This window comes from Sminthopsis crassicaudata, chromosome 4 (genome assembly GCF_048593235.1).
Source record: "Sminthopsis crassicaudata isolate SCR6 chromosome 4, ASM4859323v1, whole genome shotgun sequence".
Classification (NCBI taxonomy): domain Eukaryota; kingdom Metazoa; phylum Chordata; class Mammalia; order Dasyuromorphia; family Dasyuridae; genus Sminthopsis; species Sminthopsis crassicaudata.
In genome coordinates this window covers 37,025,827-37,097,915 of record NC_133620.1, presented here as the reverse complement: position 1 = coordinate 37,097,915, position 72,089 = coordinate 37,025,827, and positions in this window count along the sequence as shown.

Here is a 72,089-nt window from a genome sequence, read left to right as displayed (position 1 = left end):
AAGTACCAGTATCCTCCTTCCTCTCCTGTATTTATCTTGCATTTATTCTGTTTATAGTATAATCTGTAAATGTTGTCTCTTTGTTAGAATGTAAGCTTTCTGGGATCAGGCATTCGTTCATTTTTTGGGTCCAGACTCCCAACACCTAGCACAATCCCTGGCACATGGTGTTAAATAAATGCTTGTCGAATGAGATGCTGCTCTGCCTCTTCAAAGTACTGAAGCTCTTTTAAATTGGAACTGCCTCTTAGTGAGGCTCAAGGATGGGGCAGCTGGAAGATCAAGGTGGAGGATTAGATGTATCATCACTGTGGCTTAAGCTCTTTTGGGTTTTGCCTTCCGTTCTCATCTTACTCCCTGCCTTTCCTTTAAAAATGTTTTTCTTTTAGGAGGATATCTACAGAAATCCTCCTCTACCCTGTGGAAAACAAACCCAACAAGAGATACGTTTTCCTTTATCCCTCTAGCTGTGGAGGCCCGTGGCCGTCACCCAGGCAGCCATGGTGCACCTGGACCATACCCCATTTTGTATAAGGATGGCACTGGGTCCTGCACTATCTGTGCAGTCCTAAAAATAGCTCTCAATTAACATTGCATTTCAAGAATTGGAAAATTTCCCAGAAGTCCATTCTTTTTTTTCTCCTTTTCTGTTTCATTACATTTTGCAGTAATAATACACAAGCCTGCAGAAAACATGACGGGTAATGAAAAAATGTAATTAATATAAGCAGTGTAAAGCATGTTTTTTTTTCTTCTCTGTTGTCCTTGCAGAAAATAGCTGCTTTAAACTGAGCAGGATGTGAAAATGCATAAAAAACTCAGTAATATGCTGTGGTTTGTAAATATCTTATGCAAAACAGTTAAGTCAACTGTTATTTTTTAACCTAGTGTCACATATTCCTTTAAGATTTTTTGTTTTTTTTAAAGCTGGGGTTGGGGGAAGGAGTAAACCAAATAATTTGGATAACTGTATTGGTATATGTGTCCAAGAGAGGTGGCGATAGAGTGGAATAAGCATTGGATCATATAGACTTAGACCTCGCAAGGATCTTAGAGTTGATTCCAACTTTCTCATTTTACAGAAACCGAGGTTTAGAGATTTTGTGTTTTGTCCTGTGTGATGTAGATATTCATTGATGGGGACAGGATCCAAAACAAGATCTTCCTACTTCAAGTCCAATATTCTTTCCATTATTTCATCCTTCCATGGAGCACTAGAGGAGCCCCAAATCCTAAATAAACTTGAAAAGCTGCTGGGATCTCTTTTTTCAATGGCTGTTATGCCCACATAGAAAGTCAGTAGTTGTTCTCCAAGAGAATAAAGTGGGTTTGTATACCCAAGGTGGAAAACCCCAACACCCCAGAGACCCTTGTAGACACACTTCAGGTTTATTATTTAATGCCCTTCAGGCATTCTTTATACCTTCATGTCGGTACAATGCAGTCTGCATTTGTTATCAGAAGACTTGGGTGGAAATGTTCGCTCTGTCATTTATTATCTGTGCCTTCTTGGACAAGTAGTTTTCTTCTTGGCGACTCAAGGGTCGGGCAGGGTATCCTCTGTCTCCTGTCCAGTACCAGATCTATGATCCTATGATCCTTTGACTTTTGATTTACTCTGCATATACATAGTTGCTTGTATGTGGGTTTCCAGACAGAATGTGAGCTTCCTGCGGGCAGAATTCATGTTTTTGCCTTTCTTTGTAACCTTAACGCTTAGCACAGACATAATAATTATTTAACATGTTCTTGCTAACCTATTGCTTCACTTCCCACTCCTCTCCTATCCTAATCCCCTCCAAAAATATAGTTGCCCAAATGATCAGGGGCCTTAAGTGACAAAAAGGTTATATATGTTCATTTGTCCTCCTCTCTCCCTCTCTCTGTCTCTTTCTCTCTCTTTGTCTCTCATATTTCTCTGTCTCTGTCTCTGTCTCTATCTGTCTCTGCCTCTCTCTTCCCTTTCCTTCTTTATTTTTCTTTTTTTCTTTCTTTCTACTCTTTCTCTTTTTCTCCCCTCCCTCTTATTTTGCTGTCTCTCCCTCCTCCTCTCTTCTTTTCTTTTTTTTGTATCCCCTCTCTCTTCCTCCTCCTCCCTGTCTCTTCATCTCTCTCTGTTTCTCTGTCTCTCTCTTCCTCCTCTTTCTTTCTTTCTCTCTCTCTCTCTCTCTTTCTTTCTTTCTTTCTTTCTTTGTTTCTCTTTCTTTCTTTCTTTCTTTCTTTCTTTCTTTCTTTCTTTCTTTCTTTCTTTCTTTCTTTCTTTCTTTCTTTCTTTCTTTCTTTCTTTCTTTCTTTCTTTCTTTCTTTCTTTCTTTCTTTCTTTCTTTCTTTCTTTCTTTCTTTCTTTCTTTCTTTCTTTCTTTCTTTCTTTCTTTCTTTCTTTCTTCTCTTTCTTTTTCTCCCCTTCCTCTTATTTTACTGTCTCTCCCTCCTCCTCTTTTCTTTTCTCTTTTTACACCCTCTCTCTCTTCCTCCTTCTCTCTGTCTCTTTCTACTTCTTCATCCTCCCCTTTTCTCCTTATTTTCTTTCTGTCATCCCTCTCTCCCCCTTTCTTTCTTCTCTTCTCATCTTCTCTCTTTCCTCTTTCCTTCTCTTTCTCTTACCTCTCTATTTTTTCTCTCTTTTCACCCTCCTCTCTCTTTTTTCTCCATCTCCCTCATACATATACACATATATACATATGTATACATATATGTACACACATACATACCCAGAAGTATATATGTCTTTGTGGGTACACACACACACACACACACACACACACACACACACACACACACCCCAGCTCTCTTCAGCCTGCTTTGAGGTTTGGTTATTTGTGCTATTCCTACTACCTAGAGGTGTCTAATGAGAAGGTCACAGTATATTTGCAGGAGTTGAAATGCACAAACATTATTCCCAGCACATCTCCTGTAGCCAGACATGAAAACGCTTTGGGTTTGTTTTGCTTGTTTTCCCTTTCTTTCTTTCTTTCCTTTCTTTTTTTTTTCTCCCTTCCCTGAAACTACAGCTGACAGGCAGGATTATTAGTTATTGTTTATTTTTGTCTTGCTCTGGGTTTTCAAGGTTTCCCCTCCGGCCCTGGTGGAGGTGAACTTTCAGCTCTCACCCGGGGCTGCCTGCCTTCATCCCTTCTGATCCATTTGGCTCCCTTGTGAAGGTAGGTTTTTTTCCCAGCTGAAAAACTGTGCCTCTCTCCTGTGGCATTCTGGGCAGCCATTTGGAGTCCCAGATGTAGCAAATGTAATAATCCACGCTCATACAGTCATGAAAGTGCCCATCTGGCACACAGGAACCGCCCGCATTAGGAGCACACAAGCGTGCGCTCACTTTGGTTATGGCATTTCATAAACAGAGGCTCAGCCAGCAAGCAAGCAAGGACTTTGGGAGAACAATTCTCCAGCCTTGCCACACAGCTCCCCTCCTCCCTGCTCCCCAAACCATATACACACATTTCATTTTGTCCCGTCTTTTCTCTTTTTTTGAAAATGTAGGCCAGAGTCAAGAAAAGAAAATAAGAAATATCCTTGAAAGGTAACTTTTTGAAGTGGTGATGGAACACTTTTCAGAGTTTGGAAGGGAGAGACTTGTAGTAACAGCCAAATCCCTCCCTAGCAGCCCTCTGGTTTCACTTGTTAGTTTATTTGTAAAAATTGTATTCTTTTTATTCTAATTTTGCTGGTCAGGGTATGGATTGTGGCCATTTGGGGCCTTTATTAATTTCTTCAGTTGGCAATACTTTATCTCTTCCAAAGGACAAATTTAAATTTTGTATATATCACACACATATGTATAATATGGACATCTCTCTCTCTCAAATGTACTTATGTTATATTCTCACATACATGTATGCACATACAAAGACACATTAAATATAGCTGGATTAATCTTACATTGTGCACATGAAAAAATAATCATGTGTATTTATTATACATATATATCATACTATGTATGCATGTTGTACATGTGTATGTAAGATAGCACAAGTTATATACATACCTATATTTGATATATACAAAATAAAACCAAGGTAATTTGAGGAAGGAAGACATATATTAGTATATCACACATGTAAAAAATATCATATTTACAAGGACTGAACAAATGATTTTATTGCAGTAGGCAACTTCCAGGTCAGGAATCTCTCTCTACCTATGCAGATCAACACACTCTCTGCAACTTACCATATTAGAAAGTCATCTAGACACTGAGAGCAGCGCTCGAGAGTTGTATACCAGTGTTACCCAGTCAAATATGTGTCCCAGGCAAAGATTGAACCCAGAATTTCTTTTGGAAGTCAGCTCTCTATTGCCATGAGAAACATTTGTGTACATGTGCAACACACACAAATGTACACATACTAGATACATACATACATACATATATATACACATATACACAAATCTATAATTTACACATGCACAGATTGTTTCTCCATATAGATTATAAATTTCCTGAGGGCAAAGATCTTTTTTGCTTTTTTTTTTTTTTTTTTTTTTTTTTTTATATCCTCAGTACCTAGCATGTAGTAGGCACTTACTAAATGCTTTTTGATTGAGTGATTAAACTCAGTCCAGTAGAATGTTAACTTCTAAGGAGAGGGAGTATTTTCACTTTTTTTGTACCTTCAGTGTTTAGCAGTATACTTGTAATACAGCAGCCACTCAACAAATGCTTACTGATCCATTGCTTAAATGACTGATTCTTTGACCTGATATACAGCAGGCATTCAGTAAATACTTGCTGATCCATGGCTTAGCTGACTGACCCCTTGACCTGATATACACCAGGCACTCAATAAATGCTTGCTGATCCATTGCTTAGCTGACTGAGTCCTTGACCTGATATACAGCAGCTGCTCAATAAATGCTTGCTGATCCATTGTTTAGCTTACCTACTCTTTGCTTATCATCTTAACAAAAAAGAAAAGAAAAGCATCAAGATATCATACATAACATGACAGCAAGTGACCTTGTTCCCTTTCGCTAAACCAAATTCTGAGGAAACATGGATAGCCAGATGACCTGTCTCCTTTTCTGAAGTTTCTTTTCAAACCCAAGGGATTTCCCCCAAAGAGGGTGTGTGTGTGTGTGTGTGTGTGTGTGTGTGTGTGTGTGTGTGTGTGTACTTGCCCATGTGAGGGAGGGAAGGTATTAGAATGCACGCTTCTACCCTCCCAGTCAACCTCTGGAGTTATAATTAAAGAGTAAGCCAGATGTGTAAATGAAGCCTGCTGGGGCAGGGTCTAATTGTTGTGTCTGGTCTTCCATTTAATCTGCTCCTTTAACTCTATTTACTCTAAAAAAAACACTACCATCCCTTTCCACTCCCCTGCCCTTCCCCATTTCCAAGGGACTTTCTGCCCAACAACAAAGAGTGAGTCCCCTAATGGAGCAGGGAAATCAGGATACTGTGAATAAGTCCAGTCTAAAAGGATGGGATTGAAATTAAAGACCGGTTAGTAATGTGCTGATTTGGATTATCATGGCATTAAAATGGGGGGAAAATCACTGAAGGCATTTTACTTGCTGCTATTCAGTGTTGTAATAAAAAACATCAGGTTGCATTATGCTGCCCAAATATTACATTTGACTCTCTCAGCAGTTATAAGCTCCTAAGGAGATTTTTTCCCCCAAAGCAGCAAAAATTTCCTTCCTCCTGTTCTGCCCCCCTATCCCGCTTGGAGCACCCCCCATCCTCAGCCATTGATGATCAAGTTGCAGTTGGAGAGAGAAGAAATGACTGGGATAGATGCTTGTACCCAAGAGAGGTCTTCATGAGCTCCTCAGTGTCAGGAAAGAAAATAACACAAAATAACTTGTCCGCCCACCAGAGAATACCTGGGAGCTCCTCACTTTGACATCTTCCTCTCCCCATCTACTATTTCTGCCTTGCCTTGCCTGAGAACAGGGTGCATTTGTTTGCAATTCTAAAGGACTAAATCAGGAGTACAATCAGATGTTTGTAAATAAGATAAACCATCCCAATATTACAGCTCCTCATTTGGAAAGCCATTTAGGCAAGAAATGATTACTGACCCATGATATGTAAATGACGGAGATGCAGAAATTAATATTTGGGTCAACTTATGTCTTTTTCAAGCATGAAATGAAAATTTCAGTGTTCACATCCCAATTCATACATGAAAGCATCACAACGCGATTAGTTGGCTATTGTATTAATTTATTATTGTCTTCGTTAAATGTTCTCTGCGCTGACATGAGGTTTTCGTTTTTGCTCCCAGCCTACTCCTTGTGTTAGCTCATGCTAATGCTACAGCTGAAAGGGAGATGTGGTCTTCTGGACCACTTGGCTCCCTGATGGAATCTCCGATTTAGGGCGCGAGAGAGATGCTTCTGCAATGAGCAATGGCGTTGTAGGTCCCAGGACCACATTGGGCAGATGCATGAGATGAATGTCTAAAGAGATTTTATTGTGTGTGCTCTACTTGCTACCTTCTACATGAGGTCTTTGCTGATCCCCATAGCTGCTTGGAACTCTCACCCCAAAACCTTGCTTAATATGTTCACATGGATGTACACATATGTTTGTCTATGGTGTATTTCTGCTCATAGAACCCAAAACTTTCATGAGCAGGAACTATTTTATTAAGTACTTTATAAATACCTATTGAATTATTGGTGTGAGTAACTGAGTTAATTCAATAAGTACCTACTATGCGCCAGCTACTGTACAAATTGGGAAAAGGGTGGAAAAGGAAGACAGAAATGAAAACAGCAAAAAGACAGAAATGAAATAATACCTGTCCTCAAGAGCTTATTTTCTATGGGGGGAGGGAATAAAATGGTATGCACATAACCATACAGATTCAAAATAGATACAATTAAGTACAGAATAACCTGAGAGGGGATGGTCTGGGCTTACCTTAAACCAGATTTCGCCAAAGAAGCAGAGAAGTAAAATGGATGATTTCTTCTTTCAAAAATAGTGTGCTTATATTCAAGGTGTGCAATTTAGTTCCACTGACAAAATCAGTATCTGGTTTTTGAGGCAGCTAGGGCACATGGCTAGTGTCAGAAAGCAAAGATCTGAGTTCAAATCTGACCTCAGTCAATTACTACCTATGTGACCCTGGACAAGACAACCTCTACCTGTTTCCTCATTTGTAAATGGGGATTAGGGGGCAGCTAGGTGGCGCAGTGGATAGAGCACCAGCCTTGAATTCAGGAGGACCCGAGTTCAAATGTGGTCTCAGACACTTAACACTTCCTAGCTGTGTGACCCTGGCCAAGTCACTTAACCCCAGCTTAGGGGGAAGAGTAAATGGGGATTAATAGAATCTGCAACCCATGGCTAATATGAGTGTCAAATGAGTTAATTTTTGTAAGTTGTTTACCATACAGTGGTAGTTTAACAAATGTATGTTCTATCTCCTTCCTCCTTAAATGGTGAACACAGAGAAAAAGGAAAAATTGGACTGGAATATTGTGCTCAGCTCTTGGTGCTGCATTTTAGAAAGGACATTGACTCAAGGTGAAGGGTATCTAGAGCAATAATTTCACTGGAGAACATTAAACTGTATACAGTAGGACAACTAGGTAGTGGAGTGCATGAAGCTCTGGGTCTGGAGACATAAAGACTCATCTTCCTGAGTTCTAATCTGATCTCAAACATTTTCTAGTTGTGTGACTGTGGGCAAGTCACTTTACCCTATTTGTCTCAGTTTCCTCAACTGTAAAATGAGCTGGAGAAGGAAATGAAAAACCACTTCAGTGTCGTGTCCAAGAAAGCCCCAAATGGGTCACAGATAGCTGGACATGACTGAGGGAAGATGTTGAAATGAGTCATATTTCAGCCCAATCCAAGGAAGAACTTTACAACAATGGGACCGAAATGTTCCCAAGCCTTCAACAGTCCAATGGATGTTGACGTAGGCTTGTCAGAATCAGTCAGGAGTGTTGTAGAGGGCAGCTCTCTTTAGGTGCAGGTTGGACAAGTTGACTTTGGAAGTTATTTCATAAGGTCCTAGGTTTGAGAACTGGACAAAACTTCACAAGCCATTAGATTAGTGCCATAATTTTACAGATAAGAAATAAGAAATAGAAGAACTAAGATTTATCCTGAAATGCAGTGCTCTTTCTACCATAATGTGTCTTTCTGGGATCATAGCATCTCATATGGCAGATATAATACCACAAGAGAAAAAGAAATCATTAATTTGGGTTGGAGGATACCTTATGGGAAGGATTCATGGAAAATATGGCACGTGGGCTAGTGAGGAATTTTTTCTACCATGCTGATGAGTGATTTCTTTGCAATTCATAATCTTCGAGAGTTGCCTAACGGGGAGCATTTGACAGCTCCGGTGTATGTCAGAAGCAGGATTTGAATCTTGGTCTCGATAACAATGAGGCCATTTCTCTATTAATTGAATCATGCTTCCTTTCAAGCTATGCTGCCTTCCGATAATTGGGTCTTGCTCTTTCCCCGGGTCTATTTTGGCTCCAATAGTATCATCCATTCTTTCTTGTGAAACAACTCATTTCAAGCCAACTATGGGTTCCACCTCATTTGGGTTGTTTCTAGGTCTCAGACTTCTCATTGCCACCTTAGTCATAGGTGACTAACTTGACAAAGGACACATGGAGCAGACAATATGACCTTCTAATAATAACGGGATAGGTTATATATCTCAAAGAGCAAATGGGGTGTCCTCAAAGGATCCCTGTTCAGTACACAGTATTATCTACTTGTTGCTTTTGTCCTGCCCTGTGAGAAATTGTATGAATACTTCCGGCTCATTAGGGTTTTATAACTAGTGGTTTTCTAATGGTCCCTTTACCCTCATGAGCCACCATCTGTCTCTCTTTTCATCTATCTCACACATCTTAATGTTTTATTTCATTTCTAGCAACTATATTATCTCTCCTATTATCAAAGGACCTGGAGGGATCTAACATACTGTTATCCTGGATTCTTGTCCTTTATGGAAACAACTGTGGCACATGGGTGTGGTGGTACATGGCTGTAATCTCAGGAGGGAAGGCTGAGAATGATGGATAGCTTGAGTTTAGGAGTTTTGGGTTGCAGTAATGTAACTTTGGAAAAGTACCTTAACCCTCTTTGCCTCAGTTTCCTCATCTGTAAAATAAGCCAGAGAAGGAAATGGAAAATGACTTCAGTAACTTTGCCAAGAAAATGCCAAATAGTTTCTTGGAGAGTTAGACATGAATGAAAATGACTCAATAACAAAAAAGGGATATTAGGTGTCCACATTAAATCTAACTGCAATGTAGGGAATACTTGGTAGGGACTTTAGAGGTACTGGTATGCATCAGGTTGAACAAGTTGAGGTAAACCAGTATAGGTCAGAAATAGAGAGGGTAAAAGCTTCCATAGATTCTGTACTCTCAGCTAGGAGAGATTGGTTGGAGAGAGGGAGGAAAGAGGAGAAAAGGAGGGAAGAGGAGAGGAGGGGGAGGAGGAGAAGGAGGAGGAGGAGGAGGAGGAGGAGGAGGAGAAGGAGGAGGAGGGAGAGAGAGAGAGAGAGAGAGAGAGAGAGAGAGAGAGAGAGAGAGAGAGAGAGAGAGAGAGAGAGAGAGAGAGAGAGAGAGAATATTTTGGAATAAGAAGATTGGGGTTTGAATCCAGCCTGTTTGACTTTGGATGGGTTTCCATTTTCTTATTTATAAAATGAAGGGAGTTGAACTAAATGACTTTCAAATTCCTTTCCAACCTATGATCCTTTGGACTCTAGTCCTTTTTAGATTGGAAGGTTGTCTTTTTAAACTTATTTCACATCAATCTCTCTTTTATATTTTCAGCTCCAACAAGACTGGCCAACTTCCTGTACCTTGTATACTTGTTCTTGTTCAGGTGCTCACTCCTTCCAGGTCTGGAATGCCCTCCCTCTTCACCTCCAACATGCAGAATCTTTAAAAGTACAACTCAGGAGTCATCTCCTACAAGCTTTCTGTGGGAGACTTTTCTTATTCCCCCTAGTTGTTGATACTACTACCCCAAATTACCTTGTCAATATTCTATATTTTTTTGTATTCAATGACAGCGTGATAGAGTGGGTAGGGTGCTACCTTTTTGGCTTGCCAAAAAATTCTGCCTCAAGTTCAACTCTTGATCCATGCTGACTATCATCTCTTTGGTAAATCATTGAACTTTTCTGACAATCGTACCCCTTAGAAAGCTGAGTTTCAGAAATGTTGCTGATGATTATTTGTAGTAGGAATTCATGAATCTGGACCAAAAAAATCCCCCAAAACCTTTGTGTCTGTTTATCTGTCCATATCCTGGAAATAGAACATTTTTGAGGTCAGGAACCATTCAAATTTTCACATCTCCCTCTAGAACTTAGAGTTCCATAGCATATAGTAAGTGTTTATTGAATTGAATATCTCTTGGAATATCTGACTAAAACTCCTGGCTTCAAAGCTCTCTAACCATCTTGGTAAGTGCTGGGTAAGTCACTTCAATTTTCTGAGCCCATATACAAAATGAGGATAATTATACTCAGCATCACAGAAGCATAGCTTCAGAGATGGAAGGGACCTTAGAGGTAGTCCAGTCTAAGTTCATTTTACAGATGAAAAAACAGCCTAAGATGGATTAAGTGACTTGGGGCAAAGTAGGTGAATCATGAATAGAATGCTCAGTCTGGATTCGGGAATACTTGAGTTCAAATCTGGTCTCAGATACTATCTGTGTGCCCCTCAATATGCCACTTAATCTCTCTTTGCCTCAGTGTGCTCGTTTGTAAAATGGAGATAAATAATAGCACTGCAGGGCTGTTGGGGGGAATCAAATGAGATAAATACTCATAAAATCACATCGCATGTTATATATAAATGTTAACTATGATTATTATTATTTAGTACAATCATTACCAATACTATTTATTATTATTTGCTATTCTTATTTATTTTACTTATATTTATTTTATAGCATGTATATTTATAATATATAAATAATATTTATTATTATTATTATTATTATTATTATTATTATTATTATTTAATAGGGCTGAATGAAATCTCCCCTAGCTGAGAGTACAGAATCTATGGAAGCTTTTACCCTCTCTATTTCTGACCTATACTGATTTACTTCAACTTGTTCAACCTGATGCATACCAGTACCTCTAAAGTTCCTACCAAGTATTGCCTACATTGCAGTTAGATTTAATGTGGACACCTAATATCCCTTTTTTGTTGAGTCATTTTCATTCATGTCCAATTATTATTTAATAGTACAGAAAGGGCTTTGAAAACCGAAAGTGCTACATAAAGACAATATTATTGTTATTGTTATTTTTATTATTGAGATTCTGTCATAATGACTAAAAAAAATCTTGAATCAGTCCAACTCTTACTTAAACTGGTGTTCTGGATCTCCAGAGAGGGATTGACTACTTTTCCCTTCAAAGTACTAGGAGTATCTCTGAGGAGTTCAGAGCACTTTCCAAAGCATGATTACCTCTTGCTAGAGTATCTTCTCTGATATCTGTAAGTCCAGAGACAGGATTAATTTCTTCACAAGCAATCCAGATATTTTTCATTAGTTCCTTTCATCAAAGACTTTTATTTTGTATTTTACACTTTTGATTGATTCTATAACTTAATCCAAGAATCAATATTATCTGACAAAGACATCAAGGTAGAGAACATATTACTTACATTGATTGGGACTAGAGGAGATGAAATCTTTCTTATAGTTGGAAGATCTGAATTCAAGTCTTGCCTCTGTTGAATATTAATCTCTAAGTACACCAAACTATATGCTATACTATATATTATATACATAATACATATATACCATATACATAACCTCTGGGGCCATTAGTACAGCATTGACATGATAGGTTCCTAGAAGGGAGTATACTATTTCTCACCTTAGGGTTCTAGAAATAATCCTAAATAGTTTTGGTTTCTATTGCTAAAACTCTAGGATATATGGAGTGTTCAGAGAGGACTAACATTTCCGGTGTGAGGACTCAGAGCTGCTCATCCACCTGCTCATCCAAGCCACCCAAATATCATCAAGAGCCATGAAGGTTTCATATGCATGGTAATTGGTAAGCTATCTCAGCAGACTAACTACACAAGGCTGAGAGTAGGCTGATAATCAGCAAATTGGGGGGGTATGTATAATCCAAGCATGTGAAAACTTTCCCTGTGAAGTGGGCAGGTAAGAACAATTTGTTCCAACAGCCAAGAAGGTGGCTGAAGCGGGTGTTGTGAAAAGCTTACAGCTTGGTCAAACAACAAAAATGCCAAGGTCATCTACTTCATCCTGGCCACATCATTCATCTTGAATTTTGCTTTCTTATTGGATTTTGATGGCTGCTCGAAGAGAAAGGAAGGCTGATGACTTTGTGCAACTTTGATACACTTAAATCCATTCCATATCCAAGACAAGATATCATCTTGGGATGTCATTGGTCCTCTTTGAAAAGCAATGATGAATAACAACATTATAGCTCTTGAGCTTCCATTATCAATTGACAATTTTTAACATCATTTAACTTCCCCTGAAGGATATTTACTGAAAATATTTTATATGTATATTTATACACATATATGACTAACATATTTATACATATATATCACATAAGGCCTTTCTCTCTCTCTATTTATCATTTCCCTCATTCTCTCCATCCCTCCTGCCTTTCTTCCTTCTCTCTCTGTCTCTTTCTCTGTCTGTCTCTTTCCCTATCTCTCTCTCATTATAACCAGAGAGTAATCTTTTCACTACACATACAAAGTCCCTGAGAAGTATCTTTAAGTATAATGAAAATGAAGCACAAATCTGTGACCAAGAGTTATTTCTGAACTCTTAGTCCTAGAAGTTATTTCCTCTCATCACAGAATACCCATGAGGTGCTCCCTTCAAGTGCAGTCTCTTGTGTCCTTGGTGGATTGATGCCTTTCAACAGATGATAGACAATTTTTATCTGTCACAAGGAGTTATGGCCTCTAAAGTTGATGGAAATTTGTTGGATTTTTTGCCTCCATTTGCAGATGCTTCCTTCCATTATCATCTATTACTATTCCAGTGGACTCTAGTAAGTACTTTGCTCACTGACATGACCTCCAAGATGGCTGATGAATCTTTGGAGATCACTGTTTACTTGGGCCTTCCCATTTCGGGATACTCCTTTACAAAATTAGGAAACAAGAAATAGAAAGAAATAGAGTTGCTATTGCCCAGATGTGGAAAAGTAGCTAGCTCTAGTTCATCTGGCAGCTCAAAGTAACCCTCACTCTGCAAAATTCATGCAAGAAGCTGCTACTAGAACCTTTTGGATGCTCATTCAGCTCTGGCTCGGTCTCTCCTGAGTCATCAGTTCCAGGTCTGAAGCCAACGAGAAGGCTTTTCATAATCCCAAAGCAATGACTTTGAATCATCATTCCCCAAACCATTCTCCCCTCCTGCATCCTCATGATCTCTTGGACTAAGATTTGGCAGGAATGTAGATGCATACTTCAAAGACTGATGGAGCCTCATTGGCCAGCACCCCCCATTATAACCATAAATTGTAGAGTTCACCATCTGCATGGATAGGGTTTCCATATTACAAGTTTCCTGCAGTGACAAAAATCCCAGATCCAGCCTCAACAACAACAATCCATTATTCAAGACTCATCTCAAGTGGCTTCTTATAAGAAGCCTTTCATGGTTCTTTTAGTTCCTAGTGTCCTCCAAAAATACATTTTGTGTTTACTTGAGTGTACATGTTAGCTTGATGTTTCTCCGTCTCATAAAACATTTTACTTAAGGGCAGAGACTGTTCTATTTCAGTCTTGATATTCCCTTGTGCTTACCATAGTGCCCAGCATGGTGCTTAATAAATGTTTGTGGAATGGATAAACGTTGGACAAATCAGTAGATTGAATATAGCACTAAAGATCAGAGCTGGGAAGTACCTGTCCACTATTCATAAGATCATAAGCCATGGGATTGCTTCAAGGTCACAAAAATCAGAAAACATCAGATCCTCTAATGCTTGAATTAATGCTCTTCCCATGCTTTCTTCTGATCTCTTCACTCTATGCTTCCAAAATTTTGTAAAATCCTTTAGTCACCAAATGAAATCCCCTGATGGAGGGGGGAAGGGGAATGACTTAATAAATCCTTTTTTTTTGTGATGATGATGGTGACAATGATGATCAAAGAACAGTTACTTTTGTGATTTGGACACAATTAGGGCTTCTTTGCTCTTTAGGGTAGAAATCTTACAGCTTGAAAAAGAAAAGGAGAGCATCTGAATTCTTTTGGATGCTGTCAGAAGAAAAGGGGTGGATAGGCAATAAAAATAATCCAGAAACACTGCAAAATGGCCAGTTCTCCACTGAATTATCTAAGCTGTGCCTTGGCCCCTTCTTTATTCCAATATGTCTGTTCCTAGTGGTTTTAGAGAAGAATTTTCATCATTTATGAGAGAAGGCTGCCAGAATCTATTTATTTGTTAATGCTTTCTATTGAGGTGGCTACCATGATACCTTAATCTCATCATAATTCCATTTCTCAAGAATTAGAACTCTGGAGCAATTATCTCCTATGCTGATTCATTCATTCATCTGTTTATTTATTTGTTTACCTATCTGTCTGTCCATCCATCTACCTATCTGTCAAACTGTCTGTTTATTCTCTAACAGGCCTTTAGTCTACAGGTGAAGTGTATTGTGGGTTAAATGTTGCTGTGGAAATGCGATTCAGCTTTTTTTTTAGAGGAGCTGGCATTTAAATAGAGGCAGCTGTAGTCTTCAGGAATCCATTGAGACTAATAAAACAACATCCAATGTGAAAAAAAAGAACAAATAGCATCAGGAATGAATGGTTTTGTAGAGGGATTTTTAGGATAGCCTTTTTTGAAATGTGGCTCTTTTCTTTTCTTTTTTGGAAATGCTCCTTCTCTCTTGGCCCTTTTTTCCTGCCTTCTCCTTTAAGGAAAAAAAAAATCCATTCATTCAATCAATAAGCTTTTTATTAAGCATCCACTGTGTTCAATTAATCAATCAACTGAGATGTATTAAGCACTTAAATTGTAGGTACTAAACTCCAGAGATAAAATAACATATAACAATCCCTTCCTTCAAGGAGATTACATTTTAGTGGGGAGACAAATATTTCAATAAGTATGTACATATAAAATAAATACAAAATAGACTGAAGATAAACTTGAAGGGAGCATTAGTAACTGGGAAATGCATATGTGTGTGTGTGTGTTGCATATATATATATATGTACACATGTATCTATATCTATATCTTTAAAAAGCAAACACAAAGTAATTTGAGGGGGAAGCAAGGAAATTACCAAAATGCTAGACAGATCAGGAAAAGACTGCAGGAATGAAGGTAGCATTTGAGTTGAATTTTGAAAGTATTTTAAAAACACAATTGTGATTAAAGTTAATTGGACAATAGTCACATTTAAATACCTAGCTTTCAGTATTTTCCTCTAGGGTACATTTTGTTCCCTGGCTCTAGGGGTGGAGTCTTGCAGTATAGACAGGTCTGTTGGGCAAATAAATGGGAAATACAATCCCTGAATACCAGACTGAAGCCTGGAGGTCAAAGACTGGAATGCTCATTTTTAATTTTTCCTTTTCTGCATATTTGAAATTATGACAGAAAAATAATTTTGCATTTAGAAAAACTAGGACAGAAAGAAATGTAAATTGTTTTTTCCTTAGAAATGCATTTAGCTGAACACAGCTTTATTATTGCATAAATGATTTTCCCAAATTAATTTCCATTTTTGAAAAAAAAGAGATAAAAACAGTGTTTCTCAATATGGCATTAGGGCAGCTCAATTATCAAATATAATAAAAAGTATACAAAACCATAAAGAAAATGAAGAGAAATTTAAAACCTCATAATTCAATAGATTTTTTTAAAAAGGGGGACAGAATAGTCACCCATTCAAATTAGCTAACTCATATTTATCAGGGGAAATATTTCACAGCATTAACAAAACTGTCATTTAAAGGAAATTAAATGGGCTCAAAATCTACACATTTATTTTTACCACGTTCATTATTCATTTCCCTGTTTCTTTCTTTTTTTTTTAAGTTCTGAATTCAAAGTTTCATAGAGGAAGAAGCAGATGATTTTCCCATTTTAGTGATCCCATGGTTAGCAACAATAAAGCAACAGGAACAAATCTGGCTTGAAGTCTATCCAAACCCACATCTCCCAGTGTGCACAAAAGGCAAAAATAAGAAAAAGAAACCACGTAAGATGTGCAACGGATATTAATATGAGTAATCTTGGAAATCTAAATACCAAACATATGTCAAAGATCATCCAATACATATCCAAATGTAATATAGAGATGTCTATTCTGTGAGTGCCTTTCATCCAAGGAGCTCCAACTCATTTTGTTGTTCATGAGCCATTTTGCAAGCCCTGCAGGCTCTGTCCAAGCAGGGAGTTCCAGCAGTTTCTATAATATGAGGTTCTCTAGTTGTGGGTATGTGATCTAATACCACCTCTTTTCCACAATCCTCCTCATTCCCTTTTTATTTACTAATTCTCTCAATTACTAGAAGATAAGTAGTATTTTATAACTATGGAAAGTGAAGTTAAGAAAAGTTAAACCAGTTGATCAAGGTCAAATCATAATAATTAATGAATTTTATACCTGGAAGGGACTTCAGAGGTCAATTTTGGCATGGAACTAGAAGCAATCAGCCAAACAACAAACTCTTATTAAGTGTTTACTATCTGTCCAATATTGTGCTAAGCCCTGGGGAAACAAAGGCAAACAAATAAACAAAAAACTGTCCTTGCCCCTCAAAAAGAGTGCTTTTTGATATAGGAGAGAATATGTAATAATAGTTAAGTACAGTCAATCAACAAGCATTTATTACACATTTGCTATGTGTCAAGCGCTGTTCTAAGAACTGGGCCTACGAAAAAAGGTACATATAAATATATACACAGGGCAGATGAAAACTAATCTAAAAGAGCAGACATTAGCAACTGGACAGACTGTGAAAGGCTTCCTGAAGAAGCTATGCTTTGAGCTAAGCCTTGAAGGAAGCCAGAGAAACCAATAAGCCTAGGATCAAAGCGTCCCCTGAGCTGGAAGGGACCTCAAAAGTGATTTATTCCAATCCCTACCCAAGTAATAAATCTAAACTACAATATCTCGGGTGTGTGGTCAGGCAGCCTCTCTTTGATGGTCTCCACTGATGGGGGATTTCATACCCTCTGACACAGCCCATTCTATTTTTAAATAGCTCTTATTGCTAGGCAGTTCTTTATAATGTCACTGCATCACATGGAATTACAGAATTGGAGAACTGGAGGGCATTTAAATGACCTCCTGGTCCAACCCATGTCCAACAGGAATTGCCACTATAACATTAGGGTCAAATGGTCATCCAGCTTCTCTTAAACACTTCCAAGGAGGAAGAATCCACTACTTCTTGAAGAACCCTATTCAACTTTTGGATAGCTCCAAATGTTAGTTCCTGACCTCAAGTCCAGGTTCTACTTCCAACTGCTGCTCTTGGTCCAAGAAGGACAAGTCAGATCTCTAAAGTCTAAAAAGAACCATCTAATCCCGAAACACTAGAGCTGGAAGTGACTTCAGAGACCATCTAGTTCAGTTACTATTTGAGGAAACTGAGGTTGAGAGAAATGAGATCTGCCAAAGTCATGCGGCTAGTTAATAACAGATTAAGACTCAGGTTGAAGACTCCTAGATCAGTATTATTTCTATGAAGCCATTTTAAAAAAAGAAAGCACACATCCTGGAATGAAATTCTGGGGCCTTTTACTGTCATTCTATTGCTCTAGCCACTAAAATAGATATCCAACTCTGTTTTCAAAAGACTCTTGTCATAATGATGGAAGAACGGACAGCCAGTTACATGGATGATAAATTCTCTGACAGAGAATGGCATTCTTTGCTTAGGTCTTTCCCCAATGCATTGGATGAATTCACTTGTTTAATTGCTCCCACTTTCTGTTTTTCCACTCAGAAGATAGCGTCATGACGTTATAGAATCAGTCTCAGAATTTAAAGGGCCTTCAGAGGTGCTCTAGTTCATCCTGCCCCTGAGCAGTCAGTCCTTCTACACTGTCTCTGACAAGTGATCATTCAGCCCTCAACTGAAGGTCTCTAGTGATAGAGAGTCCACTATCTCCCAAGGTAGCCCATTCCACTGATAGAAAGCTCCAATTATCAAATTTTCCCTTGCACCGAGTAAAGATCTGGCACTCTAATTTTCGTCAATTTACTTCTGGTTTTGTCATCTGGGAATAAGCAGAATAGATTTAATCCCTTTTTCATGGGATGGTCCTTCAAATGCTTGGCAAAATCTGTCCATTCTCCATTACCTCAACAAGCCCTTTCTCTAGGATAAATATTTTTAACCAATTTTCATATTGTCCACTCTCCAGTCTCTTTATAACATCTTGATGGTCCTCTTTTGACAATCTAGTTTATCGATATCCTTCCCAAAGTGTATTTCTCCTAATCAGATATATATGATCTGATCAGTGCATACTACGATGGAAAGAGAACCTGTCTTCTTCTGCCCATGATTATCATTGGAGAGAAAATAGTAAATTATTCTAACATTTTTGCCAACTCCAAATGGGGTCTTGAAGAATTGACCGTGACTGAAATGACTAAACAACAACAAAATGATCATTATTTTTGGAGGAGTTACCGTATCATATCATACACATATCTTATTGATCTTGTAGTCCACTTAGACCTTCCAGATTATTTGCAGATGAATTGTTTTCTAGACACACTTTCCCCATTTTTATGTATAATTTCTTTAATCCATCTAGATCTTAAATTTTCATCCTTATTAAATTTAGTCATGTTATTGTTAGTCTAGGTTTCTAGTCTGTGGAAAACTTGCTGTAACATGATTCTGTGATTCAGTATATTAGTTACTTCTCACTGTTTTGTATCATCTACCAATGTGATACCCACACTATCTATATCTTCTGGAATGTAGCCAATGACAGATCCTTGGGGCTCTCTACTGGAGACCTCCCTCTAGATCATTATCAATTATCATTTATAATCACATTATAATGGTATCAATTAGATATCATTAATTGATATCAATTTACCACATTTTGGCTTAATCAGTTTCCTATCTGGCCATCATTTGGCTCCTTCTCAACTTAAGCTTGAAAAATATACCAAACTGAATGTGATCATAAATAAGTCAATTTAGCCTTTCATGTCCTTAGTTCTTCATTTGTAAAATGTGGATATGAATTCTTGCACTACCTACACAATATCTACCTTGTTCAACCCTAGAGGGTTGTTGTGAGGAAAATGCTTAGCAAGAGTTAAAGTGCTCTATAAAGGTGTTGTTATAATGATTGTTATTATTTTCAGTAAACAGAGTCCTTTGGGAAAACAATCATGGTACATGATTTGTGGTATTGTATCTTTCATCAGTGTGGATTTATCACATAAAGTGTTAATAGAAGCATTAATAGTTGTTTATTTGTGTGTTTTTTTTAATATCTTGTAATAGTATATGCCTCGATGAGACAGTTACAACTTAATTACAGCTTAGTTGGATTTGGAATCATACACAATCTGACCTTGAATCCCACCTTGGATTTTTACTGGTGGTATGATTGTTAGTAAGTCATAATCTTTCCAAGTTTTAATTTTTGAGGCCTGCCCCTACCAGAAGCTGACAGGATATCCCTCTCCTCTAATACAACTAATCAAAAGAGAGGAAGAGGGAATGATTTGAAATTTGTAAAGTGCTTTTCATACACTTTTTCATCTGAACCTCTCACCAAATCGATAAAGTAGGTATTATCCCCATTTTCCACTGAGGCCATCATCATCTCACATCTGGACCAATATGAATAGATTTTTAGGACTTTGAGCTCTCCTCCCCTCTAATGTCTTTATGTTTATTCTTCTGTGCATATGTTTACCTTAACTCTGCTTCAATCTTTCTTTTGAGCTGCCTATTGCTGATGTAAGGCTGAAACATATGCTATACATTTCCCAGGTAAAAACATAAACAATTTGTCCATATTGAGTTCCTTGAAATTATCTTTGATATTGGCACTTATGTGTTGAATTTTCTCTTGAGTTCAGAATAGAAAGTCCTGACAATCTGCATTTTTGCATGTCCATTTTTTCTCAATCAATATTACGGATAATTTTGTTGGGTGTGATATTTTTGACTGCAGGCCTGCTTCTTTTGATTTCAGGACTTGCAGTCTTTTATTGGGGCTACTGATAAGTCCTGTACAATTCTAATTGTACCTTCAGTATATTTGAATTGCTTTTTAAAAATTGTTTCTTGCAAAATTTTCTATTTGATCTGGAAGTTTCAAAATTTAATATGTTCCTATGTGTTTTCCACAAAAGATCTCTTTGAGTTGGAAGGTGGATTTTTTTTATTTCTACTTTCCCCTCATGTTCTATCACTCCAGGACAATTTTCTTGGATTATTCCTCACATTATTAAGTCAAGATTCTATTTTTGGACATAGCTTTCATGTAGTTCAATTATTCTTATATTTTCCCTTCCTGATCTGTTCTCCAGATCTGTTGCTTTTCTTATGTTTCACATTCTGTTCTCTTTTTTCATTCTTTATAATCTGTTTTATTATTTCTTGGTCTCTCATTGCTTCACTGACTTCCCTTTGCTCAATTATAATTTTCAAAGAGTTATTTTCATCTTTGACACTCTGTATCTCCTTTTCTAGTTGGTTAACCATTTTAAAAAATAATCATCTTGTTTTTCTTAAATGGTTTCTATTTATTTATTTACTTTAGTTTTTCCTCTGTGTCTTGATTCTGAAATTTTTTTTTTTTTTGAGTTCTATGAATTCTCTCTGGGCAGGGAGCCATTTAACGTTACTCTATGGGGAAGCAGAATCATTTTGTTTTTACTGAAAGTTTCTTCCTTTGAAGATGAACCCTAGTCTTTCTTGTTCCCATAGTAAGATTATATGGTGGGGTTCTCTCTTTTTTTTTTCTGGCTCATTTTATTTTTAATGGGAAGTTTTAGTGTAAGCCCCTCTAATTGTGGGTGGGGATCTGCCTTTAGCTTCATTTAAACTCTCTATGACCTGGAACCCCAAACCAAGAGCTCCCTCTCCTTTAAGTGACCATAGCCAGCAGCATGCCTGCCCCACTGCCCCTACACTCCCAGTGTGCTGGTTCTCTCTTGCCCAGCCTGAGGGCTTTCTTCTGATCTTCCAGGGTTGTGTCAGGAGGACCCCTGTTCTGCCCTAACTCTTCTTGATTTTTGACCTACGTTCCCTGCAAATTTGTTCTGTTTGTTGGGAAAATCTGGAGAGCTTGAAATTTACCAACCTACTCTTCCATCTTTCCAGAATTTTCCATCTATGGCTCCATGACATGCAAGTGAATTGAATCTAAGTGAGGGAGAGCTGTGCATGGTTACCTGCTTCACTTTCCCCTCCAAAACCATCTGGGTCCAGTGGCCAGATATAGATCAGGATAACTGGGGATGGCCCTGGATGCAATGGGAGACCTTGGTCTTTATAAGCTAAGGCCTTTAACCGGTCTCAGTTTAACCAGGGCAATGCTCATTCAATCATTAAGGATAGTTAAGAAATGAAGCAAAGAATGGCTTCTTTTACCTAGCTAAAAAAATCAGTCTGAGGGGAAGATCTTCAGGATTTCTGGCCCCAACAGAAACAAAAGCTATTTGCATTTATTCAGTCAATCAGGGCCCTAACAATGACCAGTTGGGGTTTTGCTTGGGAATAATTCTTGGCCAGAGTCAAAATTAAAGTGATTTGGGTTTAAGGCAGTGTCCTTGAAAAGAAATCTAGCAGGTACACCCCAAGATATTTTGGGAGGTTTTAGCTACCCTCCAATTTAAATTCCTTTGGGCAGAACACCTGCAGGTAAGAGTATAATAATACTCTATGTAGAAAGAAAGAAAGAATAAAAGGAAGAAAGGAAGGTAGAAAGAAAGAAAGGAATAAAGAAACAAAGAAAAAGAGTTGTGTTGCACAATTGAGCAGTTCCATTTTAAAAGGGGAGAAAGATGCATTAGCGGTCATAATTTGGAATTTTATAGCACTAAGCACAGTATCTGGTACACAGTAGGTATTTAATACATGATTTTTGAATTATTCGTGTCCTCTGACCATCTCTTCATTCTGGGAACAGAAAGACTAGAGGAGAAACACTGAGAATGAAGAAAGATGGTGAATCTAGATGTTCCTGCTTCTTTAATAGGGGCCTTTCTCCTATTTTCTGGGGAGAAGGTGGCAGCTGCTGTAGTTACTGAGGAATTTCTGTATAGGCTGCTGTGCCCCATATGGTGGAGGAAGGCTGACCTCCTCTGGGAATTGCACAGCTTCTCTAGTCCTATTCCCTGATGGATATGCACAGTGTTGTAAAGATGCACTTAATTTGCCATGGAAAATTTTAAGAAAAGATCTGAAAAAAATAAGCACTAGACAAGTTATATAGGTCTGGAGGGAATTAGCAAACATATATACAACTCTAAAAGACATTATCTCATGAATAAGTAGTCAAAGGATATGAATGAATGAATAAGAAAATACAACACTTAGTATGTGTTAATCACTGAGGATAAAAATATAAGAAATATATAGACCCTGTCCTCAAGGAGCTTACATTCTCATGAGGGAAGACCACTCATATAAGGTAGCCATGGAAGGTTTTTTGGTCCAGAGAAGTCCCAAGGGTTAGTGATTGGATAAGAATGTAGAGTTCCTATAGATTTGGAGTCAGAAAGGACCTTAAAGACCATGGATTCTAACCCCTCATTTTATAGAGGAATAAATGGAGACAGAAAGTTTAAATGACTTATTTAGCATCACAAAGGAAGTTTGTGAGGAAGGATTTCAACTCAAGTTTTCCTGACTTCCATGACTTCATTCGTTGGGGATCCTCACTGTTTGGGAGCAGGGAAAGAAAGGAGGGAAAAAGTGATGTGATGACTATATTTATTGTCTCACCAAAGCACCTGCTGGAGCCTTAGAACTATTAATTGGCAGAACTAAAAAGGACTTTGAATATTTTCATTTAATTCTGTAACTTTTACATTTGGAGAAATAGTTGCCCAAGACAGTTTCAGTGATCTATTCAGGGTCATGGAGTGAATCAGAGGCAAAGATATTGGCAATATGTCACCATTAACCAACCTTTTTTGTTTTGATGCATTGACTGACATATTATCTTCTTCTCCAGAACCATCTGGGTCCAGTGGCCAGATATAGATATAGTCTTCTTCCACAACACTTTAAGAAGACATTTTTTTCATTGCTTACTGTATCTCTTTCCCTTATATTTTTTATTTTGAAAAACAAACAAACAAATAATCAATTATTGCTGCCAATGGAAGTTTCTTCCTTTGCCTTCCCTGGCCTTCACCTTGCCTCGTCTTCCCTCGTCTTGTTTTTCCTTGCCTTCCTTTACCTTATTTTGTTTTTCCTTGCCTTTCCTTTTCTTGTTTTGTTTTTCCTTGCCTTCCCTTCCCTTGCCTTGCCTTCCTTTGCCTTATCTTTCCTTGCCTTCTCTTCCCTTCTCTATCCAGAAATCTCTCTCCTTCCCATTTTTATCTTTGTGCCCTCATATCTCTCCTGGGCTAAAGATCTATTAGCTTCTCTAAACACATTTAACTTCCTGGAGAAATGTGACTGAATGATGTCCTGTGTCTTCACCAACTGTCTAATTCTTTTTCCTCATAAGACACAAACCTGAAACTTGAAAGGAAAGGAAATAGAAAAATGTAAGCAGCCCCTTTTTACTCACTTGAAAATCACCATCCCACCTATATTTTTCTCTGTTGCTTTTTCAGAAACACAAAAGGAGCCTGCCTCTAAGCAGTCTTTTGCTGTAAATAACAAGGGATTGGTGAAGGCTTGAAAAAATTGAAAAAACAAAATTCTGTTTACTTTAAGTACTGCTCTTTAGTAAGTGGGGATTAAAATTTAAAGAATGAATGAAGTTTGCTAAGGGTGATGCTGGAACAGGATGTTTATGTGATTTCTTCTCTTCATCCCATTTTAGTGTAAAAATATGAAGACATGAATATGATAATTTAAATATTCAAATAATTTATTTCACAGAGTGTCTATAAATGGAAAATATTAATAAAATATAGATTTGAATACCCTATCTAAATCTATACTCACCAAAAACTTTATGACCATTTCTAATACGTAATTCTATAACTAAAAGATTCATTCATGCTCACTGATATGTTTTTATACTTTGCTATCCCTTTGGACCAGGGGTTCTCAAACTATGGCCAGCGGGCCAAATGTGGCCCACTGAGGACATTTATGTGGCCCTCCAGGTTATGGCAAATGGGCTGAGGGGCAGAGACAAAGTGTGAGGTTTTGTTTTTACTGTAGTCCGGCCCTCCCACAGTCTGAGGGTCAGTGAACTGGCCCCCTATTAAAAAAGTTTGAGGACCACTGCTGGACTATGGCCCTCCTCTCTCATCCCTTCCAATGACTATTTTCTCAAAAAGGAACTTTCACTCTTTGGCATTACTTTCCTACCACTCACTCATCATTCATTTCTTTCTCCATGACTCTGTCAAGAATCCCCCTCCCCAAATTATTTTTATTTATGCTTTTTTATTGTTATATCACACTTGTTTTTCAAATATATCCCTTCCATCCCCTTCCCAGAAAAACATCCCTTTCAAACAGAAGTTAAACAAAGAAAAAGGAGCTTTTCAGCAAGACTAACCAACACATCCACCATCTCTGACAGTCTATGCAATATTAAATACATATGGTGTTCTACTTCTGCAACAAAAGAAAGGAGATGCATTTTCTCAACTCTTCTCCAGGGCCGAGTGTTGGTCATTGTAACTGAACAGCATTTAGTTTAGTTTTATTTTTGTAATCATTATGTATCTTGTGTTCCTGATTCTCTGAATTCTTCTTTGTTTTTTTTCTCGTGCTACAGAATGATACTATCATATTCATGTGCTGTATCTCTTTTAGTCATACCTTAACCCATGGGAACCTACTGTGGTTCCAATTATTTGCAGTCATGGAATTACCTGTATGAATATTTAAATGTATATGGGAATTTTCTTCTTGTATCTGGCCTCCTTGGGTATATGTTTAGCAGCGGAATATCTGGGTCAAAAAGTATTGTCATTTAAGCCACTTTAAAAAAAATGTAATTCTAAATTAATTTCCAGAATGTTTGGACTAATTCACAGCTTCACCAAAAGTGTATTCACACACACACACACACACACACACACACACACACACACACATTCCTGCTGATCTTCCAACATTAACACTTTCACAATAATTTTACCAAAAATTGAATCATTTGTCATCTTTGCCAATTTGCTATGTATATGTTGAAGTATGGAATTGTAGGGGTAGCTAGAAGTGCTGGGCCTTATTTTCTTGAGTTCAAATGTAGCTTCAGACACTTACTATCTGTGTGATCCTAGGCAAATCACTTAATCCTATTTGCCTCAGTTTCCCCACTTAAAAAATGAGCTGAAGAAGAAAATGTCAAACCACTTCAGTATCTTTGCCAAGAAAACCCCAAATGGGGTCATGAATAATTGGATACAGTTGAAACAATGAAAAAGAAGAGGAAAAGGAGGGGAAGGAGGAGAAAAAGAAGATGAAGATGAAGAAGAAGGAAAATGAGAAAGAGGTGAAGAAGGAGGAGAAAGGAGAAAGAGAAAGGAGGAGAAAAAGAAGAAGAAGAAGAAGAAGAAGAAGAAGAAGAAGAAGAAGAAGAAGAAGAAGAAGAAGAAGGAAAATGAGAAAGAGATGAAGAAGGAGGAGGAGAAGGAGGAGAAAGAAAGGAGGAGGAAAAAGAAGAAGAAGAAGAAAGAAGAAGAAGAAGAAGAAGAAGAAGAAGAAGAAGAAGAAGAAGAAGAAGAAGAAGAAGAAGAAGAAAGAGGAGAAGAAGAAGAAGAAGAAGAAGAAGAAGAAGAAGAAGAAGAAGAAGAAGAAGAAGAAAGAAGAAGAAGAAGAAGAAGAAGAAGAAGAAGAAGAAGAAGAAGAAGAAGAAGAAAGAAGAAGAAGAAGAAGAAGAAGAAGAAGAAGAAGAAGAAGAAGAAGAAGAAGAAGAAGAAGAAGAAGAAGAAGAAGAAGAAGAAGAAGAAGAAGAAGAAGAAGAAGAAGAAGAAGAAGAAGAAGAAGAAGAAGAAGAAGAAGAAGAAGAAGAAGAAAGAGGAGGAGGAGGAAGAGGAGATTTTGGAGACCATCTAGTTCAGTTCTCTCATTTCCCACATTAGAGAGTTTTCCCTTACCCAGGGACATATGTAGTTAGTATTTAAGGTAGGGTTTGGTTTTCCTGATTTCAAGTATAGTAATCCACCCATTATAAAATGCTTGCCTTTATGACCAATTATTTTGATGTACATTTTTCTTATTATTAATGGTTTTGAATATACTTTCAAGTAGTTGTTACTTTGCATTTCCTGATTGAGAACTTCTCTTATTTGCCACTTTCGTGCCCATGTTCCTGTGCTGTAGACTCCATCTGAGCTAAACCCTGCCTCCAACACATACTAGTCACGTGCCCTTGGGCAAATCACTACAACATAGTTGAGTCTCAGCAGCTTTGTGTGAACAATGAGCTCAATGGCCTTCAATATCTCTTCTAACTCCAAACATATTATCCTATTCCCTCTGACTTGGGACCACAGCCCCTGGCCTAAGACTTTGTGTCTGCTTGGTAAGCATTAGTTAGATCTAGTCCTGACCCAGTCCCACCATGCTGTTGGTCATTTTCAAACTGTTGTGCTCCATCCCCAACCCCTTCTGCCTCTACCTCTAAGAACAGCAATCCAACCAACTCTATATTTCCTGGAAAAGAAAGTCAATCCATGGTCCTATAATACTATCCCTATGGTTTCCCTGGCCAAAACACCCTTAGCTGTTTATCACTCATCCATATTTGTTGTTTGTTCCTAGAAGAATATATTTTATATTTGTGTCCCAGTTTTTGGTATACCCAACTTGGTATACAGCAAGTGCTTAATGAATACTATTCACTCATTCATTTATTCATTCATACATATATATAGACAGGCAGACATAATAACTTTTGAACACTTATCCACAAATGAATGACTACTAGACATATTTGTGTCCTTATATACGTTAAATATCAGATCCCTATGAGAGATATTTACAGTAAGCATCCCCCCTCTAATTGACAATTTCTTATCTTTTCCTAGATGCAACTATATCATCTCTGTAAAAGTTTTTCAATTTGGTATAATCAATATTTTGTAATTTAGCCTTTGCTAATGAATAAATGAAAAAGCATTTATTAGTTACTTGCTATGTGAAAAATATTTTATCTTAAGGATGTCTATGTATATCTGTGTATGTGTATGTATATTTGTATATTATATATGTATGTAGAAATATATGTATACACATATAAACACATTCTGGACAAAGTGGGTAAAACATTTTATATATTCATATATATATTATACATATATACATAAATGTAATATATATATATATATAATCTATATAGTGTACAAACAACATACATATATTCTATGTGATTATATGTGATGATCGTATTAGCACTCTGGATACCTTAGAATCAGCTGGAGTCCGGATAAGCAAAAGTCATTGGTCTTTATTCTTGGTCTTTAGCGGTAGAAGTGAAGAGAATGGATGCGTAGGATCTCCGTGACCTCACCTCCTCCTCTCTTGCCCAGAAGTGACTCTGGCTAGTCTCACTCCACCTTCCAATCCCTCCTACAATTCTCTGTATACACCAAATAATTGGGCCAGCACAAGATAGTGGGAAGGGCCATTTTCCAAGCATATTATACATATATTATATAGAGTATTGTCCAATTGGTAATTAGCCTCAAGTGCTCGATTGTCTGACCTCATTGCATTAATTCAAGATTTTTAGCCCTTTACAATTATATGTCATGTTTTTACATGCACATATAATCTATATGGAAACATAATACACACACACACACATACATATATATATATACATATATATATATATATATATATATATATATATATATATATATATATACACACACACACACATAGTTAACTTAGCTCTGTGAATGAAATTACTACTCTAATTAGACTAAATTTGAGAATAAAATGCTCTTTTAAAGATCATTAAAGATTTTGTTGTCATCAATCACAAAGAACTTTTCTCATTTCTCTTCTTGACACTATGTAGCATCTCTTTTTCTTGATTCTCTTTTTGTTCACCTTCTATGAGTTTACTCTTTTGGTCCCCCCCCCCTGCTTTCACGACTATTTCTTTTTTGTCTTATTTAATTCTTTCTTCCTCATCTTCTCCTAAATATGGATATTTCCCAGAGTTCCATCCTTGGCTCTCTTCTCATTTGCCTTTATACTCTATTTTAGTGATCTGATTCACTACCTTGGCTTTAGTCACTTCTATGCAAAGAATTCTATGTTTTTATCTTTTGAATACCAGATTCTACTTTCAACCTAAAATATCAAAAGATAACTACTAGATATCTTTTACTTTCATGTATTATACCATTGCATCAGATTTTTTCCCCAATTTTGATCTATTTATCCTCAGTGTTTACAATAATGCCTTGTACATCATAAGGACTTAATAAATTCTTGTTCAACTGAATTGTCCTTGAAAATTTCAAAAGCTTATTGTTCCCAGGCTTACTGAGTCACTTAAGCTCTATGATGGGTTCTCCTCAATAGTTTCCCCATTCCTATATGGTAAATCTGTAAAGTGCCAGTTCACTTGATTTACCCTCTAGTTTTCTTCCCTCCCAGAATAGTAGAGTCAGTATTGTAAAACATGTATATGTAAAGATATTGCAAATGAAGAGTGTGGTAAATTTCCTTAGGATGGGGCATCTATTTCTTACATGTCTTCAGGTAAAACTGTTGGGTGTGTTAGATGTTAAGAGAAAGTATCAGGACTTTGAGTTAATGCCACATAAATATGGACTAAAAGAACTAGAGAAGAGAGGGGACATCACAAGTATTTAAAGGAATGCTGTGTGTAACAGGGGTTAGATTTATTCTGCTTGACCCTAGAGGGATTAGTTTGGTTATAAATTTAACTAGATTTGGGTTTAAGTCCCTTCCAGCTCTGACATTCTATGGTCCTTTATATTAATAAGTAGCATCTTTCAATCTCTTCTGTCCTTTTCCCTAAACGTTAATATTTCCTATTGATGATAAGTCTAAACTTCAGAATGGTGTTCAGAATATGGCAGCTCCATGGACAAAAAGCCCAACACCCATCCAGCCCGAGAAGAATTAATCCATTGGCCTCCTAGGGAAGTTGTAGCTTTAAGATTAATCTTAATTCTGTTTCTAACCTATAAAACAGAACTAATTACAGAATTCAAGGCTTTCTAACATTTTTTAGGTGCCTTGATGGGAACGTGTTGAAATAAATACAAACATTGAGATAAAACAACCATTTTAATAGTATTAACTCTGCCAATTAATGATAATGGAAGAGCCGTCCAATTAGCTAAATCGCTAATAGTTTTATCAAGCAGAGGTTGGTAATTTAAAGCAAACAAATTCTTTCTAATTTTATCCACTTGCACACCAAGATATTTAAAGGATAACAGGGGATCCAATAAAGCGTATTGCTCAAGTAGAGCTATATTTAAATCTCCTAATGGCGATAACAGAGTGTTACCCCAATTAGCTAGGAAACCTAGGCAGTCAGTAAATTTGTCCATAACATCCATAATTTGGGGTAAAAATAAATGAGAAACCAAGAAAGGTGCTTCTTGTGATCATTAGGTTGGTTATTGCTGTCGATTTGGAAAATAGACAGTGACCTAATATTAGGACTTAATCTGATCTCTTCCAACAACACAGCAGTAACTCTGGATTCACGTGGCCACTTTGAGGACTTTTTCAAGCTTCCTTCCTTCCTTCCTTCCTTCCTTCCTTCCTTCCTTCCTTCCTTCCTTCCTTCCTTCCTTCCTTCCTTCCTTCCTTCCTTCCTTCCTTCCTTCCTTCCTTCCTTCCTTCCTTCCTTCCTTCCTTCCTTCTTTTTTTTTTCTTTTCTTTATTTCTCCCATCTCTTCTAGACTGAAAGTGCAGCAATCACTCAGTCATTTCTTCTGCTGATCCATTAGAAACACAGACCTGTTCTGGATCTAATCTAGACTGGTGTATATGTCCTTATGTAGTCTACTAAATCTCTATCTTTCCAAGGCTCACCATATTGGTGTCACATTTCTTAAGGATGCCTGATTGGCTTTAGCTTTATTGCTGTGCAGTAATATTAATCTCAAATGATCCCAGGCTCAAGGATGATAGGTGTATATGGAGCCTCCCAAACACTGAGCTAGCTCTGGCAATTTTGTTTTCCTAAAACACAGATTCAATCACTTTCTTCCTCTATTAAGTAAGCTCCAGTGGCTCTCTATTATATTTAGAATATAAACAATTTTATATGGCATTTAAAGCTCTTCACAAACTCGTCCCTTTCTATATTTTCAATGTTTTGTACCTCCTTGTATTTTATGATCCAGATTTACTAGCCTGATTGCTATCCTTTATACATATTGTTCTTTAGTCTACCTCTATACTTTTGCATTTGCTGTATCCCATATGTGCAATGCTCCCCCTCCTCATTTCTGCCCCCTTAAAATCTCTGGTTTTCTTCAAAACTCAATTCAAGCATCACCTTTGACAGAAGGGCTTTTCCAGAGACTGCTAATGCCTTTTCCTTAGGAAGGAGTATCTTGTATTTACTTTTTATGTATCTTCAATACTTCTTTATATGTTTGTTGTCTTTCCCATTAGAATGCAAATGTTTTGAAGGTGAGTATTTTGTGGTGATTGTTGTCCCCAGAACTTAAAAATTTTTTTCTTAGCATGTAGTAACTATTAGCTAAATGCTTGTTGATTGATTGTGGGCTCTCTCAGGATATTAGCTACATTTATATTACTTTCCATCAATGTTGGCACTGTCATGGGGCATAATGGCAGCTGCTTGTGCACTGGATAGAGCCCTGGGGCAGTTTAGGAAGCAGAGTTCAAATCCAGCCTCAGACACTTATTAGCTGTGTGATCCAGAACAAGGAATTTAACCTTTGTTTGCCTCAGCAAAATGTGAAATTGGAATAATTATAAAATGGGAATAATAACCACATCTACTTTCCGGGTTGTTGTGAGCATCTAATGAGATAATACTTGTCAAATGCTTAGCACAGTTACATAAGCACTATAAGCTTGTAAGTGTTATATAAGCACAGTGTAAATGCTTAGAGTGCTGTCTTCCTATCAACACATAATAGATGACAGAATCATGGGATCAGGAGGTAATTTAGTGTACCGTCCACTTAACAGGTAATATGGAACAAAGAAAAAGATACCAAATATAGAGGTAGGAGAACCAGAGTCAAGAAATTGAGAGACAGAATAGCATAATGGTTAGCACATGGGACACAGAGCTAGGAAGTTGTTGTTTTCAATCATGGTGACTTTGTGATGTCATTTTGGATTTTCTTGGCAAAAGTATTAGAATGATTTGCTATTTTCCAGCTCATTTTATAGATGAAGAAACTGAGATAAGCAGAATTAAGTGACTTCCCAGGGTCACACAACTAATAAGTATTTGATCTCAGAGATCATCTAATCTAACCCGGCCTCTTTGGATAGATAAAGGTACCAAGGACTAAAGAGGTACAGTGATTTGGATGTGGCCATGTTGGTAGTAAGTGGGGTCCCAGATTCCCAAATTTCCCATCCTGCACTCTGCCTCTTCTACTATGCTGTTATTGGAGTTACGTGCTCTTGATGAACTCGCCTTACACTTCAGTTTTCTCACTTGCCATGTAGGCAACTCGATGATCTATGAAATCTCTTCAGAGCTCTAATTCTAGTTGAAAAGAACATTTCAATTTAATGTTAAATTATAGACTTATTTAGTTAAATTTCAGATTTTATATTTCTGTCTCTCTATTTGTATGTCTTCATTATATTTAAATCTAAGATTATAATCAGAATCTCAATTCCCAAATAAATATTCTTCAGCTTAATGTCCTTAGTGGAAAGAACACAGGGACTAAGTTAGAATACTACCTTTATTTATAATTTCTTATGTGATTTTAGACAAGTCATTTCTTCAGTTTCCTGCTCTCTTTCAGTTTCCTGATCTGTAAAATAAATGGTTTGGACTGGATGGGCTCTAGGTGGCTCAGTAGGATAGTACTAAGCCTGAAGTCAGGAAGACAGTAATTCAAATCTCACCTCAGATTCTTACTGGGTGTTACTTAACCCTGCTTGCCTCAATTTCCTCAACTGTAAAATGAGCTGGAGAAGGAAATGGCAAACCACTCTGGTATCTTTGCCAAGAAAACCCAAATGACATCACAAAGAATTGGAAATGACAGAAACGGGGACCCTTCAGCTCTACAAGATTGCTAGTATAAAAGTGTAGCATATCAGAAAACCAATCTGGGATCTAGTTTCAGTCCTACAGCCTCTGGCTCTGTGATTCTGAAAAAAAAAATCTCTGAATCTCAATTTTTTTTTCATCTTTAAATCAGTGACGTCTCTGAGTCCTCCCAGCTGCAACTTTATGATTCTATGAAACTTTTGCTCATTTCTGATATAAAACACAATTTTGAAGGATAATAACAAAAAATTCTGCTGCTTCTGAAAGCAGTGGCTCTTGATTTAGAAGATTTGGGTCCCAATCTTCCCTTTGATGATTCCCACTTGTGTAATTTTGAGCACGTCCCATTCCCTCTTTGGATCTCAGTTTCCTCATCTGTAATATCAGTATTTTGAATTAAATGGACTCTGGAGCCCTTTTCAGTGCTAGAGCTTTGATCTTATGATCCTGGGAGATTTTTTCACAATGTACATCACTAAGAGGGAGGAATTATATCTTGGGTTTAATTCAAGTGATAGTTGACCAGCACCTAAAACTTCAAAAACCCCGACACATGTGATATGATGGAGTTGATCCCTTTGCAGATAACCCCTTCAGAGGACAAATGTCCCCTCAACACCCCTGTTGGCTACAAATATAAGAAGCAAGCCTAAATATTGGCTTCTAAGCCCCTCACTGTGGTTCACAGCTGCACTGGCACTGTTCCTCGGCTACTACCCTGGAGCCCAGACTGAATAAATGCTCTTTGCCGGGCTCTGGTTTTCATTTTCTGAAAGTTGTCATACTCTATGAGTGGGAACAAGACCCTTGTCAGATGCTTAAGCCTCTTGCATTATAGTTTCATTCCAGAATGGAGAAGAAAGTCAAAAGAAGTTACTAAAATCAATCTCTTGGCAACTGTGGTTAACTATTCTTTACATTGTTTTCCATGGTCTTGCCACCCCTACAGTCGGCTCAGAAGAGAGCAGCTCTTGCATTACTCAATACAGAGGGGGCAGAGTTGGAATCAGTTGTTGCCTAGACAAAATCCCCAGTCATCAGCCTTATATTAAAGCCACTATTTCCTAATTTTCCAGTCTTATTTCATATTACTTTCTTACGTTTTAATCAAACTGACCCGATTATTGATCCCTTGGTTGGTTGGCTGTTGTTCCTGGTTCTTGAAGACATCACTTTCTTGAAAATGACACTATATGACTATGTTAGAGTCAAGTGACAATGTATCTGACTGTGGCTGATTAGACCAATGCAAACTTGGAATGCTCTACCGCAGGTTGGGCATAAATTGTCCATGTGCACATTCGGGGTGCATTGTCTAAATCTGTGCATCTCACTTTTCTTTGGAGCTACTTCAATTCTGCTTTACTAATAAAACACAGAATATTCTCTGATGACAGAAAGCCATGCCGGGTGGTCCTGTACCAATGTGAACCATGTCATCTAATCAATCAATTAACAAGAGACTCCTATGGACCAAGTGTGGATGCTAATCTCTGGTGATTTGAGGAGAGTTAAAATAGCTTTTGCCCTGGAGACACTTACATTCTAATGGCAAGATGGAGGAAAACCCATATGTAGGAACATATAATATAGAGCAGAAGGAACCTTAGCACAGAAAGTTCCAATAGCTGGAGGATTGGGAAAAGCCTTCAAGTCTTGAGGCTTGAAGAAGTCAGGGAAGCCAGGAGAAAAAAATAGTTTAGGTACAGGAGAGGGCCAGCTGGAAGTCCTAGATTTGGGAAATGGATCATTCTTGGAAACTAGGTTCCTACCTTTGGATGGGAGAATGTGGGAAGGTGTAAAAAAGAAGTGAAAGGTATAAAGAAAATGTTAGAAGACTGGAAAAGTGGAAGGAGTTTTAAGCATGAAAATGATGAAGTCTTGAGTTACTAGGTAGGGTTGGCAGAGAAGTATGGATAAAATTATTCCTTGAGGCAAGCAGGGAAAGGCACTGGTGAGGTTCAATTCAACCTAATAGTCCCACCCTCTGGGGAAGCTGTGGGCAGCCTCACCTTGCTAGGTCCAGTCAGAAATCTGAGTTATATCAAACCTCTGAGGTTAATTTTCTCCTCATTCAGTTTCTTCTCATAGGCTTCACACCTAAGCTTCCCTCACTTTTGTCACTAACTACCTAGATTGTTAATGTCTCTGAAGGCCAGGCTAAAGATTTTGGGCCTTATTTGATGGGTAATGGAGAGCCATTGGATTTTTGTTTTATTTACTTAGAAGAATTGTGATACAGTCAGTCAGGAGAGTTCCAGAGGAATATAAATCTGAAGTAGGTCTGGAAAACATAGTCAGGGCAGGCTAGAAACAGAAAATAGGTTTAGTTTGGAAATTACTGAGAAGTCTGGATATGAACAGATAAGAAATTTTGCTAGAGCTGTGACAACTGAAGGACATCACAAGGAATCATCTATAGGATTTGGATTAGAGCAAGGTAGAAAAAGAGAAAGAAAAGTCAAGACTCACTTCAACATTTCAAGCCTGGTGACTGAGAGAATGATCCTCCCATGAACGGAAATAATTCATCTGTAAAATAAGCTGGTTGTGTAGGGTAATCCCTAGGGTTCCTTCCAGTTCTGAAATTTTAAGATAAGAATCTTTCCATTAAAATAGTTTCATATTTTGGGAACAGGTCTTCCATAGGGCCATTCTCTTGGGAGACAACCAGGATATGGTGATTGAGAATATCATCTGTGGAGGGATGTGAACTGCCATATAAATAGTTGCTTTCTACTCAGATTAGATATTCTAAATTACTTAAGAGAGCCATCACTCTCTATCTGTCTTTATGTACTCAGTTATTTTTTGTCTTTTCCATTAGAGGCCCTGTAGGACAAAGTATCTTTTTTATAGAGGGGACCCTTGGCTTTCAAAGATTATAAAAGCATTATAAACTCTGAGAGATACTACCAAGTTGGAGACTCTTCTCTCTTTGTTTAATCCAAGGGATGCATTTTTGTGTCTTTTGTTCGAAGATCAGCTCAGGTAAGGTTTAAGAAGTTCATCATCACTGAGGGTGATAGATATTTTGGCCACAGCTGCTCTTGAAATTATAGCATCTTGGTGGGTGAAAACCTCATCCAGTGAAATCATAATATCTAGTTTCTTGATTATTTTCATCAGCAGGGGAAAGAGTAACAAATTCATCATCTGAAGACTTCATTGTTTTCCCAGATTTTCCACTTTCCATCACTCCTCCTAATCACTGTGAGAGCCTGTCTTAGATCAGGGTAGGAGCTTATTCTATCCATTATACCAGGTTAACTTTCAATCACATTCTAAGGATAGGGACTAGATCAATGATTTCAATCAATGATATGGGGAACTCATTTTTGAGGGAAACTTTTTCTACTTATACAAGCACTTTATTTGCAATACATCATGCTACAGATTTTTTAGAGCAATGAGAAATTATGTTATTTGTCCAAGATCCTGTAGCCAGTATATATTAAAAGTAGGACTTTGAATTCAGTTCTTTGTGGGTTCAAACCAACTTTCTAGCCATATATGACTCTATATCTTCCTTTACAGAGTGAGGTAATGTGGAGTTTAAAATATTTCAGGAGGAATGGACAGACAAACCCACTGTTCATGTGAACTCTTACAAATGGAACCAGATAACTTAAGCCATTAGTTTTACAGAAGGAAGGATTTTTCACAAATATAGATATTTCTGAAACTGGCTTTATTCTTCCATGGCTATTGGTGAGAGACTAAAGGGAATGGCAGGAGTGTGAAGACAATATCACGTGTTGATCCATTGTGAGCACAGTGTCTCATGATCCTGCAGGTGTTTGTTCCTCTGTGTCCATTTCAGTGCCTTCATGTCATCTCTTGGTTAGGGGAAGCCTAAGGAATTGGCTTGGGTCCCTTTCTTGGGTCAAGGCTCCTCTTCTGTGACCTTCAAAGGAAAAAGCTCAGGGTTTAAGGGCATGAACAGGCACCAAAGGGGAATCACTGGCCAGTGATGAGGTGAATGCCCACAGACATAGCTAATTGCTGCCTTCCTGGTACTTCATCCTAAAACCATTTCCCATCCCCTAAGGTTGTGTTTGCTTTAGTACTAGAGGTAACCTCTGACACTTACATTGAGGCAGGAAAACTACAAAATAATTTTTTTTGCTTCACAATTTAAAGCTATGCCTTTTCTGAAATAATTCCAAATATGAACTATATCAGTTTTATCTTCCATTAGAAATAGGGATGTTTAAATTTCTTAGGATCACAGAATCATATTGGGCTAGAAGGGACCACAGAAGCCATCTCATCCAACATCCTCATCTCGTAAATGAAAAAAAATGAGATCTAGGGAAGTCATCTGACTTGTCCAAGAGCTCTTCATAAGTTCTCTAAAAGCAGGTCTTGTGGCCATACCATTGCATCAATGGGCCATCTCTTATATTCACAAGCTTCACGTTTGTGCTGATATATAAATATGTCTTATATAAAATATATAAAAATGCATATATAAAAATGTCTTAAAAATGAGTTTTAAGATCATCCTACATCTTGGATGGGTACCAGTATGAATGAGAGTTATAGTATCCCTACTATTACTATGCTAGAAAAATCTGAAAAATGAAGACATACATAAAGGTAAATGCCAAATATACATAGGAATGTATATATATATATATATACATATACATACATATATATATATGAATGTGTGTATATATATATATATATATATATATATATATAGGAATGTGTGTGTATATATATATATATATATATATACAACTTTTTCTACACTAAATCTCATTAACCATTTTACTCTAATAAACAGCATTTCAAAAACAAAACAAAACAAAACTTCCTGGCCATGGCATAATTCCATGTTCAATTAATCTGATACAGTGTGTATTTGAGGAAACATTAGCAACTGGAATGTTCAATATGGATTTTCATGGATATGAAGAATCCCAAAATCTATTTTTGAAGACTGACAACATTTAAAAAATATTTTACAATTTTTGGCAAACACTCATTAAAATGAGGGGCAGCTGGATGGCTCAGTGGATTAAAGTGCTTGGCCCAAAGGCAAGAACACCTGAGTTCAAATCTGTCTTCAAACACTTACTAGCTGTGTGATTCTGGGCAAGTCATTTAATCCTTATTTGCCTTAATACACTGGAGCAGGAAATGCAAATCAGTCCAGTATCTTTGAAGAAAACCCCATGGACATTATCTTTTAAGTCACAAAGAGTTGAACATGACTAAGTGAGTGAACAACAAAAACTAAAAGGGATTTTTTCATACATACAGTATAACAGCAAAAGAGGATTATCCATGAAATTGGATCTCTATCATAAGTATGTCACTTTTCTTTTTAAATATATTTAAGAAGTGCTTTTTGACTTTTTATTTCAAAGCCAAGTTGGCTACATTTTTTCCTCATGGCTTTCAAGGAACCATTATGGCCATAATAGGTGGCCATGAGGTGCTATACAGGTTCTTTCCATTCCTGTTACAGTTCTCTGTTGTTTCACCTGGTAGCCATAGTAGAGTTGGGCTAGGTTCAGAGACACTTGCATCTCTGTGAGACTGAGGGTTTTATTCTCTGATCTGATTGGCTGGAGCCTCCATTCCAGATGGTTTTCCTCCACTTTTAACCAGCAGTGATTAGTAACTAAGATTACCTCCCCACTTAACCAATTAATATCAATTAGCTTTTACAGAAGGACATTGAAGATTTAGCAAGAACTATCAGCTATTTCCTTGAAAAATCTCTCCTAAGGAATTTTATTCTCTGGGGAAAATGGACTCAAACTTAATGCTGTTTCAACATAGCATTGGCCCCACTAAATTTACATTCAAACATGCCACCATTGCTTAATAAATCCTCGTTTTATCTACTTTTAGGTTGAAAGTTTCTTCTTGCTGCTGCTGAAGGTTACTCTTTGTTTTTGGAACATGCAAAATCTGGCATGAACTTTCACTTTTGGTCTCTTTAAGGATGCCATTGGAAGGAAAGATTCTATGTCTCTGTCTCTTTTTCTCACTATCTCTCCCCTCTCTCTGCTCATATTTAGCACAATATTGGAAATGTAGGAGATGCTTAATACATGTTTATTGCCTGACCAACTTGTAAGGTTCATCTAGTCTTATTTCCTCATGATACAGATGAAAAAACTGAGGACCTGAGAAATAAAGTCCTTTGCCCAAGGTTACACAGGAAGTCAATGGAAGATATAATTCTTTGTCCTTTGATTATCAATCCAACCACCTTCCCATTGCACCATTTTATTACAGTCTCAGCAGGATAATCTGATCCAACAAGTAGCAACTGCCTTGGTGGTTCAATAAAGTTTACTTCTTTTACATTCCTCTGGAATGCTCAACAGGCACATGGTTTGTGGTTGAAAATTATTTTCAATTTTCTTGTTGTTTTGTTTGGCAAGATTTTTTTCTTTGAACAATTCCGCATGAACCACCAAGAATTTTTAATTTCAATGAGTGGTTTCACAGGTGCTTTCAGAGGCTGAAAATTTGCAAAAGAGGGAAACTTTACCCTGAGTATTGCTTTAATCTATTGTTGATCCTGGGAGGTAACTGATTTTCTTCATTTGGATATTGATTAGCCAAATAAATTTGTAGGGAATAATAAATATTATTTGAGAGTGTCCATTTGAAATATTCATATGGGGAGGCAGTATCAGCCCCTATCTTAAAAGCCATATTATGGCCAACTTTTTTTTCTGTAGTTTTTCTCAGAGTCTATAACTTGACTGTATCACAATAAATAGAACACTAGACCTATAGTCAGAAATGTATGCTTTCAAATCCTTCTTTAGATATTATCCTGTCAAGTCACTTAATCTCTATTTGCTTCAGTTTCCTTATCTATAAAATGGGGATAAAAATAGTATTTAGCACTCTCTCTAATAGATAAGTGACAAAACTGTTCTCAAAAGAACTGCAAACTATTACCAACTATATGAAAGAATTAATAATTAAGATTATTAATCATTAATAATGAGAGCAATGCAAATTAAAGCAACTCTTAAGGTTTTACATTATACTCTGCAAAGTGACAACAAATATGAAAAGTGATGGGGATAGATAATATTGGTGGAATAATGGGAACACAGGCACTAGGGTATCATTGATGAAGCTATGAATCTGTACAAGTATTTTGGAAAGAAATTTGGAATCATGCAAATAAATTGTCCATTCTCATTTGATTTAAAGATTCCACTATTGGGATTATACCCCAAGGAGATTATTGATAAGAAGAAAATCACCATGTACAACAAAGTATTTATAGCAACACTTTCTGTGATAACATAGAATTGCAAATAACATGTATGGCCATTGATTAGGAGAATAACTTGAGAAATTGTGGCAGATACATGCAATAAAATGTTACTGTGCTGTGAGAAATGATGAATGTGGTGGACAGAGAAGCACAGAAAGAGATCAGCATGTACAGATGCAGAATGAACTGAGTAGAGCTACCAAAACAATATATACAATGACTGCAAGACTGAAAGGACAATCAGACATATACAAATCAAAGGCCAAAGTTGTAAAATTATGAAGATCAGACATGATGTGAAAGAAGCCTTATGAGAAGACACTTCCTACACCCATCCATTCATTGAGATGGTAGGATCTCAGGTGTTACATAGTGTACATGTTTTCATCCTTTTTTTTGGGATATATCAGCCAGTTATTTCTCTCCTTTAAATTAAAAAATACTGTGTATTATATAGGATGGTTCTCTGGAAGAGAGAAGAAAAGGGAGAGATAGTGAAGGAATATGGTGATATAAAAAACAAAAGACATCAATAAAATCTCATTTAAAAAATAATGATAGCACTTAGTTCCCAATTGTGAGTAGTCATGAGGATATAATGAAATAATATTCATGGAACTCTTTTACAAATCTTAAAATGCTATGTAAATGCAAGTTATTATTATTTTCCATATAATAATGAATTGTTTTCTAATGGGCTTCTATTCTGCTGTTGAATGCAATCTCTTGGAGGATAGGGACTATTTTCCTTTTTTGTCAAATGAGACAAATTGTGTAAAGTACTATGTAGACTTTAAAATCATATTGTGTATGTATATGTATGTTGTTATTGTTATTATTATTATTCTCTTTCTAACCCCAGTGCAAATAGGAGCTAGAAATCTTGATCTAGAGAGGTCATTAGAGGTCTTCTAATCAAACCTGTTCCTTTCATAGATGAAGAAACTGAGATTCAGATTGCTTAAGTGACTTGTTGGTAAGTGGCAATGCTAGGTTTTGACCTCATGTATTATGTTACAAAATTTAATGCATATTTCACTGTAACTCATATAGGATATTCAGAAAATCTGAGGTTGGTTTGTATCTATTAAGAAATATCTTTATTAGAAAGTACTTCAAAATATGTGTGAAATTGAATTAAATTGAATTGATTCGAACTGGACAATTCACTCCATCTTTGAGGTTGTGTTTACCTAATTCCCCTGACTCAACTATTTGACAATTATATACTTTTGGGAGTAGACATTGGTAGCCCTAACACATGGTGTTGGGGAGACTATACCTTACTAGATAGAATATTGATTTTGAAGACTGTGGAGTTGTATTTGGATTCTGGCCTGGAGCATTGGCCCTTCTACCATTTACTGTATGATCTTTGGAAAATAACTTTTACTTCAATGGGTCTCTATAAAAATGAGAGGAATAGATTAGACCATGTCTAAGGTCTCTCTCTGTCTCTCTGTCTCTCTGTCTCTCTCTCTCTCTCTCTTTCTGTCACTCTGTTTCTCTCTCTCTCTGTCTCTCTGTCTCTGTCTCTGTCTCTCTGTCTGTCTGTCTCTCTCTGTCTCTCTCTCTATCTCTGTCTCTCTGTCTGTCTGTCTCTGTCTCTCTCTGTCTCTCTCTCTCTGTCTCTCTCTGTCTCTCTGTCTCTGTCTCTCTCTCTGTCTGTCTCTCTTTCTTCCTCTCTGTCTCTATCTGTCTGTCTGTCTGTCTCTCTAAGTTTTATCTATTGGTAAACCAGGAGCAAACATAAAATAAACATTTCAGATTGGCTTTAATTGTCTTAATGATGGCAGAATTGTCCATTTTTATTATATTTTAGAGATGGGGTGGATTTTGTTTTTTTATTTTTAGCTACTAAATTATTGATTCCACTTCATTTGTCTTTGTCACACATTTAAGAACCATACCACTTATGATAACTATGTATTTTGTGATTTTGAAAATGTTCATTTACTTCTGTGGAATTTAATCTATAAGATAAGGGGTTTGGCGTAGATAATCATAAAAATTATCCCTTATGTTTCACCAGTTAACCACATAATAATAGCTAGCATTTACATAGTGTGTCGGGGTTTGCAAAGCATTTTATAAATATTATCTTATGTTTAGCTTCACAACAATCTTAGATGGTAGATATTATTATCCTGATTTTTACAGATTAGGAAACTGAGATTGAAAAATTAAGTAACTTGTCAAGGATCTGACTAATAAATTCCTGGATCAGAATTTGAACTTGGATCTTCCTAAGTCCAGAACCCATCGATTGTGTTATCCATTGTTCCAAAACTCATGTGGTACTTTAGCATTCTGTAAGCAGCTGGGGGACACCATAGTGCACAGAGTTCTGGGCCTGAAATCAGGGAAACTCATTTCCCTGAGTTCAAATCTGACTTCAAATGCTTAGTAGCTGTGTGATCCTGGCCAAGTCACTTAACCCTATTTGTCTCAATTGTCATACTTAAAACGAGCTTGAGGAGGAAATGGCAAACCCACTCCATCATCTCTGCCAATAAAACCTCGAATGGAGTCACAAAGAATTGGACCTTAGTGAAACAATTGGACAACAAGAAGCATATGAAGACCTTGTCCAAAATACTCTAGATGTTCAATGACTTATTTAAGGGGGAAAAGAACCTTTGCCTTTACGACAAGAGTGAAGGACTAAAGTTTTTAACTATTCCCTTTCCCTTTACAATATTGGTAAATTCCTCTTTGGGTTTATCAAATCCTCAAGGTAATTTTCCTGAGTACAAGTTGACTGAGGCTTTATGGGAGTAAAAGAAATTCACTTGCATCAACACAATTAAAAAGGAGAGCTGGGAGCTTCCTGAGGGAGGTGGGGATAGTAGATAAGATTAAAAAAAATATTAGGGAGATTTTTTGTATTCTATCTGAGCATGTCTATGGGCCTGAAAGACAAATAAAAAATGTCCAAAACCTATAGGTTAGATTTCAGCCATGTTGGATAGTCAGACTCATAAATGAGCCCCTAATATCTCACAATGAACTTAGGATAGCAAGATGCTACAGAATCAATTGGGACTTTTGTTACATCTGATTCATCATAACTGGTCATATTTAAATGAGTTGAGATTAAAGTTAAGATTTATCTGCTTAACTAGAGTGATTCTTTTCAGAACATTTTCTGAACCAGATGATTATTACGATGACTGAAATAACCATGATGATTAACCATTAATATGTTTGAACAGCCATAACCACTACCACCACTCCCACCACTTCTGCAACTCAACCTATAACCATCTGATTTGAGATGTCTCATAAGTGACAACTTCAAGATGTTCCAGACATTGCCTTTGTTCCAAGAACCTACTGATGAAGGCTTCATACCCCTATTTCCCCACTTCCAACCATATGGTGTATTGTGTTGCCATATTTGACTTACTCCATTTAATTCAAGAGTATGTCCAACAATAGGTCACAGTGGCAAGAACTCTTGTGTTTGGGGCCAGAGGAGCTTGATTCAGACCCTGGCTGTGCTACCACTGAGATCTTAGGTAAATAATTGACTCATTCTAGAGTCTAGTTTCTTTATCTGTAAAAAGAGGCTTTAGATGATAAGATCTCTTCTAGCTCCAGAGCTACAATCTGAGGAGCCTCCGATTGGGGCAACAATAGATTGTTATGAGTTCTCAGCGTACAACTTGTGTATCATCTTAACAACTCTAAAAAGGTCAAAAGGGAAATCCACATTGTAAAATTGCTTCTTTTTCTAGTAACTATCATCCATCTATCTCTCATGTGCATGTATAACATGCTTATATCATGTATACATGCCATGTATAAACATACAATATACACATACCTATCTATACCTACTTATTTATAGAGCTAGCTAATTTCTATCTTTATCTATTATATGACTATATAAAGCTTTATGCATGTATATAATATATTAATATTTATCTATTGATATCAAAATAGATATATCTATATACATGTTTTGTATAGATGTGTGTACACGTGGGCATGTGGAAATTTATACAATGTATATTATATATATACACACAAATATAATATATATGACAATAATAATATCCATATACCTAGCTATGTCATATACATATATAACATGCTTGTATCATGCATTCATGTCACATATACATATATACTTGTATAATACATGTATTTTGATATCTTTGTCTACTCATCTATAGATAAATCTAACTCTTTCCATATGTATATGTATATCTGTATGTATCAATCTCTGTTATATAAATATATAGATGTATAATATATAGAAATGTTTTTATCTATATATGCCTGTACATATACATGTATGTATAGGTACACATGTATGTCTATGTGTATAGGTATACAGGTGTATATGTATCTATCAATACCTATGTCAATATCACTTATCTGTCTATTTATCCATCTTATTTTCTATCTATCATCTACTTTTCAATCTACCCATCTCTCTATTTTTCTACCTGTCTCTCCCTCTATCTTTCTATCTGCTTATCTACCTACATCTTGGGGCTGACAATTTGTTAAAAGTGGGCAGAGAAACACAGACCCCAATACACTGTCTTCCCTGAGCATCAGGTGACTCAATTGCTCTTGAATTTATAGAGTTCAGAGTTTAAAAGCTCCTATTTTAAATAGAGTTAGGAATCTCTCTGAAGGGATAGAATTTCACCTGGAGTAAATTTTTTCTCTTTCCTTTTCTTTTAAATGGAGTTTGAATATTCTACAGAGTCCCAAAGCCTGTGGTGAAATGTAGCGAATCATAAACAAAAATTTAATTTAGAGTTTTGGCTCATGTGAATGCCGGGTCTCATTCTTCTGGCCTCCATTGGAAGGAGCTGCATCGGGTTGGGAGGGGGAAAAAGTTATTGAAAAACAAAGATTCTTTTTTTGATCAGTTACCTTTCCTTTCAAAATTGTCAGTCTAATTATAACACGTCTCGAGGGCATATGCTGTTGTGTCAGAATCGCACGACTAGGTGGTTGTTGGCTCCTGGCCCAGCCCAGTCAGGCTGGCTTACTGTTATTACACAACAACACACATTACTGAGTGTCTTGTTACGTAATCACCCTTCCCATTGAGAGGTGCTGCTGAAAGCCATTACGTCAGTCCTGTTCATTTCACAAGAAATTCTCAGAGTAAAAATAAAACCATCTTGACAAATGAGAACAACTGTACCTCCGACAGGGACATAGCATCTCGTACACTATTGTGCAATAGCCCAAAGAGAACGGAGTTAGTCCATTGGGTGTATTTCTTTTACAGTGCTTCTTGGGGCCAGTAGTGAGCAGCAACACCTTTGGTATACTGCTTTATTTATTTATTTTAAATTTATTTTAGAGTTTTTCTTTGTGTAGAATAGAGTAAGGCAGTGGTACCATTGTCTATGCTTATGAGAATTTCTTGTGGATTGAAAAGAGAATATGATCTCCCTTATAGAGTGCAAGAGGTAATTCTAGGGGACAGGTCATGGAAGAGTGACTTTTAAGCAAGATACCTTTTGTAGGAGTTATTCCCCTGGAGAACATAAAGTAAAAATAGCTTTTGATTATTCTCTCTCAGTATAACTGGTTTCCTTTGTAAAGTTATGTACATTATTATGTAGTAATAATTTATAACGTTATCCTGAGAAGGGCTCCGTCAGATTCCTAGAGTGTTCCATGACACAAAATAGATTAAGTACCCTTTTCTGAAGGGTTTTCTAAATGATAAAGTGAGACATATTTAAGAACAAGCCATGTGGGAGAGCATCTAGGTATAATTTGCTGCCATGTGGAATAATCTGCATAGTGGGGGAAGGTCAGGTAGGCTGGGATTGTGACCTGAGAAACAGCTATGGCTTCCTTGACCACTGAGGGGGCTTCTTGGCCCCCTCAGAACGCTGGCTCTTGTGCTTCCAAATCAAAACAGTCATTACATCTATTGGAGAATGTATGGAAAAAGACTTTTTTTGAGGTTAGAACATTGATGGGCCAGAAGTAGGGTCAAGGGGAGACTTTACCAGCCAGCCTTCCAATCCACAATTTCATCTTTTTTTATTGTTGTTACTGCCCAGAGCTCAAATGGCCAGTTTGATGTAAATGCTTTTGTTAGGTTTAGAAAACAACCAACACCCCCCTCTCTGCCAAGGGAATGAGAACCTGAAGGCCACTTTTCAGCCTGATGGGCTTTCCAACAGCTGAGATATTAAAACACTGAAAAACGGGGTTTATAATGGAAATGCTGACAGACTATTAACTATAGCAGCACTGTGCTAATAAATGGAATGGCCTGTCATAATCTCTAGTTCATAAATATGCAAATACAAGGCAGGGGATTTGCTCCAAAGTATGTCTCTATAATTTTAACTGACCTTTACTGATACCGAATGAGCCTGTTGCTTCTGTTTTTGAGCATTAGATATAAAAATCCTAGAAATCCAGCTTGCTGGTCAAAGTGTCTAAAGTTGAAGCTGGCATCTCCTGAAACTCTCAGCTGAGATTCTGTTGTCTTTTGTCTGACCACTCATTGTGGACGAATTCATTTCCCTCATCATCACCTCCTCTTTTTACCTAGGTGGGAAGCGGAGATGGGGCAGGGAGCAACCAGACATATTTTGCATTTCTCTCCTTCCCCCATCTGTGTACCTAACCTGCCACAAACCCATGGATACCTTCAAGGACAAACAGGCCATCTATACAGGAAGACATTGGAGTTTTCTCCATTCCCTTGCTTTTGGACCAAATGGGTAGTTGACCCAGTGGCTTCATACTTAATAACTTCAGTATAATTTGTCCTGAGTCTTTCAGTACAAGGTAAAGAGTTGGATGACCGACAGTTTTACAGATTTTTTCCCCCTTCTAACTATTTTAAGCTATGCAGTCTGGTATCCAAACTATTGATACTAGGCCAAATTGCCAGCAGGGGATGGATCTGTCCAATCTAGGAGCTAAATGAGTTACTGAGAGTCAATCTGGTTTTTTCCCTAGTTTCCTGGGTTTCCTTAGGCCTAGTCTTTCTGGCCTTCAGTCACATCCAAAGGGAGGCCTGGACCTATCAGTGGTTTGATCTCCTTTCTGTTTCACTTAGCCCAACGCACCTGAGAAGGGTCCTGGATGTTCTAGAGCTCCACTGCATTGTACTGAAGGACTTTGCCTCTACTCAATGGAAAAAGGAAGACATTTTGCTGCTACCATGATACATTGGGGACCTGGAAGGGAAAGGAAAGTAGAGAAACAAAATCTGTCATTGGAGTCCAGTGTTACTTCATTTGTTCCCTACTTCCCAACCATCTTGAGCATTACTCGGCATTTTGTTGTGAGATAAAAGAAATATTCTTAGAAATGGACTGCTTCAGTTTGTCCTTGCAGAATGAGAAAGAAAAATGAAAGGGTGAGGGGAAGCAATATAAAAGAGCAATGCTCCCACCCAGATGTCTCTAAGACACTGGGCCCTTTCTGCATTTGCGTGTCATCAATGCATCATTTTTCAATTGGAAATGTGTTTCTAATACTATTCACTAAAAAGCAAAAAATCCTTGAATTCTTCTTAGGGTCAGTATTCAATTACATGAAAAAAAATGTAGCAGACACAAGGTGGATTGTATGATTAAGGTAACTGGTATTTCATTGTAAATGATTAAATTAGTGGATGTGGTTTTAGTTTGAACTTTGCCATTTATACCATCTATACCAAAAATGCAGACATTTTTCTTCTATGTACATTGAAGGCCATGGTTAATCTAAATTGGCTTTCACCTTTTCTTTCTCTCAAAAGCACATACAAGAAGAGAAGGGTGTTCTCTATAAATGTATATAGGGAAGTTAATGCACAGCCAGTGAGAAATGTCTGTATTGTAGCAAACTGGAACCATCCTTGACTGGATCTTTCAGAAAACTCTCTTGTTCTTATAAAAATGGCCAGGGGAGAGGAGAGTCACTGAGTGGAGAGCTCTGATAAAAGTTTTAGATAGAAAAAATGAGTCATAACTCAAAACATGAAGAAGATGGTTAGCTTCAAATTTGTGATTAGGGCCTAGAAAGACAATTTCTCCACAAGCAAATATAAAGCCATCTGTTTGATATTTAAAACTCTTCCTAACCTGGATCCTTCCTATCCAAAACAGCTTTATTACAAATTTTGGGACTATTTCCCCAAACTTCTACTTGGTACATTGGGTCCTCAGAGCTCAGGTGGCTTTTTGTCCCTTCAGATTTCTAAGAATTGGGGTGTAATTTTCTACTGCTATACAACCTTGGAGATCCCACCAGTGTGCTTCCCCCTTCTGATAAATGGAATAAATTGGTCATCCATACCTAACTAGTTTTTAGAAATGGAGGAGGGTATTAAGACTAAGGCCAGGATCTCTTCTCATCCCTAAATAGGGATTCCTTCTCAGGGACTAGACTGGAAGGCTGGAATTCTCAACTACCAGATGTTGCAAAACCTTATTTCAAACTACTCTATGAGTCTCAATCAAATTCCTTAACAAATCTAAACAAATTTCCTAGTTGAAATGTTGATTGATTCAGGTGAACAGGTTTTGGTTCACATCTTTGATTCAGTTGAGCGAAGTTCTCTCTTGACAAAGGTGTTGGGCTAGTATCTTGTTTGTTATTTTAAGTAGGGTGGGCTGAGTAAATTATAGACTCCTTTAAACTCAGGCTTTGTTCTTTTCTATACATCATGAAATCCAGACGATTTTGGCTTACTTCCTTCATCTTCTTTCTTTGTTTCCCATTTGTCCCTTGTGCTGAAATTCTGTGCCTCTTAGTTTCTTTGGCTTCCTTTAAGTTTCAACTTAAATTCCACCTTCTATAGAAAAACTTCTCAGGTGCAGCTGAATGCTACTGGCTTCCTCTCTGAGATTACCGTCCATCTATTATTTATATGTCTGCATGTAGCCAGTGATTTACATGAAATCTCCCCATCACAACGTCATCTTCTTGAGGGCAAACTCTTGTTTTGCTCTTCTTTTTTAGTGACAGTGCCTTGTACATAGTAAGTATTTAATTAATACTTCTTTGATTTTTAAAAATTGAATCCAGTGACTGGTTTTTCTCCCTTCTCAATAAGCTTTGTCTTCTCATGGGTATGAATAAATTCAATCTCTTTCCTGATAGCCAAAGACAGATAGATTGTCTCTCTTTTTGTGTGAATGTGTGTGTCTGTGCATATATGTGTGTATATAGACATATATGTGTATATATGTATATATACATATATGTGTATTTATTATATATATTTATATAGACATACATACATATGTATATAGACATATATCTGTCTATGTATATATATAGCAGTGCAATGTAAAGAGAGGCAAACCTGTAGTTAGAATGAACTTAGTTCAAATCTGGCCTCAGATACTTCTTAGTTGTATGACCCTGGTCCTGTCACTTAACCCTCAGTTCCTTATCTGTAAAATGAGCTGCAGAAAGAAATGACAAACTACTCTAGTATTCTACCAAGAAAACCCCAAATGAGGGAAGGAAGAGTTGGACATCACCGAAAATGTTTGAGCAACTGCAAACACACACACATATATAATATATATTTCCCCTTCCCTCAGAGGTCCTGCTCATAATGTTTCAATGTGCATATTTTAATGTTTTATATTTTGCTTCTGGCTTATTTAACTCCCTAGATCAAGTTATGGTGATTTGTATAATTGAGTCATCTCATTAAGGTCATTTGTGATTTGGATTTCTGGAATTGTAAATTTCCTTTCTAGGTTCCCCCATATTTCAGTTCTGGGGAAAGAGAATATAGCACCTATTATGCCAAGCATGGAACTAAGCACTTTTTATCAATATTATCTCATTTGATTCTCACAACATTCCTAAGAGGGAGGTGCTTTCATCAGCCCTATTTTGCAGTTGAGGAAACAACATGACTTGTCTAGGGTTACATAACCAATAAATATTTAAGGCTGGATTTGAACTCAGACCTTGCGGACTCTAGATCCAGTACTCTATGTACCAACAGGGTCTGTCTCTTCTTTGGTGAGAACAACATCCAGGTAGGAAGCTGCAAGGCAATAATTAGGCAAGATGCAAAACCCACTTGCTCTTTCCCCAGATTTAATCATGAATCACCTTGCACCTAGCCATGGATACTTTAGTTTCAGGACACTGATAGGAAGTATTTTTACCAGAAAAAAAGAACAATGTAGTTTTCAGTAAAAACTTACACTATGGATAAAGTTTAGAAATCAAGAATCTCATAGAAAGAAAGTTTACACAAAAGTCTCATAATTTGAGAACTTCAGAGATTGTTGCACAAAACAGACTTGAGAATGATTAAAGAAAATCAGATCTTTTCCCATTCTTACAGAATTATTATGTTGCTCACTACCAGAGCCTCTGGAAAACTTGACTACTTTTTTAGAATGTCCTTGTACACAGATTTTTGTCTGTTTGTTTCTTTTGAAAATATGTGCAAATGTAGAGTTGTTTTTATTTTTCTTCCCAAATTCCAAACTTTGTTAGGACTTCTTGGTCTTCTTTGGAAATTGCAGGCAAAGCATTTCTTTGTTTCTAGTCCAAGACTAATAAGGATCATGCCTTACGAGTTAAGGAAATCAACAGTGACAGAACGCCCTGACACAGCTCAACATTTTGGAAGAATGTAAAATGTGTTCATCCTAGTTGTAATTTCTAATGACTGTGTGAGGATGTTCTCACTCTTACTGATGTTTTATCCCCCAAAGAGATGGGTCTCTAAATAACTAGTTTCATGCTTACGACTTTTGAACTCCCCCGTGTATGCATCAATTACAGTACATTTAAAGAGTGGACTGCGTACCCTGGGAATCTAGCTCTCCATTAGGAAGATGTCAAAGGGACCGTATGAGGATACCATGTGAAACAATGTCATGATGCTTTATTTTCATTTTTATCTTACTTAAGATAATTTTCTATTTGTCACATTTTTTTCATTTCTACATTTAATCATCGCCTCCACCCTTTGAACAAATGAACAATAAATATTAAGCACTTACTGCAGCCTAAGCATTAATTATCCCAGGTGCTGGGGGAGGCAAGGGAGGCAAGAAAGGAAAAGAGTATATGGTGGCAGGGTGGATAATAAGATGGCAAGAAATTAGCTATTTCTTGATGGATGGCTAGATGTGACTTAAAGTAAAGTTATGGAAGAAGAGAGATATATCATTTCTTCTGGGAAATAGTCATTATTCTGTATCTATCTGTCTATCCATTCATTGCTCTAACTTTTCACTTTTTAGTTCTTCATTTATTCAATAAACATTTATTGATTACTTCCTAAGTGCTAGACATAGTGCTAAGTGCTGGGATATAGAATAGTACAGTTCCTACCCACAAGGAACTTATTTCCTATATGAGGGCTTGGAAATGTATATACCAATAATCATATACAAAATATATATGATGGAAGTACAAAATAATTTTCATGAGGAGGAGGGCACTAGTAAGTAGGAGAAAGGGAATTGGGAAAGGCATTCTGCAAAATTTGGTTTTCATACTCTATCTCTGAAGCCAAAGAATTCTTGACCAGGAATGACCAGGGAAGGATACCAGAATTTTCTTTTTGCATCTTTCCCCCTGTAGAACATTTATGTGGAGGAATAATGTATTCTATTTTTAACACTGTTGAGTGAGATACCAATGGAATAGCCAAAGAAGATAGGGGCAGCTGATGAAAGATGACCCAGACAAGTCAGACCAGTTGGAGGAGAGCTAAGAGAGTAGTGTCACAAAATACAAATTAGGAAAGTGTTTGACAGCATTAAAAACTGCAAAAAATTAGGGTTAGGATCATTGGTAACACTGAAAAGAGCAATCTCATAGTACAATGGTGGGTTCAGAAGTTAAATTGCAAGTCTAAGAAGAGAGTGGCAAATGAGAAAATAGAGGCCATAGATGCTGAGGATACTAAGAGTTTGAATATGAAATAGAGAAGAGATACAAGATGGTAGCTTGGAAGGAGAGGAGATTTTTTTAAAGCTGAGAAGATCACATTTATAAATCATGTATAAAATATCTTAAATTTTTTTTTTGCAAGACAGGAGGTGATTAAAGAGCAATTTAAATGTGAGTTGTCATTATCATCATCATTATCCATTTGCTTGTTTGTTTATCATCATTATTATTATTATTATGAAAAAGCCAAAGGATAAGCAGAAAGAGATGATCAAAGGTCATGATTCCAAAAGAGAAGGAAGAAAATGAGATTAGGGATACAGATAGAAGGCTTGACTTTGGCAAAACAAAAGGTCATTTCTTCATCAAGGACTGAAGCATAGGAGACAATAATAGATGATTGAGAGGATTTAGAGAGTTAGAGATATGGAACTGGAGAAAGAGGCATCTTATGGTATGACTTTTATTTAGTTCAGTATAATAATGGGGACTCCTGCTGAGAGGACATGGGGAAAGAGTAAGCTTGAGGAGAGAAGAGAAGATTTAGGAAATATATTGATCAGTTAGGGAAGAGTAAAAGAATTATCATGAAGTAGTAAAAGTCCAGTTGAGAGAACAGATGTAGTAAATTTGTAGGGTCCCCCAATAGCACAATGATATGAATAAATGGGGATAAGTAAAGGATGGGGATGCGTAAGTAGTGAGTAGAAATAGAGGAAAGAATACAGAGCTCAACAATGAAGAGAGAAAGAAATGAGAGCAGAGCAAGGATAATAGACTGGGAGAAGGGGAGAGAAAGAGGAAGGATGGAGAGACTGAAAGACATGGGGACTAGGAAGAATAAGTTAATGGGAATGAGGCCAAATGAAAATCAAAATGAGAGATTAGATTAGTCAGGTTTGGAGAATTTGAGAAATTAAGACACAACTTTACTTTTAGATGAATATAAGTTTATTGCATGATATGTAAGACATTAGTAAGAAACTCATATATATTCTCTTCTTCACGGCCATCTTTGGGTCTTAGTTTTGGCTGTTGGGAGGAAGCAACATCATACACAGAGGTAACAGAACTCCAGGAAATCAGATCTATCTAGGCAGATGTGGATGGCCCACAATCTGCTAGGAGGATTTTACAGGGGTGGAAAGATGAAAGAGAGGGCCTGATAAGCCAATCTAGGTGGGGCAAAAGCCAGCTACCATTAAATATTCTAAACAATACTTGGTTAGATAAAGACTGGACTTGGTGGAATTCCTTTGGAGACAAGGATCTGGCTCCTCTATATTGATTAGTCTATTAGATTAGATCTATTTATCTACACTGGCATTTCCCCCCCCCTCTTATGGGAAAAAGTATCCTGATTGGACACTTTTGTGTCAGAGATTATGATCAGAAAGAGAAATTTCAAGATTGTGAAGGTATCACAATTTGAGATGTTGGATGTGACCAGTTCCTGATCCCAAGGAGATAACAGACATGTATAAAGCAGATCATGATGATGCACTTTAAAGTAAACTAGGGATATCCAGACGTGGAAGTGAGAAATGAATGCATTCTAGGAATGGTCAAAAACTTGTGTATAGGTTTGGAAATGGGATGTTATTGTGAAGAATAGCAACAAGACTGATTTGGTTAGAAGGTGGACTTCATGAAAGGGTGCCATATATAATATAAATGGAAAAGCATGTTAAAGATAGTTTGTAAGGTACTTTGAATCCTTTTGTATTTAATCCTGAAGATAGTAAGAATTCACTGGAATTTCTTAGCAGGGAAGCTATAAGGTAAGATCTCAGGATTGTCCTTTAGGGGAATTACTTTGATGCTTGGATACATGATGAAATTGGACAAAGGAGAATTCAGATCCATTGGGAATGGGTCCTTTATTATTTGAGATACTGAGAAGCATTAGAGTACAGTGAAAAGAATAATACAGAGCTGGAGGCAGAAGTTCTGGATTTGAATCTTGACTCTGTTATTGTCTGACTTTGGGCAAATTAATTCTCCATCCTCATCTGGAAAGAGGGACAAACTAAATGGTCTCCATAGTCCTGTCTAGCTTGACCTTCTTGTCCAAGGTAGATGTGAATAGAATAGTAGCTACAGTTATGCGATATCTTGACAGTATTTTATGTATATTATCTCATTCAATCCTCACAACAACCCGTGAGGTAGGTGCTATTTTATTATCATTTCCATTTTAGACATGAAGAAACTGAAACTGAGAGTGATTTGCCTCTGGTCACATAACTAATGTAGGTTAGACAGAAGATCTGGACTTAGATGTTTTTAACTCCAAATTTGGTCTTTTCCCTATTATTCAACATTGCTTTTCCCTCTTACACTATCCCTTGCTCAGTCCCCAAGAGTCAAGACCATAAGGGTTTAGTATCAAGAACAAAGAAGAGTTTGAATGAAAACTTCTTGAATTTCCTTGAGTTTCAGAGAAGTCAACATTTCTAAGCCAAAAAAGAATGAGGAGATATGGTGACATTGTGGAGACCTGAGGCTCACTCGTTGATCTGTGAGACCCTTCTTAATGCATTTTAAAGGCTGCTTTCTCCCTAATCGTCAACACTTGACCTTTCAGTCTGATATTCTTCTGTATTATTAGATTGGATGATTAGTTATTAAATATACTGTCTCCAGTAAATAGGTAATTGTATAATGCAATGGCCCTTAGCTTTCCTGGGCCATGTACCCAGGATATTTAGAATCAGACTACTCATCCTTTTGTGCCAGAACCATTTAACCCTTTGTGTGTCTGGGAGTAGAAACAATTCTAAATGTTTTGGGATGACTCAAGTGGAAGAGCTTAAAAAAAAAAAAAAAACATCTTTAGTCCACAGAAGGAAGGCAGAGACCTCAGTGATTCCAGGGCTCCAATCTACATTTGCTCCTAAGTGTTAATGAAATCAGGGAAATGGTACATTCCCCATGGGCAGCTCTGGCAATTTTTATGAAGTGACAATTCTCCAGATCTAGGTACCTGCTAAGGGAGTGATCAAGCATTCCACAGTTGCCTTTCAGATTGTTTCCCAACCCAGTTTATGGTGAGAAGCTGTGATTGAAAGAAGCTTTTAATGGACTACAACAGCCTTCATTTCTCTTTGACAATTTCTCAAACTGGTGGGTGGAGTTAATAGTAATTATAATGAGTAGAGGTAGTATATTTATCAATTAATAAATAGAACAATCAAGTGTAATTTTTGCTTTTTAAGAATTTATTTTATTTGTAATTTTATGGAATAAAATAAGCATTTTCATAAAATGGCATAATAAAAAAGATGAGCATACATGAAACTACAAATCTATTATATACAGCTTGCTCTTCCTTTTAAATAGATAATAAAGTGATCATGTAAATTTTTTTCCCTTTTTTCTCTTCCCCTAATAACTAACATTAACTACAAATATACACACATATGTGTATGTGTTTGTGTATAATTCTTGTTTAATTTTTTCTGAGTCTCAGTCTCCTTATCTTTAAAATGAGAGAGAAAATATTATTTACCTATGTCTGTTTACCTTTCAGAACTGCTACTTGGAAAGAACTTTATAAATTGAGGGATAGCTTGAGGTAGTGGATTGAGTACTAGATTTGATAAATAGGGGGACCTGGATTTGAATTCTGCTTCAGATATTTACTAATTATATAACTGTAAGCAAGTCATTTAATCTTTCACTTGTTGACAAAGATAAGACTGCAATGATTTCTCTCTCAGGAATTTCTGTATGGGGCCTGGACTGGAAAAACGTTTCAGGGTTTGGGGGTCTCTGCTATTCCAAATACTCTTGGATTCCATGTCCTGATATATCTCTGTCAAATCTTGGGGGGGAATGATGACCAAAGTGATACCACTGATTTGACATGGCCCATGTTACCTTGTCTCTTAGGGCATCTTACTGTTTCTGTGAGATTGGATTATTATGTGCAATAGACTAGGTATTAGAGATAGATACAAAGACAAGAGCAAGGTATCCCCTGCCCTCTAATAACTTACATTCTATTAAACAATCCTGTAATTTTTGTTCCTGTCTTCTCATTAATCTGCCCTAGAAGGTCTAGCCAGAACCATGGACTTCTTTGCCACAGGTCTCTTCAATCCAAATATGCCTCTTGTCATTGGTGAGTAATTCTCTATTTGGTTTTGTGTTTGCAAAAGAAATTGTGCAATTGGTCTATAGACCTGAATACCAGATATACTTCCAGGGAAGTAATAGTTAAGTTTCAAACCACTTCTCAAACTTCTTTTAATTCATCACGATCCTACACAGAAGTAGCAGCTGTAATGAATTGAGTTTCTTTTAAGTACATTTCTAATTTTTACAGATTTATGTAAAAATATAGTTCTCATGTTAAAATGGTTTCGTTGGAATAGAAAGAAAATGATGAGCATGGACCCTGGTATGTGAAAAGGCTTTATCTGTGGTTCCAGAGACAGGACTATGTGTGTCAGGAAGGTTGCATAGGTTTCAAAGAAAACTGGGGACAACCAAACCATACATAAGGCTCCTTGTGGCAGGAGATTGGCTTACCTTAAAATGTAAATCTGATTTAGGTCAGGTACTTGGGGATGGGCTATGGAAAGCTTTCATATTTAACACTTCCAGTGTAGAGAATAAGGAGGTGGCTGAAGAATCAAGTAGACTTGGATTCAAATCCTGTCTCTGATAGACAACCTCTCAGGGCCTCACACAATTTTCTTAAGATTAGGAACTACAGAAAAGGAACTGATTTGCATCAGTGGAATCTTGGGTCTAGTCCAAAAAGAGAACCCAGATTGTTTAGAGTTTCATGTTGCCCCGATATTGGAAACAAAGATCCTTTTATCCAGAGGGATTGTAAGTCAATTGAATTAAAATGGATTGGTTTTTGAAAGAGTTCATGATTCATTTATTCAGACTGGGGGAAAATGAATTGAGCTAATATTCAGCATTGTTATAATAGTCCATGATGGGAAGGAATCTCAGAGCTTTCTAATATTTTTTTCATTCCAATGGTGATATACTTTAAGCTGCATTATCTTTGGAATTGTTCTCAGGAGAGAATAAAATGAGTTATTATGGAGCCATTCAACAAAGCAAAGCTGACCAATTAACAAGCATTTACTATGTACCTACTGTGTGCCAGAGAACATTCTGGGCACAGAGAAGAAAGGTGATTGTTCTCTTCTTTAAAGAGCTAATATTTTATCAGAAGAGACAAGCATGTGAAATATAGACATATACAACATATGTAAAAATATGAAATATATGAAAATATATTAAAAACAAACACAAAGTAAATGGAAAGAGGGCAATGGGAGCACTAGTCATTGAGAAAGACCAAATGTAGAAGGCAGAGTCTTGGAGGGAGCCAAGTTGGAGTGATTCTGTTGTTAGTTCTTTATTTTAGAGGTCCAATGATATCACAAGTGATGACTTGCTTGTGAAATGGAATTAAGTGAGACAAGAGTTGCGCAAAGTCATCAACCTCACTTTCTCTTCTAGAGTCATTTAAGTTCCATGGCAGGATAATGTACTTTCGAATTATGGGAAGTGGCCATTGTAAAGTCAGGAAGAGGGGAGATGCAATATTACATTTGAGAAACATTAAAAAGTCTAAATTGGCTGAATTGCAGAGTTTATGAAGAAGTAATATATTATAAGGAAAGGTAAATTGAGGCCAGCTTGTGAAAGGCTTTGGATATCAAACAGAAAAATATATATTTTATATAAAGGCAAAAGAGAATCATTGGGGTTTATTAAATAGAGGGAGAAGATGAGTGAATAGTCAGATTTGTGCTTTAGGAAAACCACTTTGATAACTATGGAGGTTGTTGAGTGGAAAGATTTGGAGGTGGAGAGAAGACCATTTAGGAGATCATTGTAGTACTGTGGGCAAGAAATGATGAGGATTTATCTGAGCAAGAGTAGAAGAGAAAGAATTCAAGAGATGTTAGAGAGGCAGAAAGTGATTGGATAGGTGGGATGAGAATGAAGAATCAAAAATCACATCAAAGTTGCAAACCTAGTCAGTTGGAAGGAGAGTGTTCCCTGTAAAGTAGGAGAATTCAGAATACTAATGGCCTTGGAAGGAAGGTAATGAGTTCTGTTTTAGATGTGTTCATATGTCTATGAGACATACAGTTTAAGATATTTATTAGGTTGTTGATGATTCATCCCTGGAGTTCTGGAGAAAAATTGGGGCTGGATATGTAGAGCTGAATGTCATCACCATAGGGATGATAATTAAACCCTTAGGAGTTGATGACATCACCAAGAGAAAGAGAAATAAGAGAAACCTTTGGTAAGCTAGGGAATGTGATTTGGATAAGGACCAGAATCAGAAACTGAGAAGAAGTTGTCAGACACTGCTTGGAGGAAAACCAAGAAAAAGTGATGTCACAAAAACAGAGAGAGGGGAGATTATCCATGAGAAGAATATGTCAATAGTGTACAATGGTGCAGAAGGATCAAGAAACATGAAGATTTAGAAGATGTTACATTTGGAAATTTGGAAATCATCTGTACCTTTGGAAAGAAAAGTTCTAGTTGGATGATTAGGTCGGAAGCCAGGTTTTGAGTTCAAAAGTAGAGCAGGGCAAAGAGCTGTGAAAATGGTTTCAGAAGATCCCTGGAAGGGTCCTGTCTCTACCATTTACTAGCTATGTGATTCTAGGCACATCTCTTGTCTCTTGTTTTCTCATCTGTAAAATAAAGGATTAGGCTAGATAATTTCTACCCTTCCAGCTCTGATATTGGTGGCTTTCTGTTGTCTCCATTACCTGTGAACTTATTTAAAAAAAAAATAAAAATCACTATAGCACTAATGGTCAATTTGAAAGATTATAATGCACTCCCTGGAAAACATTCAGCAATATGAGAACCCTTCATTGTCCCTCCCACACTGTGAGCCCATAACTATTGGAAATGGTTCAGAAAATCCAGAGCTTTGGAAATATCTCTGGTTAAGCTTTGGGGAACAGAGGAGACTACTCATGGCAGCTTTACACTCTCTTCCAGAGTTGTCATACAAGTCCAAAGCAAAGTCAAAATCAGTGTGAGGTGACATCACCAGCTCCCCAAATGATCCTCACATCACACAATCTTTAAACCCTGGTTTTCCTTATGCTCATCTTTTTTTTTTTTTGGATGTTCTCCAGTGTATCCATGTCCTACATAAAAGGAGGTGCACAAAATTAGACAGTGCTGCGGGCATGGTCTCATCAGATCAACTTGTAGCAAACAATCACCCCCTTCTTTTGGGAGTAAATCAGTTAAGAAGCATTTATTAAAGACCAACTATGTGCCAGGTACTGTGGTAGACAGTGGGTGTTCTCTTATTGTAGCTTAATTGTTAGTGGTCATTCAAGATTATAAAGAATGGGACTGTAGAAGGTGGGAAGGACAAAATGTCCCAGTTTTCAAAACATGTAAGAGAATAGTCTTCAGACAATAAGCCAATGAGCTTGACTTTGATTCTTGGCAAAATTCTAGATTATATCATTAAAGGGAGGATTAACGAACATACAGAAGGCAGAAGAAAGAGAGTTGGATTTAGAATGAAAACTCATGTGTTCGAAACCTTGGGTCTGGTATCAGCTTTGATTGGTTGCCACGTTACAGAAGGATACTGTGAACTTAAGCCAACTGGGCAGAATCTACTTTAGAAAGAATATGAACTTGAACCTGACACTACATCTAATATGTCATACTTATAAACTTCTGCAAAGAAAGGAGAGGGGTTTGTTTTCTCAGCTTTTCTTCAGGGCTAAACTTAGTCACTATGATTACATAGAATTAGATTTCTTTTTGTTGTTGTTGTTATTGTTGTTCATTCCAATTATATGTTGTACACATCATATATATTATTTCCCTGGTTAAGCTTACTTCATCTGGCATCAGTTCATACAAATTTTCCCCATGTTTCAGTCCTGATAGTCATTGTTTCTTCTAGCTCAGTAATTTTCCATTATACTCATATACCAGAATTTTTAAAAGTCATGTCTGAATCAGTTTAGACCCATCTATCTTCCAGATATGTGACTTGTCCTTTAAAATAATACATTATTTTTGACATTGAGACAGTTTAGTCTGCCTTTTTATGGGAGGAATTCCAAGAATAAGGCACTTGCAAAGACATAGAGAAAGGAAAACTAGACATATTTAAGAAAGACCATGGAGCTTATGATATGTGAAAGGAATGAATGTGAGATGGTCCCTGTCCTGAAGGACCTTCCAATTTAGTTGGAGGGAGAATATGAACACATATGAAAAAGTAGGGAAAACTAAAGAGAATTTGAACGTATAAATTCAAAGAAAGTAGAGATCTAGATATATTTGTTGGAAGATGTGGAATGTAAACCAGTATTGAGGGCTGAATAGAATCTAGTTATGTGGCTGAGAAGTCGGTGGGTTGCAGTATGAACAAAAATATGGAGATTCTAATGGTATCATGGAGTCAGCAAGAAGATAGATTTGGTTAGAGTAGAATTTCTTGTTGGAGAGTAGTGCACGGTTATTTTATATTATTTTGTATAGATTTAGTTTTAATTAATCCATGCACATATAATTTACTTCATTAGAATGTCACATCCTAGAAGGTGGAGACTGTGTCATCTTTGTCATTGTATCTGGCACACCAACCATAATTCTGAATTGAATTTTTGAACTGAAAGGTAAACTGTGGTCTGATTAAAGGGGAATTTGAAAACCAGATAAGCTTAGGCTTGATATCAATAGTCCTTTGGGAGGAATGACATAATTAAAGTTATGTTTTAGGAAGATCAATATGGCAAAAGCAGGGGAAAGAAAATTGGTTCTGGAGTCTTGAGACCTAGGTTCACATTTCACCTCTGTGTTCATCGTATTATGACTTTGTGCAAATTTAAAAAAATTAATATCTTTGGTCCTCAATTCCTTATTTATAAAATGAAGGGGTTGAACTATACTTCCTCTGTCGGGTCTTGCACCTCTAGAGCTTTTACCATCTTTCTAAGATTCTCTCAGTCCACAAAGAGTATGCAATAGTCCAGGTATTAAATTATGAATGCTTAGTTTAGGAATAGATGGAGGGGTAGGTCTTTGATATAATGCAGAAGGAAGAAACAATAGTAATTGGTAGCAGATTGACTATTGGATAAAAGGAGATGGATGAATCAAATCTGAGTCCAAATTGTTTAATTTAGGAGTAAAAGAAAAAGAATGGACAGAAATGATAGAGGCGAGAAGGGCAGTTTCTTTTTAGGGAAAGATACTAAATTTAGTTTTCATATTCAGCAAACGTGCTGAACACCTAATTTATACATGGACTGTGATACATCATCTTAATCTGGTATGTGTTTGTTGTTATGACTTAATTTATTTCTTATTTATTTGCTTTGTTTATTTATTATTTTTGAACGTTCATTTCTAAAAATTTTGAGTTCCAAATTTTCTCCCTCTCTCCCACCTCTCCTCTATCCACTGAGAAAGCAAATAAGACATCAATTATGTATATGAAGTCATGCAAAATATATTTCCATATTAGCCATGTTGCAAAAACAAAACAATAAAAAGCAAGAAACAGAGAAAGTGAAAAAAGTATGTTTCCATATGCACTCAGCATTCATCAATTCTGTCTCTAGAAGGAGATAGCGTGTTTCATCCTTTGTAATTTTCTTGGATCATTGTATTGAGGATTTGATCATTTTTCACAGCTGATCATCATTGCAGTACTGTTGTTACTATGTACAATATTCTCCTTGTTCTGCTCCCTTTACTTTGCATCAATTCATTCAAACTTTCTCAGGTTTTTCTTTAACTTTTCTGTTAGTCATTTCTTATAGCACAATGATATTACATCACAATTTATATACCACATCTTGTCCCATCATTCCTCAGTGGATGGGTATCCCCTCGATTTCTAAGTCTTTGTACCACAAATTAGCTCCTATAAATATTTTTCCACATATAAATGCATTACCCTTTTCTTTGATCTCTTTAGGATATGGACCTAATAATGGTATTACTGGGTCAAAAGGTACGTCCAATTTTATAGATCTTTGAACAATGTCCCAAATTTCTCTTCAGAATAATTGGATCAGTTTACAATTCCAACAATATTTCATTAGTGTTCTGATTTTTCTACATGTCCTCTATTTATCATTTTCATTTTCTGTCATGTAAGCCAATCTGATAGATGTAAAGTGTTACATCTTGTTTTAATTTGCATTTCTCTAATTAATGAGTGACAATTTTACATGTGACTATTGTTAACTTTGATTTCTTCTCAAAACTGCTTCTCCATATCCTCTGACCATTTATCAACAAAGGAATGGATATTATTTTTTTTATAAACTTAACTCAGTTCCTTACATATTTGAGAAATACAGTCTTTATCAGAGAAACTTTCTGCAAAATTTTTTTGCTTTTTTTTTTCTTTTATGTGGGGGAGAATGATCTTTAAAATGAAAATAATAGGACAAAAAATGTCTGCCTTGAAAACCAAGATAGTTTAGGAAATAGTAAGAGAGAAATTAGCTAGATGAGTTCAAATCACCAAAATTAGATGAACTGCATCCTTATAGGCTGGTCACTGTGCTAAACACTGAGGATACAAAACTGAGTAAGAAAGTCTTTGTCCCAAAGTAGTAGTTTACATCCTATTAGGCAAAGACAATATATGGGAAGAGTTTGCCAGTGAGAGTATTTTGGATAGAGAATGCAAAATGACTGGAGCAACAGGGCATTCAATTAATGTCCTTTTCAGAAATTGTCCTGTTAATTTGATCAGTCTTCTCAGAGCTGGAAAATGGATATGGGATGGAGGAGAGGAGGATGATACACAGTCTTAGGGTATATTAAAAGAAGCTTAAAATCCAGAACTGGGGAGATAGAGTTAACCACATTTATTAAATCTTTACGATGCACCAGGCATTGTGCCAAGTGCTTTGTAATTAATATCTCATATGATCCTCACAACAATCCTATCCCCATTTTACAGAAAAAGAAACTGAGGCAAACATGGTTAAGTGTTCAGGGACACCCAGCTAGTATCTGAGGTCCCTTTGACTCTATGCCCAAGGACTCTATCCACTGATGCTCCTACATATTCCAACTCATCTTCAATCCACATTTAGAGTTTTGTGTTCAGTTCTAGATGGTCCATTTTAGAGAAGCCGTCTATAATGTAGAGTGTATCCAGAAATAGATAAATAAAATCATGAATGGCCTCAATTTCATGTCATATAAAGATGGGTTAAAGAAGCTAAGGGTTGCTCAGTCTGGATAAGAGAATAAATACTAAGCGAGCAGAATATCTGTTATCTTCAAATATTTGAAGGAGGAAGAGGGATTTGATTTGCTTTCAGTCCCCGGATAAACACCAGGAGCAATGGGTTACCTAGAAACAGAATTTGGGTTTTATGTAAGGGAGAAGATCCTAACAATTAGAGTTATTAGAAATAAAATGAGCATCAGTTACTGCCTCTCTGGAGCCCTTCAGTCAAAGGCTAGAGGACCACTTAACTGGTATCATGGAGAGAATGAATTCTTGTTCAGGGCCTGGAGGTTCCCTCCAATTCTAAGATTCTGTGATTCAAAACCACTGCTCATGAGCCCCCACTGATATGTTTACTTTTTTTCTCATCAGCCAAAGGGTACAATGAAAACAAGGCAATAACATTAAATCAAGCAGCAATAAAATACTTTGCACATAAACCTGGTCACATATTTCCTTGAGTATGCTTACTGTTAGTTAGAAGAATATAGAGAACATGCAAAGAACGGCATACTTTTAAAGAGATTGTTATGACCAAACATATATGCAGAGTAATAATTCATGCCATAGTGCTGTAAGGTCACTGATAAGTCACCATGTTTTCACATTGGGTCAGAACCATGTTGTGGCCTTTGAGATATATGCTATCTCTGCCAGCCATTGTTCCTCTTCTTCTGGTGTTAGGTGGCTGCTGCTTAGCAATGTTTTCCCAGATCTATGGGAGCTGCCAGATTTGGTTCCATTGGGCCATGGAAGTATTGAATTTTACTTGGTTTCCAGTTTCTGTCTTCAGCTGGAATATTGAGCTCTTTCGCATGACAGAAACAGTGGGTTTGGATATTTTTCTTTTAGCCTAAAACCCAGATGCTTGCACCCTCCACCCCACCCCCTGCTCTTTTAGAAAACTCCTTTAGAGTTTTTTTTAGAAACTCTCTTAGAAACTTTTTTTTTTTTTTAGAAAAACAGAAATCTCACAGATTCGGTTTTTGAACTAGAAGATAAATCCCTCAATGTATTGTCTTCCCATAAGTATGAAAATAGTATCCTTCTATTTCTTTCCCAGAAACTTGGAAGAAATGGATATTTCCTCTCCAGAAGGAGATTTTTCTCCAAGATACCAAGGTCTTTCAAACATAACTCAGCTGAATAGTGCTTCCAGGGTTAAATCTAGTTTTAAACCTCTATTTTCTTCTCACCAAGACCTCATTCTGACCAAATATTCCTTGTAGCTCCCTACTAAACAGATCCCAGTTAACATCAGCTTAGAGGTTATTTTTTGAACAAACATCAATGGTTCTTAAGAGTTTCTGAAGTAGCTGCTTCACCCTTAACTCCCACCCCAATTTCTCAATTCCAAGACTTTTCCCCCCATCTTCATGCAAATGAATCAGAAGCTGCAAGGCATAAGAAGAAACAAACTGGGGACAAGGTCAATGTCTCTCTCTTGTCTAGCCACATTCCTGCTTGTGATTTTCATATAAGTTGCTTTGTATTTGGTTGGAGGCAAGAGTGTTAATGGATGGACAGAGTCCTGCCCTCCCTGCCTGAGATTCTGTTCCTGTCCAGGCAAGATTGCACTTGCTTTTCTAGGGGTTGAATAAGATTGGGAAATATTACCTCAGTGTATGTCCTTAGAAAGCAGGTTGTAGGTTAAGGGAAATTTAAAGTAATTTGGTTGATTTTATCCATCATGAAACTCCTAAGGACTAAGAATTTGTTTTCAAACTCCCTTCCACCAAACTCATTCATCACTAGTTGAGATTGTCATTTCTAGGCATAGTCACAGATAAAAACCCGTTTTGCCTCCCTGTTTGTTAGCTTCCAAACCTACCTTTAGCCTTCTATCCAGCTCATTATAGATTGCTAGATCTTTAGAAGGGAATCTATTTCTTTTTCCTAAAAAAATGTTGATATCCTTTAAAAAATTATCTGAGTTTCCCAGTGTATCTCTCCTTGTTCCCCTCCCCATCCCTTATAAAAGGAGTAGAGTCTAGTAAAACTAAGCAACCTATCAAAAAAGTCGAACATTATGTGTATTATTTCCTACCTCTAAAAAATGGGGAGAGTAGTCTTCTCATACCTCTTCTTTGGGATAAAGTTTGGTATTTATAATATCATAACATTCAGCTTCAGTTGTTTTATTTTTGTTCTTTCCATTTATGTTGTTGGAATTGTTATGTAGATTGTTTTCCTGGGGGAAAATGTTTCTATCTAAATTGCTGTATGTATTATACTGTATTATTATGTATTATTACTGTATGTATTATGCTGTATGTATGTATCTAAAATGCTGTATGTATTATAAATGTCAATTTATTGTTATTGTACTGAGTTCTTGCTTATATACAGTACTCTTTTTATAGGAATATGTAAATTAAATTATGTAGTTTTTTTTAATCAATTAGCCCAAAGCCATTAATAAGCATCCCCCTGCCCTCAGAACCTCAGACATCCCTCAGAACTACAAATTTTTGCATGGAGGGCAAATAACACAAATTATAACTGAGATGAAGAGCATGGAACATGCCTTCAATTTGGCCAGGGGTGCAACTTTGCTCATTGGAGAAGATTTGGAGATTATGAAGCACCAGTACAACGCCATTACTGGAAAGAGGAGGTTGCAATAAGGGGTTTGGTGGAGAAGCAGGCAGGATGGAATAAGAACTTACCTTTTCCTTCATTTAATAGTTTTATATTTTAATGATTCTTGATAATAGGGCTTCTTGATAAAGTGATAAATTTTATTTTTCCCTCTCTGCTGCTAGAAGACTGAGTACTATAGATGCTTTTCAAATTCAGCACCTTGAGGCAAGGTCCTATTTACCTTACCCTAGTTATATATCTGCTCTCCATAAAGCTTATTTTTCCTTTGCCTATAGATAGCCTAATTTTTTAAAACGTGTAAGCATTTTCCCTCTTATGTTTTGGATTAAGAAGACCAGAATAAAGAATAAACATGTATCTTTCTTGAAATATGTAAGTAATGGTATAGATGTACTTTAATTAATGCCGTTGACTATGGTTAGTCTGGGATTCTATAATTTATAAACCCTGAACCAACATCAATATATGGGACATCTTTAAGTTTGGGAATTGGGATCCTTCCTCTTCTGTACCAAAAATACCAAAATATACATATGTGTTTATACATACACATACTTATATAGGTATATGAGTATACACATATAAATATTCATATACATACATGTATATATATACATACACATAAATACACATATGCATGTGTATACACATCTATACATGTATATAAATGCATATATGCGTATATGTATATATATATATACATATACATATACACATATATATACACACACACACATGAAGAGAATAGCTTACTTTTAAACTCTAGGCAACTTTGGCTTTTGTAATAACAACTTAAACTCTTCTTCCAGTTATCCCCATCTCCACTTTAACAGAATGTTGCCAGTCCACATGCTGATAGAACTGGAAATGATTTTATTTATATCTTCCTTGTTAGTCATGCAGTCTATGTACAAACAAAACAATGTTATTCTTATCTTCTCCAAAAGTTTAATTCATTTGCAATTAAAAGCTGGGGGAGAAGGTGGTGATGGGGGCGGGCACAAGGAAGAAGTTTATCCAGGGCCTGAGTGATGGGTGACAGACATTCTTCCCTAGAGATAACAGCACTGCTATCCACTTAATTGCTGCTCTGTCTTGTTCTTAATAAATAGTTACCCATGTAAGGATTATCCTACCATAATTAAATAAGGCAATGCAGACAACAAGCCCTTCAAAAGTATATTGTTAAAACCTGCCATCAACTAGCTGTTGCCAAAGCTAGTTCCTACACCCTCTCTCCCCACTCGTATCCTCATTTGTTGCTGGCAGAGGCTTATTCCAAGCCAAACTTGTGTTTCTTTTCATAGGGTTATTAGCAGAAAGTACTGGAGGTAATCACAAGAAGTCAGCACCATAGGTTTGAGCATGATAAGCAGCACCCCACTTTTGGTAGCTGGGCTTAGCCAGTTCTGTTGGTGTGTCTCTGCTGGCCATCAAAGACCTCTGAGACTTATTTAATCAATAAATGTTGGCATATTATGGTAAAGTAGAATATACTGCTGATCCATGTTCAGGGTAAATATAGCAAGGCCTAAGAAAAATAAAGTCTCCTAGAGGAGGCAGCCTTAAAATTGACATAAGTTAGGGAGTTTGGAACTTTATTGTCACCATCTTGATTTGGCTGCTGACTTATTGCTGGATTTGGATTAAATCATCTAAGCCTTTTGAAGAGCTTGGAGCTTCCCATTAACTGGGTAGGGAATTTTCCCATTGAATATCATAAAATTCATTCATTTATCTATTCATTCATTCATCCTCTTCAGGATAATAGACCTGCAATAGAAAAACATTCAGTGAAAAATATTATTTATATCATTTAGGAAAGCTCAATCTGGCTACCTCACTGATTGCTTTGATATTGGGGTCACGTTTTGTTAGTGCTGCAAAATTATTTTATGTTTAAAACTGCAAGTTAACCAAATTTAGCATTTTAGAATAACAGCTTCTCTGGTTACAAGAATTACACTTTGCACATAGTAGGTGCATAATGAAGATTTGTTGCATGAAAGCTAGAAAATTGGGCATAGGACATAGAAAGGGAGAAAGGTCTAAAATAAGTAATGTATTAAGTATGTATGAATTTGAATTTTTTTTTTGTATAGACTCATGGAAACTCCTTTTGCTGATGAAAACTTGCATGTTAGCTGTGATTCATAGACTTGGAGATCTGTGCTTTCATAGGAAGTCCTCAGTGTAGCAACTTCCTCCACCAATCCAGTGCAGAACAACAATTGGGCCATGTTATAACAGATTAGTCAGTCTCCTGAGGTAGATCATTTAAGTGACATTTTGGGGGTCATAAATTTGAGGCAGAATTTGAATCCAGATCTTCCTCAGTTTGATCCTCCCTTTATCCACTGGGCCATACTGCCTTACTAAATTCGAAAGAATGCAAAATAGCACACTCACCACCAAAAAACCAACCAAATAACAACCTCCCCCTCAAAAAAAACCAAAGCAAGCAAACATAAAAACTTTAAAAACCATCAATCCAAGCCTCTGCTGCTGCCATTATTTGCAACTCAGTATAGTGTCCCGATGCTGATTAAGCAATGTACTTCACACTTAAAAAATACTTAGTTAAATATGCTTCACCTCGCACTTTGTATCTTACATAACACTTCTTTTGCACCTCTTTTATACTTATCATTTATTACACTTATTTGTGTTAAGTGTCCTATCTGACTACTAGACTATAAGCTTCATTGTCAGCCAGTTCAGTCTAGAAGTCTTAGCTAGATTTCTCCCCCCGCCCAGCTATGTGGTGTTTGCACAGAATATATTAAATCATATGGAATCATGGGTAGTGATGGATCTGGTATCAGAAACCATGTCTTCTCCATTTTGAAAAAAAAAAACAAAAAAACCTGTCATTTGATCCTTCAATCCCCATTTACTCTCATTCCATATCTCTTCTGTCCTTTGTGACTAAACTTATTGAAAAGGTCATCTACAAAAAGTTCTTTTACTTTCTTTTTTTAAAACTCTCTTTTAACCCCTCATAATCCAACTTTTGACTGAATAATTTCAGTGAAACTGCTTTCTCTAATGATCTTTTAGGAGCCAAATGCAATGACTTTTTTTTCTCACTTTTCATTGTCTTTGACTGCTCTGCAGTCTTATATTTCAACTGGTTCTCCAGGAAACATTTTACACTTGACACATCCAAAACTGAACTATATTGTCTTCTCCTTTAAAAATTTCCATCCCTTCTACCTTCTCTCTTACTGTAGAAGGTAATGTCACCTTTCCAGTCCTACAGGCTCACAACCTAGATGTCATTCTCTCTTTCACTAACTCTCACAATGCTCTCCTCCATATAAAACCTGTTGATTTCACCTTTTTCACATCTCTTGAATTTGCCCCATATTCTCTTCTGACACTGTCACCACTCTGGGATAGATAATACATAAAAGGAAGATATAAAAGGGTGAGGGAAGAGAAATGATTTGGAACTTGATGGAAAGAAGCATGGCCCTAGACAAGCTAAGGTAAAGGCTCACTTGCCAAAACCCATCATCCCAGGGACAGCACATATCGGTTCCAGTGAGAAAAGTGGAATTGAGGATGATGGCCAGAGCACAGGCAACAGGATGTAGAGATGGCCAGAGAGGAAAACATTCCCCCTGAGCCCTAGTTCACTCCTTGGTAAAATGAGAATAATAATTGCATCAATCTCATAGGGTTGTTGTAATGATGAAATGAACATAAATTACAGGGGGCTATTTGGATACTCAAGATTATATATAAGCCTGCCTTAAATTTAAATATATAATTTAGAATCCTGTCCATCAAAGAACCATAAAGGAATATTCCTGTGTTTATGATACATCAGATCAGTAGTAAACTGATTTTGAGACTACTTGTATTTTTCTTGCTGAACTCTCTGGGGATATTTAAGAGAGATGAAGCCTTTAACTTTAAAACCCTCCATAGAATAAATGGGATGACGAATTAATTAATAATAAAAATGGTAGTGATAAACATAACAATCGCAAAAGAGGTTCATTTATTCTCATTAAGGTATTGGTGATTTCTGTTTGTGCCCAATCATTGAATTAATTTTGAATTTATCTAACTGTCTTATGGTCTAGTTCTTGTCTCCTAAACTTCACCATAAGAGTAGTGAGAGATTTTAGCAAATGCTTTGCTAGAATCTAGAAAAACACGATCTTCAACATTCCCATGATCTGTCAATTTAGTAATTATCAAAATATTGAATTTTGGTTATTCTGCCATGACTTGACTGAATTAAAGGGATAGTGGATTTTTGGAGGAGATCTTCCCTTTTTCTTTAAAAGATAGACTAAAAATTAACAAGTACAAATTTTGCCAAGAATCAAATTCAATATTCTTGGTCTATAGTTTGAAGAGTCCTCTCTTCACCATTTTGAAAATTGGAACATTTGCTCTCCTTCGGTCTTGTAGTAATGTGCTATTCTATAGATTTTTTTTAAAATCACTAATGACCAATTCTAGCAGCACCTGGAAAGTTGTTTTTCTGTGCCTGATAAGTTGGAGTTATTAAGAACAAGCACTAGGTGCTCTCTTACTCTTTCCCCATTAACCTCCAGTATCAAATCCCTAATAAACATTTTTGTCTTGTCATTCTCTTTGGCACAACTGATCTTCCCACCAATTTAAAAAAAATTGAAGGAAAATATTAGACATGCTCTGAAGAACTGATTGTCTTCCTTCCATTTAGTGGAGCAGCGGCCCTTCTTTGACTTCCCAAATTTTGTAGATACAATTCATGCAGGATGTGAAGACTGATATGTAGGTAATAGTAGCAAAAATTTCTGGGCATATGATTCTGTTAAGCTCTAGATTTGTGTCATTAAGTTGAAATCAACCAGATATTTCTATCAGACTATTTCTGCTTCTATATATGTACATTCAGTCCAACGATAACTTGCCATACAAAGAGATGCATAATGAACTGCTTCTGTCCCCTCAGAAGACAATCCCATTACTTAAGCAGTTTCAGGAAGAAAAGAGATTCCCCTCCCCCCGAGGATAATGAGGTTATGATTTTCAATTTAATTCATTTTTTATCCCTTAGAGAAAAGGGACTGTCTTCCTTCTTCCCTTTCTCCCTCCTTTCTTTCCTTTCTCCCTTCCTTCCTTCCTTCCTTCTTTCCTTCCTCCCTCCCTTCCTTTCTCTTCTCCCTCCTTCCCTCCCTCCCTTTCTCTTCTCTCTTCTTCCTTCCTTCCTTCTTTCCTTCCTTCCTTCCTTCCTTCCTTCCTTCCTTCCTTCCTTCCTTCCTTCCTTCCTTCCTTCCTTCCTTCCTTCCTTCCTTCCTTCCTTCCTTCCTTCCTTCCTTCCTTCCTTCCTTCCTTCCTTCCTTTTTTTTCCCCCCTTTACTCTTTAGTTCTAGTGAAAAATTAACCAAGATCAGGTATTTTGAGAACATTATTCCTTCTTACAGGCCTTTAAATACAATATAAATGTGAATAATCATTATAATCTTATTGTTCTCATCTTTTGCAGTGGGGCTCAGATAGACACACTCCTGGGACAGTTGTTCTCCTGCTATTATTCTTTTCTATTTAATATTCTGCAGACTATTGCAAAGACAGAGAAGATAACTGCTTTCTCTTGTTGAATAAAAGTATTAGGAATTTAGTGCACTCTCTTTGGGTTCAGTGAAAACATCCAACTCTCATAGCAGATATGGATGAAGGAGGATTTTAACCTCATCTCTTTCCCATATAAGTTTTATTTTCTTTCCTAGGACTCTATATTTTTAAAGCTTTTTGTTTCTTGTATCTTGGAAATTGTGGATACTTGGCACAATAACATCATTTGAAGATGTTATTCTTAAGTTTTTATAGGCCACTATTATATCTGACGCATTATGGGAAGTCTAAGATAAGGGTCTGTTTTCCAAGACACTTGATTCTTTCAAGGATACTTAGGGTCATTAATTATAGGATGAGACTTTGCCATCTGTCAGGGCATGAAAAATTGTGAACTCCTGGTAAATAATTCTACCTATCAGGTTATGTGTTTAGTAGGTATTCAGTAGGTGCTAAATTTTTATTCCCTGCAATGATGTGGCATAATTTTTTTTCTGTTTCCATGAATAATCCAAGGTTAATCCTTCTATATTTTCTGGTGCCAAAGACTTGGTCTGCAATGGTTATTATACACATCCAAGTTTTCACAAGGAAACTCACACAACAGAACCATTTATCTAATGTTTCTTTGTGGACTTGTTGACTGATTTCACATCTACATATCTCAGAAAAGTGATCTTTTCTTGTTCCAAAAGTATACTATATATAGTTGACCTGTTTCTCATATATTCTAAGAATGTCTATGAATTCTTATCTTCCTTTTGGGTAATGGAGGCCAAATCTTTCTATGGTTGTCTTAGAATGATGAGCCTTATCTTCCATATTGAATTAGCCTTTTTTGAATTCAAATCTATTATGGTCCATTTCATGGTTCTGAGAGTGTATATATGTGTTAATTGCTGTAAAGGTATCTTCTATTCATCTTTGATTTCAGGAAGCCAGTAAATCTCTTAATGTATTTGGCCACATACTTGTCTTAGAGATCTTTTCTGAATAGTTCAAGATATCTATAGACATTGCCTTCCTCCATTTGTTAAATATGGCCTTTATACTTAAGTTTGAAGTTTTTAGTCAAATTATTAATGAGCTAGATAAGATATTTTGATTCAATTCCTTCTTTAACATGGAAGATGTACTTAATTCTGTTTAGAAGAAATA